This window comes from Lissotriton helveticus, chromosome 4_1 (genome assembly GCF_964261635.1).
Source record: "Lissotriton helveticus chromosome 4_1, aLisHel1.1, whole genome shotgun sequence".
Lineage (NCBI taxonomy): Eukaryota > Metazoa > Chordata > Amphibia > Caudata > Salamandridae > Lissotriton > Lissotriton helveticus.
The window spans coordinates 1,626,764,855-1,626,836,943 of NC_136063.1; positions in this window are offsets into that span (position 1 = coordinate 1,626,764,855).

A 72,089-nucleotide genomic window follows, 5' to 3' on the forward strand; every position below is an offset into this window, starting at 1 on the left:
ATAATTCCAGCATTCTGTTATCTAAGTATGTTTAACAATTACTACCTGTCAACTATGATTTAATATACCAGAGATAACCACAACAATGTTAGAATACCCGAAGTATGTCAAGGTTGGCCGTTATAAGTCAGAGGCTACAATTAGAACAGGGCTAGCCACAGATATGTAAAATTCACCACCAAAATGCCAAGACAGGGCCGGACTGGTAATGCCGGGCACCAGGCAATCCCCCAGTAGGCTGGATGGTGTGGGGGCCGGTTTTTTGACAGGGGGACGGTTTTGTTGCTGGGGGTGATTTTTGGTCCGGACTGTGACCGTTAGTCAGATTTGAGTTCAGTTTACTCAGTACAGTAGTCACTACTCTGCTACACATTTCCTTGCTCCGTGCGGGGGAAAAAAAAGCCCAACTATAATCTCTGCATAAATAATGCATTGGAGCAGTGGTGCACCATTTAATAGGGTCGCGCGCAGATGTTTCCACCGCCGCGTCTGCACGTTCTCTTTATTTCACCCACCTTAAGGTGGGGCGGCTATCGGTGATCATGAGCATTGGGGCTCACGCAAAAAAAAGTGTGCGTGAAGGGGAGGTCAGGTCGAGGAGCATTCCAGAAGCCAGAGACTGAGATGACTGAGAGACAAAGTGAGAGAGGCAGAGGCACCCCATAATGTAATTATTTCTAGCCCCTGCTGCCTGGCCCTGCTGCCGACTGCCGCCGCCCGCAGGTGGCTCACTGAGTCAGAGTCTAGTGCCTGTGTCTGTCCGTGTCTGTCCAGTCGTTTGTATTTTTGCAAATTGCAATCATCATGGCACTGTGGGCCGGGCCGGGATTAAACAAAAGGATTAGGCCACCCCCACCCGGCCCAGGGCCTTGGCCTACACCTTTTTATTTAATCCCCGGCCTGGTTCTGAGCAGCGCACTAGAACCCTGAGTATGGATTTGTGAGCAGGGCTGTTTGTGAGCAGGGCAGACCAGGCGGAGCCGGAGTGAGGTGGTGGCTTGAGTTGAGTTGTGCGCACTGTCTTAGGCCACGGTTCCTGGGCCTGGCCCCGACTCCCTGAGCCGAGACACACACACTCCTGGGAGACGAGCACAAATTAAGAAGCCACTGCTAGTCCTACTTCCCTTTTTGCAGGTAGCAGGAAGATGCCAAAAGGCAGCTTGAAGTGTTAAATATAGAAGTAGACGGCTACAGAGAATATTTATTAAACAAAAAAACTAAAAAACTACGGAAAGACATAAGCAAATACAGTATGGAATTAAATTATCCCTTCCTGAGCAAAGATTACTATCCACAAAAAAGAAGAACCAAATTGGGAGAGACCGCCCTTTCACAAACCCATTTACTCAAGAGGTGGACAGAAATGTATCACATTTTCGGAAACTTCGGGATCCTGCAGTGAGGATGAATGTGCGACTAGACAGGAACAAGGGAGCCATTATCAAAATTCCGATCATAGTTTAGGACCATCTACTTCCTCCTATTCATCTTTTTTAGATCAACGCCCCAGGGGGGCAGGAGACCAAACAGGAATTTCGGAAGAGGACAATATATGAGGAATCCCCAACAAGAGGAATACCTCGAGACCAGGAACCAACGATACTGGAGTTAAATAAGTTCCCTATAATCAACTTATCACCCAGGTCCCCTAATAAAATGGAAATTGAGGTCCTTGAAAAAGGCTTTAGTTTTGCCCCCACACCCCGCATGAAAAAATTCATTTTAGAAAAGGATTTGAAATCTTTCTTCCGAAAAATTAGATTAAACCGCTTCTTTGAAAATAGGGAAGACACCACTGAAACAATTATTTCAGGTCTTAAACCCAAATCCACATTTTATTTCCCAACCTTAACATGGTTGGCAAAAACATTGAAATTTCTGAACATATGGTTGAATCCAAGATACGTAATATTTGGGACAGTCCCCCGCCCATCAACAATAATATGAACAAACAGAGAGAAGCCATTACGTCACTTAAAAATGACATATAGATTACCATCAAACCAGCAGACAAGGGGGAGCAGTGGTCATATTTGACACTCAGGACTATGAACAGAGGATTCTTGATCTTCTCAGTGTGGAGGAACATTATTCTAAAGTTCCTATGAAACACTGGACCACGTTAAAAGATAAGGTGTCAGACCCTATTAAATTTGGTAAAGACAATCAGTTGATTACAGAAAGTTTTTACCCAAAACAGTGCTAGAATACCGGCAATATACGGTCATCCTAAAATTCATAAAAGTATTGATAATCTTCCGCTCAGACCCATTGTTAGTTGTATGGGTCACCTCTCGAACCACTTAGCGGATATATAGATAATTTTTTAAAACCTGTGGTACAAAAACAACAATCTTACATTAAAGATTCCACCCACATGATCAGCATATAGCTTTGATGAATAAACCCAGCTACTAGTCACCCTTGACATCGAAGCTCTCTACAGCAACATCCCCCAGGATGATACGATTTCTGTTGTCCAACACATCCTGGAGGATGTTGGTGGCACCAGATGTGTGAGTGCTGAATTTATAGTAGAATGCACCAAACTTGTATTAAAAGACAACCTGTTTTTATTTAAAAATTATCTTTATCTACAACGCAAGGGTACCAGCATGGGTGCTACCTGTGCTCCAAGTTTGGCCTGCTCTTATGTCGGCCAATTTGAGTTGATACACATTTTTAATGAAACAGCCCCGTTCTATGAAAATGTGTCTAATTGGCACTGATTTATAGACGATATTCAGTTCATGTGGTATTAGTCTGAAGAATCTCTCAACAAAATTTTAATATGGCTCAATTTAGGTGATGCCAACCTTAAGTTCACAGTTACAGTAGGAGCGCAGTTAGTTTTTTGGATTTGAACATAAAACAAAGCAGGCAAATTGGAAGTAGAACTTTTTTTCAAACCGACTAATAAGAACACGCTGCTACATTATACCAGCTACCACCCGAAGGCCCAAAAGGATTACATACACTTTGGATAGTTCCTTCGCCTTTGAAGGAATTGTTCGTCTGACTGATTTTTACAAGCATTCTGAAAATCTAAAAATTAAATTAAAAGAAAGGGGTTACCCGAAGAGATTAATCAATCACTCATTTAAATGAGCCAGATTTTATAATAGTTATTGGAGAATTTCCATAATAAACAACAGAAGGAAAATATTCAGAAAATTGTTTTTGTTAGTCTGTTTTCTAGTATTAGCAACAAGATAAAGCACATTATTAACTCTAACTGGGCCATTCTCAATGATAATGTGCAAATATCCTTAGACCGCCCCATTTTTGCATTCAAACGTAACAACAATTTGAGAAGGAACCTGGTGCATACATATAGAGAACCAGGTGCAATTAGACAAATAACCATGGACAGCAATGCAGCAGTTGGCAATTACAAATGTGGCAATTGCACAATTTGTGATCAATGTATTGAAGGTAAAAACTTTACTTACAACAAACAGTTGATACTAGCTAAGGATCTCAACAGCTGTAAAAGCAGAAATTTAGTTTATCACCTGATCTGTCCATGTAAAATGGGTTATGAGGGAGAAACAGGATGTGAGTTACGAACTCGTTTATCCGATCATAAATCTGCCATTAAAAATAAGAAAGCTAATGCCCCCCTCGTTGAGAACTTTTCACGAACAGGCCATACTCATACTGATATGAGGTGGTTTGTGATAGAGAAAATTGCAGGTTTGACGTATATGGGAACCTATAATTTCCTTTGATAGAACGCTGCTACGGAGTAGGTTACATTTTAAGACATTGATGCAACTAACTTTGTGAGCTGGCAATTTCCGAACCGAGATTTGAGTGATTTCGTATTTTTACATACACAGGTATGCATATTTAAAAATCTTTGCAAAGATCAGATATATCATTGGTTCGGTAGAACAATGTCTACCCACTATGATTTTATCCTTAGTAGGTGTATTTTTTGCTATTTTCTCACAGGTAACTTAGCTTATCTTATGTTACTGTGGTCTTCGTACAATATGATCTGTTAAATAGTTGGGCTCCACGAGATGTCCCTAATTTCTGAATTCCATGAGGTAAATATAATGAAGTTGCCCTTATAATATATGACCGAATAACAAACAGGTAGTTTTTACATTAAGCCTTTTTTTGCACTTTAGATGGACAGTTTTTCAACTTTCCCATGCACTACATACAAACAAGGTGCGGGCTTGGCAACGAGTAAATAAAACTCCTACAGGGTATGTACACACTCATTAAGGGGAGACAGTAACCATCTGCAGCCCTATCCGTTTAGAGATGGCTTAAGGCATTGTCTAACTCGAATTTTGTTGGCCACCCTTATAGTCGGCTGTAGGTAGATTTTTCGATATAGCTTCCCACTTTATTGGGGATTCAAATAAAATGAGGAGCGTATTCCGTATGCTGGATACACTTAATTCAGTGTGTATATATGAGCGATTGTGGGTATGTTTGTTTATTGTTTCTTTACCAATTGGGGAGAACCTGTTATGATTATGAATGTAACCACTATATTTTACTGATTTGATAAACTCAGGTGTAGGTGCCTTTTTAATGTTTGATATTTATATATATTTGTGTGATATAGGTTATTGGGAACTGATGTATGTGATGTATTGTAACAGATTGCTATAATGGTTTATTTTGTTGTTTATGTATTTGTTTTTTATCTTTATTCAGATTTATATGAAAATACTTTTAATGAAAGAGACAAGCATCCAGATTACTCTTGATAAAGGTGGTGCATATCTGGCAGCACACCGAAACGCGTCAACACTACTGTTTTTTTAAATTTGAGGTACTATCTAGTCAGGATTTACCTATGGGACTCTGACTGTAATGAAATAGATTCTAACAAATTAATGTTTGCGTGATGATTTTGTAAGAAAATCACGTGTTATTGTCTCTTCCTCTTTTTAATTGTTTTATTATATGTATATGAGTTGAAACTATATTTTTTAAGTGTACATTTTTGTTAAATGTGGTGTTTTTGATAGTGTATATTGATTGATAATAAATTCTTTATGGTCATAGAAAGCTTTTTTCTTGACGATGGTTATGTGCTTGGATTTATAATTGTATTGGGTTCCCCTGTTGGTGTTCTAAATGTGGAAAGAGTATATTTGTGTGAGATTTGAGTGTAATTTGATGTGAACTTACTCCAACGGAATTTCTACCTCAAACATGAGCTCAGAGAAAGGTCTCTTTAAAGCTGTTGCTTAGCAGGACTGTAATTCCAGTAGAGTGCTGCAGCCAGGATTCTCTAAAAATGGGTTTTTGACAGGGTGTTGTTCGTGTCCGAGCAGGGCCAGCTGAAATGTTCCAGGCCAGCAGGCAGGATACATGTGCTCCCTTTGGTGGTGCTGTGCTGCCTGACTGTTGGGGGCTGTAACTGGTACCCCCCCCCCCCGGTAGCCTTAAAGTAAGCGTTTAGGTGAACCACTCCACCTAGGCTTGAGAAATAGAGAAGGGCATTGTGTCCGCCCTAACAACAAGTGTTAATATTAAGAAGATCGCTACTACGCTTTTATTCGGCTTTGTACAGGTGGGAGATGGAACAGATTGTAAACCCAGATTATTTTATTGTATGCATTAACACAATGAGTGCATAGGCCATGCGAATATAATATATGATGGTGCACTGTTTAAAGTTTAAACCTGCTAGGGCTTTCTCTTAGATATACTGAAAAGATTTTCATATTAGTCTGGCACAATCTGGTAATATGATGTCATCAAACTAAGCAGTGTCAATTTACATGGTGTTTTGAGGGTGCATTTCAGCCAGTCGTGGCTTTTTCAGCCAACCGTGCCATGCTTGCTGGGTAATTAGGGCTGGCTTTAAGTCACACTTATGATATGTCATGTGACAAGTTGTCAGGTATATGGGGATACCCTCAAAGCACACAACCGAAGTGTAGAGTATATTGTAGACTGTGCCTTGGTTTTAAAATGAGCTAAGTAATTTTCAACATTTTAATAAATACCAAATCGCCCAATTGATATGTGACCTCTACAAACAAACCTTTGTTTTTCAACATTGCATTCTGGGAGTTGCAGGTTTGTATTTCTCACTGCAATTATTGGCCCAGAAATGCCAGTAGGCAAAGTGCTGATGGCTTTTCAGTTTATGCCAATATCATCCTTGTGTGTATTAAATGGACACCAGATTGGGGTTTGGTTGCATAATTACAATTGCTAATAGTAGGTGTGAAGACTTGAATGGGTATAATACAGGCGTAATTGAGTGAATCCACAATTAATTGTATTGGGCAAGTTTGCAGAGTTTACCCAATTTTCCCACACCTATGCACTCACATAGTTTCACGTGCAAGTGTTGGATGACTCCGGTGACTTGCCAGCATTTTGTATGTGAGTGCATTCTTTGCTTATATTTTCATTGTAAATGACTTAATACAAGTTATGCTTGCAGACCAAATAAAAAAGACTTGCTACGGTCTCTTGTTTCACACGCTAGAGGCCTACTCAAGTACAACTTGAGTTTTCAAACAAACAAATGCATATTTTAAATTATTGTTCAAATCTGTTTTATTAAATGTTTAAACAAGGGTAACACATACTCCCATCTACATCTGCTGGGGCCATCAAAGCTGGCTAAGGTAGGGAGAAGGGAAAGGAAAGGGGGGGGATAATGGAACTTTGGGGGAGAAAGTAGGGAAGAGATAACAAGAAAGATGTCCTGGTCACTCATAAGCTTGATAAAGGATCCATGTTGCCCTTTAGGAGCAGCTCCATGTACACCATTGCACAGTGACCCAGGTCTGTGAGGTGCAGCACTCGTAGATATTTCGGGCAAGAGATTTCTCAAAATTCATTTTTGAGAAAATTCACGCAGGGTCTCCACTGCTCCTCAAACTGTTGCGGCTGGTGGTTTACTCTAGCGGAGATCTTCTCCATTATCAGGGTGTGGTGCAGCTTGTGAAGCCTGTCGATATCTTCCAGCATGTCGCCCATACCCCAATGACCGTTCGCTGTTTGCATGTGAATTACAGATGCGCACGTTGTACGTGTTGAAACAGCTGGGTGGAAAAGGAGAAGCAACAGAAAAAGTCCCAGCGCCATTAGCACATGTAAATGTTTTGTAGATACATATTGTTCATACTGACTGCTGAGACATGGTTAGAAAAGTCCTTGTTGGCCTCAGATTTCTCCAAATTAAAATCCGGTTTGATCTGCTTTATTACATCAAAAAAGGCATTTTTTGTTGTCTCTTAGGGCTCAGTGCACTTTACTACATCTAACCAGTGCTGAAGTGCTTGCGCTCTTTCCTTTCAAACATGGTAACATTGGCTTACACCGAATTGGCAAATTTAATTTACTTGTAAGCCCCTGGAAATGTGGTTCTACATGTATCCAGGAACTGTACATTAAATGCTGCTAGTGGGCCTGCAACACTTATTGTGCCACCCACTTAAGTAGCCTATTTAAACATGTGTCAAGGCCAGGGGCTATGTGTTTATCTTTCATGTTTTTTGGCCAGGGTGCCATTTGAGACATTTTTATGCCTTCTGGCAGCCTGGGTGCTTATGTGTGATGTTTCCATGCTGTCAGGCCTAGGTGCTTATGTGTAATATTTCCATGTTTCCTGGCCTGGGTGCTTATGTGTGCTATTTACATAGTTTCTGGCCTCAGTGACCTAGAGGGTCATGTGTGACATTTCCATGCTTACTGGCCTCGGTGCTTATGTGTGACGTTTGCATGCTTTCTGGTCTGGTGTGACCAGGCCTGGGTCAGTGCCTATGTGCTTATATGTGACATTCGCACAGTTTCTGCCCTCAGTGGCCTGTGTGCTCATGTGTGATTTCACATGTCAGTGCTTAATGTGTGACAACATGAGTGACAATTTATCGAAAATAAAAAAATCTGAATGTAGTTTTTATGCTGTAAAGTTATGATGTTTGTTAGATTTAATGGTCTCTAGTTGGCACAGGTAGGTACTTGTGACAAATAGGGACCCTTGCCTATAGTCAGGGTAAGGGGATTACACTTCTAAAATAACCCCTGCTCACCCCCTTGATACCTTGGCACAAGCAGACAGGCTTATCCCAGAGGCAATGTGAAAAGCATTTTTGACCACATACAGTAACCCAGTGACAACACTACAGATGGACACCACACAAGGTTTGATCTAAAAAATAAGTATACTTTATATAGATTTACCACAAGACCATAAACAAAAAAATACACAATATTGTTAATTTAAGATGGTAGTTTTAGCTCTGTTTAGCTTCAGTTCTTAATATGCGACTTTTTGTGTCGATGTACCTTACGATGCGTAAGACTTGAAGATCTTCCAGATGCGGCACGCTTCTCCGGGGATGCGAGAAGTTCTCTGGTCGATGCGTGGCCTGCAGCGGCGACACCCTTGTTCAGAGATGCAACGGCAACAGCTTCAGCTGTGACACTCTTCTCCCACGATGTGTGAAGCTTCCGCACAATGCGACATCTACAGCAGCGACATCCATGATGCGACGGCAGCAGCTCCAATGGCGGCACACTTCTTGGGGATGCGAGGAGATTTTCTTCGATGCGGTACAGTGCGAAAGTTTCAGCGGCGACACCCTTACTCAGAAGTGTGACGGCAGGCACAGCGACGGCAACACGCTTCCTCTTCGTTGCAGGACTCTTCTCTCGATGCGATGCAGTGCAACAACTGCAGCGGCGACACTCTTGTTCAGAAGTGCGACTGCAGGCAGCAGCAACGGTGACACACTTCCTCTTCATTGCGAGGCGCTTTTCTCGATGCGGTGCAGTGCGACAACTCCAGTGCCGGCATTCACAATGCGACGGCAGCAGCAGCGATGGTGACGCGCTTCTTCTTTGATGAGTCGCGCTTCCAGACAAGCAGTCCCTCAGAAGGCCCAAAACAGCAGTAGGCACTTCCAAAGAACTCTGGGGAGCTGGGGTTGAAGTTTGTTGTCCCTGAGACTTCAGCAGGAGGCAAGCTCTTTTCCAAGCCCTTGGAGATCCTTCACAAGTTGAAAGTAAAGTACACAAAGTTCCTTTCTCCTTCCTTTGTCAGTAAGGCAACAACTGCAGGCCAATCCCCCAAGCAGCACTTCAGCTTGGGAATAGTCTCGCCTCACTTTCTTCAGGTTCCTCTCCTCAGTAACTGTTTCTTCTTGTAGTCCAAAAGTGATTTAATTTCATGCAATCAGGGTCCCAAAATGTTTTACCCCCAAATCCTTTGTTCTCTGAGGGGAGAGGGGTCTTTGCCCAGTCCAAACCAGTTCTGCAGCACTCTGTTCACCAGACTTCTCCTTTCCTTTCACAGTGCAGAGCAGAAACATCAGAGGCCCCACAGGAGGTAGAGCCAGCATTGTGGAAGGCAAGTACAGCCCTGGAGCACTTTGTTGACATGACTCCTTATCTCCTTTCACAGTGCAGGGCAGAGACATCAGATGCACCACAGGCGTTGGAGCCAGCACTGTGGGTCCCAGGTGCAACTCCTCCCTCCCATCTAGATGCAGATCTCTCTATTCACCACTGGCGGACTCACCCTGTCTCCGGGAATCCCCCAGCCCTGTCACTCAAACTTCAGACAAGGAATACACAACCTAGCAGAGGCAGGTTTGGATAGTTAGACAAGAAAATACCTACTTTCTAAAAGTGATATTTTCAAACACAGAATGTTAAAACCAACTTCACTAAAGGATATATTTTATCATTCTGAGTTCAGACCTACAAAACTCGAATTTCTACCATGTTTCCCTGAGTCAGATAGGATTATAAAATGTAATAATCTAACTGCCCATTCTGGCCTATGGAGAACAGGTAGCCTTGCAACAGTGAAAAACGAAAATGGCTGTAATTCACTAGTAGGGCATGTCACACACACCAGGGCATGTCCTACCTTATACTTACAGTGCACCCTGCCCTTGGGCCTACCATAGGGATGCCTGTTATTAAGAAAAGGGAAGTTTTAGGGGCTAGCAAGTGGGTGCACTTGCCCAGTCAGCATGGCAGTACCAGACTGCACACAGTCTCTGCAATGGCAGGACTAAGACACACGTTTACAGGCTGCTTCTGGGGGTGGCACAACCAGTGCTGCAAGCCCACTAGCAGCATTTGGTTTACAAGCTCTGGGCACTCCTGGTGTACTGTACTAGGGTCTGACAGGTGAACCAAACCAGCTAATCATGGAATCACTAATTCATACATCAATTTACAATAGGGAGAGCATATGCACTTTAGCACTTGTCAGCAGTGGTAAAGTGCCCAGAGTCATAAAACAGCCAACAACAGGTCAGAAGAAATATAGGAGGAATGCAAAACGTTCAGGGATGACCCTGCAAAAAGGGCCAAGTCCAACAACGTTGAAACAGTCTTAAAAAAAAAGCCTAAAACACATAGTACTTTTTATGAAAAGACAAGAGTGGCCCAAAGGATGTTGTGATCATCCCAGTACGGCCCCTTAAAGAGTCCTGGGCAGCAATGTGTGCAATTTCACTCTCTTTTACACCTACCCAGGGAGTAATCTGTAGGTTGTAATTTCACTCTGTACTGTGCTATTTCTGAGCATGTCCTAGGAAGTGGTCTCTTCTTCAGTTGTGATCTTATTCTGTTTCACACCATGTCTCAGGCTGACTCTGTTAAGAGTTATGATCACTAAACATTGTGCAGTCTAATTGTGAAACATGATCCCACACTATAGTATGCTATTTCTTAAACTGCACTGGAGAGAAGCCTCTTACTCGGTCTTGGACACCACCACTCCCATGCGATCTCACACAACCATGTGCAGTCTCTCAACAAATTCTGAGATGCGCTCAGAAAAATATTTTCAGGCTATGTTGATGCATTTGTTGTCCCAGGCATGTGCAGATAGACTGACAGAAAGAAGCAAACAGAGAGAGGGCACTTACATCATTATTAATGATGATACCAAAAAAATTAATTTTAGTGTTAATGATAATACATCCCAATGAAAATGTGCACGACTGAAAAGGAGCCAATTATTGAGAATTCTTGAGTTGGAATTATTTACATGTTTGAAATTCATAACATGTGTCTGCAAGAGAATGGGTGATCCTATCTTTCACACGTTATAGCTGCCTGAATCTGTGGGTTCCCTGTTGAGGAAATGGAATTGTGCAAAGCATGCTCTACACACACGTGACACAACCCTTTCTGTATACTATATAACCAAGCGCCATGCATTAGGTGTGGGATGTCTTGTTGTAATTTGTTATCAGTTTGCATCAGCTTTGAAAACACTCTTGTCTATCATTTTAGATTTTCACTATGGATATCAAAGGTGCTGGGAAGAGAAAATCACACAAGAAAGGAGAATCTGAGAAAGAACATGAAAAGAAAAAACAATTGCCAGAGAAAGAAGCAGGCCACTACAAAAAAGTGACTGATATTTTTACTCCCAAAAAAGATTTAATTTCTTTCAGAGGCGGCAGCACATCCACCAGCCTCCGTACTGCTGAAGGCCAAAGAATTGAAATAAGCAGTGAAGGCACTTTAACTGAGGCCGCTCCCAAGCACATAGAAGGTTACATTGAATTAGAAAGTGATGTAGATTCCGAAGAAAAGTGTCAAGAGGACCCTGTAGTTGAGCAATCAGCATGTGCTGATGTGACTTTAACTCTAGCTTTTGGAAAGAGGAAAGTACACAAGAAAGTAGGAGCTGAGAAAGAGCGTGAAAAGAAGAAAAAATGCAAGAAAAAGAAGCAAGCCACTACCAGATATTGACTAATATTTTTACTCTCCAAAAAGATTTGATTTCTTTAGAAGGTGACATCACGTCTACCAGCTTCAGAAGTGAAGCTGTTGAACAAACTGCTGTAGGTCAAAGCACTGAAATGAGTAGTGATTCTACAGTAAAGGAGGCAGCTCCCAAATGTTTAGAAGGTTCCATTGAAATAGAAAGTGGGGAAGATTCCAAAGAGAAGTGTCAAAAAGACCCCATAGTTGAAAAATCAGCATATGCTGATGTGACTTTGATTGACCAATGGTTTTTGAGACCAACATCTGAAAATTTGAATACCTTTTTTAAGTTGCATCCCTGTCAACCTGATGGTCTACATTGGAATGCTAAAAGATTATATCAGCAAAAAACATGGGAAACAAGGCAGTAGTTGTCTTATTCACACAAATCTGAAACTTTTTTCTGTGTGGTATGTCTAGCTTTTAGCAGACAGATAGAAGTGCTTTCATTGATGGCTGTTCTGATGAAAGGCATATGTATCAAACAATTGATGAGCACAAAGACAGCATCCTTCATCACAGTACTTCGGAATACTTCATGATGCGATCAAGAAACTGATATATGTTGACATCTTTTTGAAAAGCACACAACTGCAAAATAAGAGGAAGTCAAGCGAAAATATGCCATTTTAGAAAGAGTAGTGGAAACAACAAAACTGATTGGCAAAAGAGGGCTGAGCTATCGAGCAACTACAGAAGCTACCTATACTTTAGATGATGAAACTTTGCATCATGGACATTTTTTGAAACTTCTTCAGTATCTTAAAAAATGTGATCCATTATTGAAAAGCTATCTTGAGAATATCATTAAAAAGAGTAAAAAACATCATGAGGTTGAAAAGAGTTGTAAAGGGCGTGCAATCTGGTTACCCTGATTTCAAAAACAACTGTAAACTCTCTCATAGATATTATTTCCTCATTACTAAAAGAGGGTATTTCTGAAGAAATCAGGGAAGCCAAAATGTTCTCAATGCAGCTGGGTACAACAAAGGACATCAATGTTGTAGACCAGTGGTCTATCATAGTCAGATATGTGACCGATGTTGTCCATGGATGTCTTGTGTCTGTTAATTGTACAATGACAACTGGAAAGGCATTGTGTGAGCTAGTTTGCACTGCACTTGAATCCATGAACATTAGCATTGCAAATTGTGTTGGTAACTCAACAGAGGGAGCCTCCAATATGCATGGGCAGTATAATGGGTTCACAGCATGGCTGAGTAAAAAAGCACCTGATCAGATTCATGTGTGGTGCTATGCGCATGTTCTTAACCTTGTTATAACTGGTGTCGCTAAAATCTCTGTATCTGCAGTATCGCTGTTTGGGATGTTAAATTCTTGTGTCCTATTTCTCGGAGATTCATACCTTTGAATGAACGTGTGGCGAGACAATAGTATTGAAGCATGGTTTTGGTCCATCTCTAAAATTGGAGAAATAAGATGGTGGGCCAAAGATCAATCTTTGCCCTATGCAATGACCCAAGCAAATCTGTGTACTTTTAGGTTCTTCAAACTATGGAAGAGATCTCCACTTCAATGATGAGATCAGATACAAAGCCATTTCATTTCTAAAGTCACTAGTTACATTTGACACCATTTTGACTGCATAGATGTATCTGTTTAATTGTCAAAATACCACTCCTTTATCTGTGTACTTGCAAACACAAGGTACTGACGTACTGCACGCATATCGAATGATAACTATAACCATTGACTCCCTACAGCAACAGGGTTGGGATTTCAGCAGCATAATGGATGCTACAAATACATTCATCAATTGAGCAAAATAAAAATTGGATCAGTGTGATAGCAACATTTTGATTCAAGTTGACTTCCCAGAGGTTCGAGTACGCAGGAAGAATATGATGCCTGGTGAAACTGCGACTGATGAACCCATCAGGTCAGTTATTGATGAATACAGGTTAGAAGTTTATAATGCTGCAATGGACAAAATAGTTACCAGCCTGCAAAGTCGATTAACAACTCATGGCCAGTTGTTTACAGATTTGGCATGCATGGACCCCAGAAACTTTAAAGACATCCTCGAGAACTTTCCCCAAAATTCTCTTCAACGACTAAGTGGCTTGTTAACCAGATTTGATCCGGAAGCATCTGTTGAAAAACTGCAGCATGAGTTGCTTGATTTTGCATCGATGTGGAGCAGACTAAAACTCAGTATTGAGGAAGAGTACAGTATGATCCAAGAAGTTAAAGATGAGCAAGACTTACACACCTGTTATCTCAACTTTGAGGATGCGATAGTACAGCACGCTAATGTTGGGCAAAAAAAGTATAAGTGTAAGACTTGCAAGGACTATATTGCTTGCTGTTATAGTTCATTATTGCATTATAACCTGGAGAGTAAAGCACACTCTTCTGCCTTTAATGCCTATAAGTTGCCATTGGCTCTTTCCTCTTCTCAGGTGGCTTGTGAAAGATCTTTTTCTAAGCTCAAGTACATCTTGAACAGGCTGCGTAATTCGCTCTCCCAGTCACTTTTGAAAGCCTTTATGCTTATGTCTGTGGAAAAGATGCTTTAATGCGAACAAGCAATGAGAAAATCATTGATCTTTTTGCTTCCAAAAGCAAATTGATTCAAGAGATGTTAACACTTTAAAATGTGAGCTCAAGTTACCACATTTCTAAGCTGAGCACTTCTAATAAAATATTTTATTTAAAGGTTGCACTCTGGACATGAAAAGCATTTGACTTTTGCACGTTACCGTCAACATTTTGAGGGCCATTTATAAATATAACAATGCAATACAATAACCAGAGTTGACTTCCTTGCGTTGGCTCTCTTTGAGCCTGCTTTGCACCATGCACACACCTTTGTACCATAGTGAAAGGCTGTGAGCATTATGTCTAGCATAGGTTTTGCACTGAAACAACAGGTAATATCCATCCACTACAAAATCTAATGCTTAGGCAAACTTTAGAATGCTTGCTGTACTGTAGAGCATACATGGATTCTTGGAAAACCTTAAAAAGGCGTCAGCTTTTGTCTTAAACATAGGTCTACCTTTGTTAGCAAGTAGGGCTTTACATCAAAACCCATGAGTGGTTGCTTGGGGACTTGCTCCCACATCTCATCCGTCAAACACCCTCTTGACACAAATTATTGCAAAGTGTGATTGAATATAACACCTGTTTGAGAAGAAGTATGGAATTTTTTTACAATATTTCATATTAAGGATTTGCTGCAGGCAGGTCATGTTAACTCTTTAAAATGTGAAAATGCCCATAATCATAATGTTGTGCACTGTTCTACTTTACATAAGATGCTTTATTTTAGCACGGTTGACAAAAATCAGGACATAAAAATCATTTAATGTTTGCACATTGTCTTGTACAATTTTCACTCTGAACAATTGCATAATTGTTTGAAGTTAAGTGTGTTTTTAAATGTCGTTGTACTATTTTATATGATGAATAATTTGGTTATATTCAAATTCATGTTTCATTCTCCACATTTCATTTTTTTGTGTTATCTGTAGAAATATCTGTGATTTTGAGTGGGTATCCTGGTGCTCCATAAAATAATAATTTACTATGCTTTATACGTTAATACAATCTAATATATAATGAAATATGTGTTGAGAAATGCTTTGGTTTTGGCCTTTGTCTCTTGTGAACCCCCCAAACTCCCCCTAGTAGTGGTTTCTCAATGCGCTTGCTCGCTACACACCATATTGGGGCTGGTCTCGCTTTTACTTTGTTCTCTCTGATTCACTACTTGTGTCTATTTTTAGTGCTTTCTGTAAGAATCTCTATGGATACATGTGACTGGGTGGGTAACCTGGTGCTCTTTAAGGTCATCATCTTTTACTATTTACTATGCTTTGAAAGTTGATACAATTAAATATGTAATGAAAAATGTGCTTTAAAATTCACCATTTTGGTCTGTCTTTTTTCCAAACTTTTCTTGGGGACCCCCCCCCCCAAACCACCTAGTAGTGGGAGGATTTGCTTACTGCGCTTGCTACATGCCGACGGGGGCTGGTCTGGAAATAATTGCCAGGGCTGCTTTCAGTTCCTAGTCCGGCTGGCCAAGAGGGGCACCACTGAGTAAGGGCCACTGTTATGAGAAGGATAGCCACAAGTATGTGAATGCCTTAATTTGTCAAAGATGATCACCAATATACCATGGGTACCATTATGCCAGGGGCAGTCATGAATGAAACTGTTCCTACAATAAGTCAAGGAGACATCATTTTGTCAGGAATACATACAGTATATCTAGGATGAATGCTATTATGCTAAGTATAGACTTAGCGTTATGAAGTTAGCCCATGATATGCCACTAGTTTTCCAGGGATGGTCAAATTTACACAAAATGTCAGGGTCACTATTATCTCAGAGAGGCCTCCTGCTAAACTTGGAACCCTTGTTGTGGTTTCCCCTTACTTTTTGCTCTGCCTCCTGTATTTTTGATGGTATGCTGGATTTCGCTTTGCTGGCTTAGATGCTTTGGGCACTTTATCACTGCTGATCAGTGTCAAAGTGCAAGTGCTCCCTGTGTAGATTGTTAATCTGATTGGTTATCCATGATTGATCAATTTGATTTACTAGTAAGTCCCTAGTAAAGTGCACTGAGTGTGCCAGAGACAGTAAAGCAAATGCTACTAGTAGGCCTGCAGCGCTGGTTGTGCCACCCACAGAAATAGCCCTGTAAATGTATCTCAGACCTGCCACTGCAGTGTCTGCGCTCACCGTTTTAAACTGCCATGTTGACGTGACAAGTGCACCCACTTGCCAGACCCTAACCTTCCCTTTTCTTACATATGAGACACCACTCATGTAGGCCCAAGGTACCCCCATGGGCAGGGTGCAGTGTATGTGAAAGGTAGGTGTGTGTTATATGTCCTGATCGTGAAATACTGCAAATTTCATTTTCACTATTGAACAGCTTTATGTCCAATAGGCTAACATGGGAATTGCTTTGTAACATCATACACGTATAACTTTCCATTGGAACAAGATGGAGCAATGCAGTTTAGGCACTCTCAACTGAGAATTTAACACCACATCTTTTTAGGGAGATAGTTTTTAAATTGTGTTTGAAAATGCCACTTTTAGAACGTAGAACAATAAACAAACAGGAGTAACCCGTTAACCTAGTTAACCTAGCGAGACCCTTTACTCATCCGCGAGCGAACCCGACCTGCCCGGCTTCTTTCCCAGTGATTTACACAGTTGTTTCCAGCCCTTGTGTGGTCGCTTTTTATTCCCCACACCTAAGATATTTGGTTCCTCCGTCTGCCGACAAGACCATCGGGTCCGTTGCGGACTTTCTCAAACATCTGGGAGACAACCCGATTCAGCCGGTTCTTCCAAATAGCTGCCTGCAGAGTTTATCCTGCAACCACGTTCTGTGCCACCTATGAGCACTGATTGATATCCTGCTCGTCTGTCTTCCTTCTGATTAGTTCGTTGAGGTTTATCCCACTCCCTATAAACTTCCTCTGGGATCCCAGACGTGGACTCCGTCCTCCATGTGGGACAGAGCACATTCTTATTCATGTGACCATCGTCCTGATGGTGACCAAGTTATAGAGGTTGAAAAGCCGTCGACCCTGCAACGCCAATTTGCGGCTGTCCATTGGTCATTTACAATTAATGATTGTTTGTGAATAATTGTAAATATTTGTCCTGACCTTCACTTACCTTCACTTGCGCCGCCTCACGTTGTTTATGATCACATGTGTCACTGCGACGTTCACTAACCTACACACTGCCATTACACATCTGGTTGTTTTGGTCATTGCAATTTAGTTGTATTTATGTGCCTCTATATGTAAATAACAACTTTTGTATTACCCTTCGGTCTCCCTTGCTTTTTTCCCCGTGCTTTGTGATTTTTTTCTCCTTTGCTGAATCGTCCCCCAATGTGATATTCCTGTTGAGACATTGTTTTTGTTACTTTTAGAACATAGGCATTTTCCTGTTTAACCATCATGTGTGCCTCTGCTGTTTTGTGTATTGACTGTCTGGTTTTGGAGTGACAGGATCTGCGGATGGGCATTTACTGTACACAGCCACAAGGGGAGTTGGGATGTGTCCTGCCTTTTCTGGGTGACTCATAGTTGGGCTGAATAGACCTTGGCAGTATGTAGAGTGGTGGGAGAAGGTTCACTAGCACCTGCGTAGGCACTGCCTCCGCTGCACAATGCTGTCTCCATCTCCTGTAGTGATACTGCACCAGAGAGGGCAGAGCTGTTTTGGACTAGGCTCAGAGACCCTTGCCACAAAGAAAACAAAGAGAAAACGGGGTATAAACATTGGACCTTAAACCCCAGAGAATTAAATCACTTCGGGACTCAAGAGGAACCTCTGCCAAGGAGAAGATCTAGAGAGCTATAAGGAGGAGTTCTGCCTGTGGTTTGTTGGGTTGGCCTGCAGTTGCTGCTCCTGCCAAAAAGAGGACAAAGACTGGAACTTTGCTGTGAACCTGCTTGAAGAAGCATCTCCAAGGCCCTGTATGTGCTCGCCTCCTGTTCTGAAGTAAGTCTCAGGGACACAAAGACTTAACCTACAACCCACTGACCAGCACCTGGACTCGTCTGTGGATTCCTGAATTCAAAAGGGTACCAATTCCAGTTCCTGGGCCCTGAGAATTATGTGGTTGTGGTTGCAAAGCAATAAAGACAACTCTGACACCTCTCTGAGGGGAGAGGGGCCTTTGCCCAGTCCAAACCAGTTCTGAAGCACTCTGTTCACCAGACTTCTCCTTTCCTTTCACAGTGCAGGGCAGAGATATCCGATGCACCACAGGGGATGGAGCCAGCACTGTGGGTCCCAGGTGCAACTCCTCCCTCCAATCTAGATGCAGATCTCTCTATTCACCACTGGCGGACTCGCCCTGTCTCCTGGAATCCCCCAGCCCTGTCACTCAAACTTCGGGCAAGGAATACACAACCTAGCAGAGGCAGGTTTGGATAGTTAGACAAGAAAATACCTACTTTCTAAAAGTGGTATTTTCAAACACAGAATGTTAAAACCAACTTCACTTAAAGATGTATTTTATCATTTTGAGTCCAGGCATACTAAACTCGAATTTCTACCATGTTCCCTGAGTCAGATAGGATTATAAAATGTAATAATCTAACTGCCCATTCTGGCCATTGGAGAACAGGTAGCCTTGCAATAGTGAAAAACGAAAATGGCTGTAATTCCCTATTAGGGCATGTCACACAACACCAGGGTATGTCCTACCTTATACTTACAATGCACCCTGCCCTTGGGCCTACCATAGGGATGCCTGATATTAATAAAAGGGAAGGTTTAGGGGCTGGCAAGTGGGTGCACTTGCCCAGTCAGCATTGCAGTACCAGACTGCACACAGTCTCTGCAATGGCATGCATTTAGTGAAGTAGTGTGGCTCACTGGTTAGAGGCGGCAGACCCGAGAGCAGAGGACGGCCCGGGACCAGGGTTCGATTCCCGGCGCGGCAGGTTTCTGGACCAGAGTCAGCGGACTCGATAATTCTCTCGCCTCGGTGCCCACTCTGATCAGCTTTCACACTCGGCAACTCTGGGCATTAGCTTGCCTCATCTTCACTAACGGCCCCACCAGACCGCCGGGGATGCCTGGTCTCACCCTGGAGATACCCATTAAGGGACCATCTCTCAGGGAAGCCAGGAAGGGTTTCGCAGCGGTCGAAGCGCCTTGGGACCCTACGGGTAAGTAGTGCGCTATATAAATGCCTATACATTTACATTACATTTACATTAGACACACGTTTACAGGCTGCTTCTGGGGGTGGCACAACCAGTGCTGCAAGCCCACTAACAGCATTCGGTTTACAAGCCCTGGGCACTCCTGGTGTACTGTACTAGGGTCTGACAGGTGAACCAAACCAGCTAATCATGGAATCACTAATTCATACATCAATTTACAAAAGGGAGGGCATATGCACTTTAGCACTTGTCAGTAGTGGTAAAGTGCCCAGAGTCATAAAACAGCCAACAACTGGTCAGAAGAAATATAGGAGGAAGGCAAACAGTTCAGGGATGACCCTGCAAAAAGGGCCAAGTCCAACAACGTTGAAACAGTCTTAAAAAAAGACTAAAACGCGTAGTACTTTTTATGAAAAGACAAGAGTGGCCCGAAGGGTGTTGAGATCATCCCAGTACGGCCCCTTAAAGAGTCCTGGGCAGCAATGTATGCAATTTCACTCTCTTTTACACCTACCCAGGGAGTAATCTGTAGGTTGTAATTTCACTCTGTACTTTGCTATCTCCGAGCATGTCCTAGGGAGTGGTCTCTTCTTCAGTTGTGATCTCATTCTGTTTCACATCATGTCTCAGGCTGACTCTGTTAAGAGTTATGATCACTCAACATTGTGCAGTCTAATTGTGAAACATGATCCCACACTATAGTATGCTATTTCTTAAACTGCACTGGAGAGAAGCCTCTTACTCGGTCTTGGACACCACCACTCCCATGCGATCTCACACAACCATGTGCAGTCTCTCAACAAATTCTGAGATGCGCGCAGAAAAATAATTTCAGGCTATGTTGATGCATTTGTTGTCCCAGGCATGTGCAGATAGACTGATAGAAAGAAGCAAACACAGGGCACTTACATCATTATTAATGATGATACCAAAAAAGTAATTTTATTGTTAATGATAATACATCCCAATGAAAACGTGCATGATTGAAAAGGAGCCACATATTGAGAATTCTTGAGTTGGAATTATTTACATGTTTGAAATTCATAACATGTGTCTGCAAGAGAATCAGTGATCCTATCTTTCACACGTTATAGCTGCCTGAATCTGTGGGTTCCCTGTTGAGGAAATGGAATTGTGCAAAGCCTGCTCTACACACACGTGACACAACCGTTTCTGTATACTATATAACCAAGCGCCATGCATTAGGTGTGGGATGTCTTGTTGTAATTTGTTATCAGTTTGCATCAGCTTTGAAAACACTCTTGTCTATCACTTTAGATTTTCACTATGGGTATCAAAGTTGCTGGGAAGAGAAAATCACACAAGAAAGGAGAAGCTGAGAAAGAACATGAAAAGAAAAAACAATTGCCAGAGAAAGAAGCAGGCCACTACAAAAAAGTGACTGATATTTTTACTCCCAAAAAAGATTTGATTTCTTTCAGATGCGGCAGCACATCCACCAGCCTCCGTACTGCTGAAGGCCAAAGAACTGAAATAAGCAGTGAAGGCACTTTAACTGAGGCCGCTCCCAAGCACATAGAAGGTTACATTGAATCAGAAAGTGATGTAGATTCCGAAGAAAATTGTCAAGAGGACCCTGTAGTTGAGCAATCAGCATGTGCTGATGTGACTTTAACTCATGTAGCTTTTGGAAAGAGGAAAGTGCACAAGAAAGTAGGAGCTGAGAAAGAGCGTGAAAAGAAAAAAAAATGCAAGAAAAAGAAGCAAGCCACTACCAGATATTGACTAATATTTTTACTCTCCAAAAAGATTTGATTTCTTTAGAAGGTGACTTCACGTCTACCAGCTTCAGAAGTGAAGCTGTTGAACCAACTGCCTAAGGTCAAAGGACTGAAATGAGTAGTGATTCCACAGTAAAGGAGGCAGCTCCCAAATGTTTAGAAGGTTACATTGAAATAGAAAGTGGGGAAGATTCCAAAGAGAAGTGTCAAGAAGACCCCATAGTTGAAAAATCAGCATATGCTGATGTGACTTTGATTGATCCAGCGGCGGACCAATGGTTTTTCAGACCAACATCTGAAAATTTGAATGCCTTTTTTAAGTTTCATCCCTGTCAACCTGATGGTCTACATTGGAATGCTAAAAGATTATATCAGCAAAAAACATGGGAAACCAAGGCAGTGGTTGTCTTATTCACACAAAGCTGAAACTTTCTTCTGTGTGGTATGTCTAGCTTTTAGCAGACAGATAGAAGTGCTTTTATTATTATTATTATTATTATTATTATGCGTTCTTATATAGCGCTCGATTACCCATAGGCATCTCGGCGCTTGCCTTGGGAACCCATCCTGGCTTTTTCCCTGTGAGATACCCGTACTGGGCATCCCCAAGGTGAAAGCCAGGCATCCCGCTGCGGGGGGCCGTAGTGGAGATTAAGCAGGCTGATACCCAGAGCTGCAGAGTGTGAACCCGTGATTAGAGTAGGTACCGAAACGAGAATTATCGAGTCCGTGGATATTTGGGCTCAAGATCTTGCCGCATTGGGAATTGTACCCTGGTCCCGGGTCTGATCTCTGCTTCAGGGTCTACCTCCTCTAACCAGTGAGCCACACTTCTCCACTTCTCACTTCTTCTTATTGATGGCTGTTCTGGTGAAAGGCATATGTATCAAAGAATTGATGAGCACAAAGACAGCATCCTTCATCACAGTACTTCAGAATACTTCATGATGCGATCAAGAAACCAATATATGTAGCCATCTTTTTAAAAAGCACACAACTGCAAAATAAGAGGAAGTCAAGCGAGAACATGCCATTTTAGAAAGAGTAGTGGAAACAACAAAACTGATTGGCAAAAGAGGGCTGGGCTATCGAGCAACTACAGAAGGTACCTATACTTTAGAAGGTGAAACTTTGCATCATGGACATTTTTTGGAACTTCTTCAGTATCTTAAAAAATGGGATCCATTATTGAAAAGCTATCTTGAGAATATCATTAAAAAGAGTAAAAAACATCATGAGGTTGAAAAGAGTGGTAAAGGGCGTGCAATCTGGTTACCCTGATTTCAAAAACAACTGTAAACTCTCTCATAGATATTATTTCCTCATTACTAAAAGAGGCTATTTCTGAAGAAATCATGGAAGCCAAAATGTTTTCAATGCAGCTGGGTACAACATAGGACATAAATGTTGTAGACCAGTGCTCTATCATAGTCAGATATGTGACCGATATTGTCCATGGTTGTCTTGTGTCTGTTGTCAATTGTACAATGACAACTGGAAAGGCATTGTGTGAGCTAGTTTGCACTGCACTTGAATCCATGAACATTAGCATTGCAAATTGTGTTGGTAACTCAACAGATGGAGCCTCCAATATGCAGGGGCAGTATAATGGGTTCACAGCTTGGCAGAGTAAAAAAGCACCTGATCAGATTCATGTGTGGTGCTATGCACATGTTCTTAACCTTGTTATAACTGGTGTCGCTAAAATCTCTGTATCTGCAGTATCGCTGTTTGGGATGTTAAATTCTTGTGTCCTATTTCTCAGAGATTCATACCTTTGAATGAATGTGTGGCGAGACAATAGTATTGAAGCATGGTTTTGGTCCATCTCTAAAATTGGAACAACAAGATGGTCGTCCAAAGATGTAGCACTCAAAAAAATCTTCGGTCTATGCAATGACCCAAGCAAATCTGTGTACGTTGAGGTTCTTCAAACTATGGAAGAGATATCCACTTCAATTATGAGATCATATACAAAGCCATTTAATTTCTAAATCACTAGTTACATTTGACACCATTTTGACTGCACAGATGTATCTGTTTAATTGTCAAAATACCACTCCTTTATCTATGTACTTGCAAACACAAAGTATTGACGTACTGCAGGCATATCGAATGGTAACTAAAACCATTGACTCCCTACAGCAACAGGGTTGGGATTTCAGCAGCATAATGGATGCTACAAATACATTCATCAATTGAGCAAAATAAAAATTGGATCAGTGTGATAGCAAAATTTTGATTCAAGTTGACTTCCCAGAGGTTCGAGTACGCAGGAAGAATATGATGCCTGGTGAAACTGCGACTGATGAACCCATCAGGTCAGTTATTGATGAATACAGGATAGAAGTTTATAATGCTGCAATGAACAAACTAGTTACCAGCTTGCAAAGTCGATTCACAACTCATGGCCAGTTGTTTACAGATTTGGCATGCATGGACCCCAGAAACTTTAAAGACATCCTCGAGAACTTTCCCCAAAATTCTCTTCAACGACTAAGTGGCTTGTTAACCAGATTTGATCCGGAAGAATCTGTTGAAAAACTGCAGCATGAGTTGCTTGATTTTGCATCGATGTGGAGCAGACTAAAACTCAGTATTGAGTAAGAGTACAGTATGATCCAAGAAGTTGAAGATGTGCAAGACTTACACACCCATTATCTCAACTTTGAGGATGAGATAGTACAGCACGCTAATGTTGGGCAAAAAAAGTATAAGTGTAAGACTTGCAAGGACTGTATTGCTTGCTGTTATAGTTTATTATTGCGTCATAACCTGTACAGTAAAGCCTACTCTTCTGCCTTTAATGCGTATAAGTTGGCATTGGCTCTTTCCTCCTCTCAGGTGGCTTGTGAAAGATTTTTTTCTAAGCCCAAGTACATCTTGAACAGGCTGCGTAATTCTCTCTCCCAGTCACTTTTGAAATCCTTTATGCTTATGTCTGTGGAAAAGATGCTTTAATGCGAACAAGCAATGAGAAAATCATTGATCTTTTTGCTTCCAAAAGCAAATTGATTCAAGAGATGTTAGCACTTTAAAATGTGAGCTCAAGTTACCACATTTCTAAGCCGAGCACTTCTAATAAAATATTTTATTTAAAGGTTGCACTCTGGACATGAAAAGCATTTGACTTTTGCACGTTACCGTCAACATTTTGAGGGCCATTTATAAATATAATAATGCAATACAATAACCAGTGTTGACTTCCTTGCGTTGGCTCTCTTTGAGCCTGCTTTGCACCATGCACACACCTTTTTACCATAGTGAAAGGCTGTGAGCATTATGTCTAGCATAGGTTTTGCACTGAAACAACAGGTAAAATCCATCCACTACAAAATCTCATGCTTAGGCAAACTTTAGAATGCTTACTGTACTGTAGAGCATACATGGATTCTTGGAAAACCTTAAAAAGGCGTCAGCTTTTGTCTTAAATATAGGTCTACCTTTGTTAGCAAGTAGGGCTTTACATCAAAACCCATGAGTGGTTGCTTGGGGACTTGCTCCCACATCTCATCCGTCAAACACCCTCTTGACACAAATTATTGCAAAGTGTGATTGAATATAACACCTGTTTGAGAAGAAGTATGTTATGTTTTTACAGTATTTCATATTAAGGATTTGCTGCAGGCAGGTCATGTTTACTGTTTAATATGTGAAAATGCCCATAATCATAATGTTGTGGGGACGCCTTGAAAAAGGGAACAGAGTCTTTTTCGCTACTGATTACCTGTGCTGTTGCCCCGTAATTCTACCGCTGCTGGGGGTTCCTGTGTTGCTTGCGGGAGAGCTAGCTGGCCAGAGACGCCTCGAGACACCCATGGACCGCCCGCCGCCCAACCACAACAACCAGGGGGCAGCGCGGTCTCGCAGGAGGTGCTCGGCACTAGCCCCGCCCCTCAGGACCTTTAAAAACAACGTGGGCCAACGCGCCGCGGGAGGCCTTGAAAAAGGGAACAGAGTCTTTTTCGCTACTGATTACCTGTGCTGTTGCCCCGTAATTCTACCGCTGCTGGGGGTTCCTGTGTTGCTTGCGGGAGAGCTAGCTGGCCAGAGACGGCTCGAGACACCCGCGGACCGCGCGCTGCCCAACCACAACATCCAGGGGGCAGCGCGGTCTCGCAGGAGGTGCTCGGCACTAGCCCCGCCCCTCAGGACCTTTAAAAACAACGTGGGCCAAAGCGCGCGGGCGAAGCCCGGGCAAAGGGTGGGCCCTCTTAGGCCCTCAGAGGCCTGAGGAGACTGGACGGGGCCACCCTTCTGTTCCCTGCCTACAAAAGCTGGGACTTTATTGTGAGTAGCAGAGCTGATGTTGCAGTTGGACTAGGCAGTCCAATTAGGGTTCTACGAACTGGTATTGTCGATACTGCTTCTGTAGGGGGTACTCTTCAATTGTTATTATATAGTTTTTGTTAATTAATTCCCCGGAACGTTGTTCACCATCATTGCTAATATGTCATTGAAGGGGGTCCCAAAAAATGTCATCTCTAAAAATGTGACTTCAAAGGGGTTAATTGAACATTATTTAATCCGGGCTTCCTCTGACATAGAACGCAAAATTGTTAGAGTAGAAAACGGGTTATCAATAGATGTTCCACCCAACATGTGCCCATTACCTGTCCTTTCTGAACCAATGCCAAAGTCATCATCAATGGAGGGTAATGAGCATAATGCCTTTATGACAGACACTGGGAACATTGGGGACATGGGTTCGACTCCCATTACCATTAACACCAATGATGGCCCCAATTCTACAAAGGGGAACTCTATTGTTATTGTAGATGTGCCAAAACCCCCTGAGGAATGTCTTCCTAGCACACTAGGCACTACCTCTAATGACAGTAATATTAACCCTACAGTAGCTGTACAGCTCCCAGCAATAAAAAGGAAGCATAGGGGCACCAAACATAGGGGGAGGTTGGCTAAGCAAGCCAAATTTTACAACAGCCCACCCAAGGTTTCTACTTTGCCCCCCAGTCCAGAGAGGACTATTTAAAGCTCGCATGCGCTCCTTTGTACTACTCCATCCCCCCTTTTGGTCCAGATTGAAGATTTAGTTAGGGCTCTAATTTTGCCGCTGGTTGAAAGACTCAAGAGACTAGATGATATGGTGGGACAAATTAGGGACGCAACTGATGCTAATCATGCGGAAATCAAGCAATTGGTCCAAAATAGTTGTATCGATGTTCATATATCATCTAGTTTGCCTAAAACTAATGTTGTTAAACACCCCAATGCAAGCCAACCTGTGGCTACTAGACCTACATACCCAAAGGAACAAGTTTTAAACAACTCTAAGGGTGTTATCCCTCTACCGAACGTTACCCCAGTAAAAAACATGCCCATTATCCCCAAAAAGCCAGTAATTCGCGATAAAGGTCAAAGTAACAGAATAAACACTTTAATTGAGTTACCCCCAGAGGCTGCCCCCTTTGTGTGCATCCTCTCGGAGGTCCCAGAGCTAAGTCAAATAGAGAGCCAACAAGAACTTAAGAATAAGGCTGCCTTTTGGCTTAGTAAAAACAGACCACTTCCCCCCATGTAGACGGGCGAATTCTAAATGTTAGAAGGGTTGGGTGGCTTGGACACATGACCAAGGATATACCGGGAGATCTGGTTATTGTTAATTTTAAGAGTACTAGGGTGATCCCATTTTTGAGAAGCTGGCAACCTCAAATAGGTGATGGTTGCATTATAACATGGGAACTTTCAGATTTCTACCCTAAAACACAATCCATTTCACATGTGAGCACTAGGATTAACAGTATACCACCCCCGGGTTCTGTCAACCTGCTTAATATTCAACCGTTGATAACCTATGGCAGGTATGCTCCACTGTCTCAACTTGATGAAAATGATTGACATAGTGTTGTTAGAAAATTATCTACGCTAGGGGTTGAAAGGGGTAACACGTCGGATGCGAAAGTTTTACCGGCTTTATCACCTATTTATATCCCAGGGCTAACTGTCGACCCCAACATGTATCCCCCTGCAGTTAACAAATGTCCTATTACATCGGTTAATTTATCCTGCCTAACTATGATCATAAATGAACATCTGCCAGCTATGTCATACACTAAGGTTTCAGGCTGGAATATAGTGGGGCTTGAGTCTAAATTGTGTTTACCTGATTGGGTGGAATTTATAGACAAAGGCAATGTTTGGTCCTTTCAGGAAACATGGGCGGATGCACCTGTATTTTGTGCGGGGTTCCTAAATTTTTATGAACCAGCATTAAAAGGCCACCGAGGGTGACCTGTAGGTGGCCTGACAACATGGTTCCGCCAATCTGAAGGAGTAACGGTCGAGGAAATTTCAATAGATCGCCCAGATGTATTAATTATTAGGATCCGGTCGACCAAGGGTCTTCATATTTTGCTTGTTAATATCTATGCAAGGGGCCTACAGGGCGGGAAAGTTTCCCCGACATTAACCCTTTTGGATGACTTCCTCTACAAAGTATCAGATGTGGGGTTTAAGATTGTGGTGGGGGATCTCAACACTTGCTTTGAGCCATTGGGTAATGAGGACGGTAAACTTACTGAGACAGAAGATATGTCGTGGGGAATTCCCCAGTTAGAACTGTTACCCATAAAAAAGTGGTCACAATTTGCCATGTACATTAAAGGAATGTGCCTAAACCTAGGGTTAAGGGCAGCAAATGGCAGGGTCAAATCTGACAGAATGGGTAGGCACACTTTCGACAACGGCAGACACAGTAGCCGCATTGATTACATCCTGATTGACGTGAAGCTGTGGTCTGTCGTTGTTGATATGGAAATTATGGCCAGACCTGAAAGCGATCACGACCCGCTTGTGTTGTCCCTACTGGATCATAGTTTTCAGGGGGCCCCGTGTGAGGACACTAACGTTGTTCAAGCTCAGGTACACTTAAAAAATCGATCTGAGAAGGGTTAGGTGGCCTAAGGTTGCTGTTGATGAAGTAGCCCGAACAGAGATAAGACTCCTAGTTTCCCATACACTGGAAGTACTGAAGAATTGTGGGTCACAGGACATGATTAATGCCAAAATTCCAAGTGTCAATAGCGAATTGTTTCAGTGGCTTAAAAAGCTGTTCACCAAGAACATATCTAATCGGGGCAATAAAAGCACAGCAAGAACTGCTACCTGGTATGACGAGAAGTGCAGGCAGACCCAATGAGAACTGTACTTAGCAATTAAATGAAAAGTTCATGGTTCAATCCGAATTTGTAGAGCTGCCTACAAAGAAGCACAAAAAAATGCAAAAATAAAATAGGATGTAGAACGCTGGAAAGCCCTTACCGAGGCGTGTGGTGGCAGCAATATGTAACAATTTTGGCATTTCCTTAAATGGGGTAAATGCCTAGATGACCGACCTAGTTCTACATTTGTGGACCAACAGCAATGGGTAACCTTTTTTGAAAATCAGTTTAGGACGAATAATGATGCTATGGCACTTTTACCCCCCCCTAAACTCTGATGACCCGCTTATATTTACCCACTCTGAAGTTAAGTATATTATGAAATCCATTCCGAGTGGGAAAGCTCCAGGCCCTGACTGCATCCCTGCTGATCTTTTTCTGCAGGAGCAGGATCTCTGGGTGCCCTATATTACTATCTTGGCTAATGCCCTAGCATCTGGTGCGCAGGTCCCCGATTCTTGGTACGGGGCAGAAATTTTACCAATTTACAAAAAGGGTGACCGTTCTGTCCCGTCAAATTATCGGCCGATCAGCCTAATAGATGAGGTGCAAAAAATAACTGCCCGCCTAGTTTTGGGACGTATCCAGTTATGGATTACTGAACATGATATTCTGACCTCACTGCAGGCGGGTTTCCATAGCCATGTAGGCACTATAGACCAAGCATTCCGGTTTGTGTTGCTTTATTGGAAGTCAGTGTTTATTGGGGGGGGCAAATTGAATGCGGCCTTTGTGGATCTTAGGTCCGCTTTCGACCTTGTCCCCAGGGCAAAGCTGTGGGAATGTCTACTTAAACTGGGAATGCCAGTTGAACTGGTGAGGCTTTTGATGAATCTCCATGCCCATACATTCGCACAAGTACGCTGGGGTAAACCTGGAGAGGTGACTGATAGATTTGCAGTAGCAAAAGGTGTAAGACGAGGGTGTGTATTGGCCCCTACCCTTTTTTCGCTATTTATTAATGGGGTCACAAATTACTTCTTTAACTGCCCTACAGACGCCCCAACCCTGGCAGGGATAAAAATACCATTGCTCATGTTCGCGGACGATACGCTGTTAATATCGAAAACGAGACAGGGTGTACAGTTGGCCCTGTCTAGGTTTGAATTGTTTTGCCGTGAACATGAGTTAGAGGTAAATGTATCCAAAACCAAGTTTATGGTTTTACGTGGGAAGAACTCTGTATCAGCCAGGGTAACAATGGGCGGAACCACCCTTGAACAGACCTCTCTATTTACATACCTTGGCGTAACCTTTAGTGAGAACCTTAGTTGGGCCCCGCAGATTGATCTTTTAGCCTTAAAACACGCTCAAATTGGTGGAGCCCTACTTAACGAATACAAAAGCTCCTATACAAGGCCTATGTCTCCACTTATGAAGATCTATGGATCTAAAATTCTACCTTCAGTTTTGTATGGTGCAGAGCTATGGGGCTTTAGTAATTTAGACCCTTTAAAAGTGGCCCAAAATACATTTCTCAGGGCGGCAGTAGGACTACCGCAATCCACACCACGTATACCCCTTCTTTACGATTTAGGGTGTCAACCAGTGGAGAATATAGCTAGATACAGACCCATAGCGTTCTGGCGGCGCTTGTGGACTACGCCAGAACTTTCGCTCTATGCAAAAGCGTGTCTGGAAGTTAAGGATCTTCAGGGCTCCCATAAGATAGGCTGGTTGAGAGACCTAAGAATTACCCTATATGATATTGGGTTGGGGGACTTGTGGTCTAACCCAGACACAGCTACTTTTCCCACAATAAAAGTGTTGAGGGGCATGTATTGGGAGAGGATTGTTTGTAAAAGGCATTCCATAATGATAGATGGATCTCTCACGGCGTCCTTTGTGGTAGTGAAGGATGCCAGCCAGTTGGAAAATTATTGGGATGTCATCACTAGACCTATGGACCGTAGGTTATTACATCAATTTAGAGTAGGGTCACTTCCGCTTAGGGGCCTAACCAGGACCTGGGGCCACGATGGGTCTGGTCATTGCCCACTGTGTCTGGAGTTGGGTGAAACAGTAGATCATTTTCTCTTTGTTTGCCCTTTGTACCACGCACCAAGACAAAAGTGGTTATGCCCAGTATGTAGAATACTGGGAACACGCTCAGCTAAAACAGCCAGTAGAATTTTAAAAACAGATACATCGACACTGGTTGTAATTGGGGTTGCAAAATTCCTGGGCTGGGCATGGATCTACGGGCAAGGTTGATCAAGTCTCTTTCGACTGCTGTATAAACCGCTAGCTGAAACAGTAGTTTGTTGTGCTAATGAATGAAATGGTCTTTTTTATTGGACTTCTTTTATAATTGCCTTTTTTATTGTGTAATGAAGTCTTGACGTTTGTGATTTAATACTATTCTTAGCTTGTTCTTAACTGTATATTAACTTATTGTCTTAACACATTGCTCACATCTTTTTACTTGATTCCTTTTTATCTGTAATTTTGATACATTATTGGTTATGTACGTTGTGTAGCATGTCTTTTATGATGAAATATCGAATAAAGACTTCTTTGACTTGACTTGACTTGACATAATGTTGTGCACTGTTCTACTTTACATAAGATGCTTTATTTTAGCACTGTTGACAAAAATCAGGACATAAAAATCATTTAATGTTTGCACATTGTCTTGTACAATTTTCACTCTGAACCTTTGCATAATTGTTTGAATTTAAGTGCGTTTTTAAATGTCGTTATACTATTTTATATGATGAATAATTTGGTTATATTCAAATTCATTTTTTAGTGTTATCTGTAGGAATATCTGTGATTTTGAGTGGGTATCCTGGTGCTCCATAAAATAATCATTTACTATGCTTTATACGTTAATACAATCTAATATATAATGAAATATGTGTTGAGAGATGCTTTGGTTTTGGCCTTTGTCTCTTGTGAACCCCCCAAACTCCCCCTAGTAGTGGTTTCTCAATGCGCTTGCTCGCTACACACCATATTGGGGCCGGTCTCACTTTTACTTTGTTCTCTCTGATTCACTACTTGTGTCTATTTTTAGTGCTTTCTGTAAGAATCTCTATGGGTACATGTGACTGGGTGGGTAACCTGGTGCTCTTTATTAACCCCTTCGATGCTTATGACGAACAGTTCCGTCATGAACGCCGGTTGGGTTGTGCTTATGACGGAACCGTTCCGTCACGGCCCCACCCGTTTTTTAGAACCTTCAGCACAGCGCTAAAATTTGCGCCGCGCAGAAGGTGTTAAGGTCATCATCTATTACTATTTACTATGCTTTGAAAGTTGATACAATTAAATATGTAATGAAAAATGTGCTGTAAAATTCACCATTTTGGTCTGTCTTTTTCCCAAACTTTTCTTGGGGAACCCCCCCCCCCAAAACCACCTAGTAGTGGTAGGATTTGCTCGCTGCGCTTGCTACATGCCGACGGGGGCCTATCTGGAAAAATTTGCCAGGGCTGCTTTCAGTTCCTAGTCCAGCTGGCCAAGAGGGGCACCACTGAGTAAGGGCTACTGTTATGAGAAGGATAGCCACAAGTATGTGAATGCCTTAATTTGTCAACGATGATCACCAATATACCATGGGTACCATTATGCCAGGGGCAGTCATGAATGAAACTCTGCCTACAATAAGTCAAGGAGACATCATTTTGTCAGGAATACAAACAGTATATCTAGGATGAATGCTAGTATGCTAAGTATAGACTTAGCGTTATGAAGTTAGCCCATGATATGCCACTAGTTTTCCAGGGATGGTCAAATTTACACAAAATGACAGGGTCACTATTATCCCAGAGAGCACTCCTGTTAAACTTGGCACCATTGTTGTGGTTTCCCCTTACTTTTTGCTCTGCCTCCTGTATTTTTTATGGTATGCTGGATTTCGCTTTGCTGGCTTAGATGCTTTGGGTACTTTATCACTGCTGATCAGTGTCAAAGTGCAAGTGCTCCCTGTGTAGCTTGTAAATCTGATTGGTTATCCATGATTTATATACTTGATTTACTAGTAAGTCCCTAGTAAAGTGCACTGAGTGTGCCAGAGCCTGTAAAGCAAATGCTCCTAGTGGGCCTGCAGCACTGGTTGTGCCACCCACAGAAATAGCCCTGTAAATGTATCTCAGACCTGCCACTGCAGTGTCTGCGCTCACAGTTTTAAACTGCCATGTTGACGTGACAAGTGCACCCACTTGCCAGACCCTAACCTTCCCTTTTCTTACATATGAGACACCACTCATGTAGGCCCAAGGTACCTCCATGGGCAGGGTGCAGTGTATGTGAAAGGTAGGTGTGTGTTATATGTCCTGATCGTGAAATACTGCAAATTTCATTTTCACTATTGAACAGCTTTATGTCCAATAGGCTAACATGGGAATTGCTTTGTAACATCATACACATATAACTTTCCATTGGGACAAGATGGAGCAATGCCGTTTAGGCTCTCTCAATTGAGAATTTAACACCACATCTTTTTAGGGAGATAGTTTTTAAATTGTGTTTGAAAATGCCACTTTTAGAACGTAGAACAATAAATAAACCTGTTAACCTAGTTAACCTAGCGAGACCCTTTACTCGTCCGCGAGCGAACCCGACCTGCCCGGCTTCTTTCCCAGTGATTTACACAGTTGTTTCCAGTCCAGAGGGCTTAATAGTGGGCCACCCCTCAGTATATGATAAATACTTAATAAGTTCCATTCTTATTTAACTCTTGCTTAATATGTACAATGATGTTTGACAAGGGGGTGGGGGGGGGCAGGAGCCTCTTAGAGTGATCCACCACACGAGCTGCCTTTCCAACGGCAGCTGAATCTGGAGGGTGGTTCTTCCCCGGCTGGGGAGAGAGCCAGGGGGGTGGGACCCCTCTCCGCAGGTTGGGGGTTAGGGGAGGTGGGGGGGGGGAAATTACTTAAAATTTGTTTGCAGGCTGACAAGGAAGAATTTGATGAAGAATCTAACAAAGACATCAACACATTGTTTATTGAATGGTTTATTGGCTGTGTTAGTTGTTTGAGGGACCAAGACCCATTATTTGATTATCTGAAGCTGGGTTTGATTTTTCTGCTATTTTATAAATGCATGTAATAAAATGTCTAGCTTGGAATGTAGCAGGGCTCAACAGTAAAAACAAAAGATCTTTGGTGTCAGAAGAGTTAAAACTACATAATCCCCACTTTTGTTTATTGTCAGAATCTCACATTATATGGAAGGAAAGGAAAATATGAAGTCAATTGGGGTAAGACATTATGGTCTGCTCTACTTTTGGGAGCCCCACAAGAGGGGTAGCCATCCTCAAGGATAGGCGTTTTAGGGTTGAAGTAATGCAAACTGCCCACGATAAGGACGGCAGATGGGCTATTGCACAAATTAACTATGAAAACAACAAATATGTTTTATGCGTGGTTTATGGTTCAAACTTAGATGAACCAATGATTTTCGACCAATTAAATATGAAACTTTTGGATTGGGAGGGGGAAATTATTATAATGGGGGACTTTAATTGCATCATGGACTATAAAATCGATATAACTAAGCCGAGTACTCATCAGAGGATGCATAAGACTACGTCATCTATATTAGACTTATGCTGGACTCATAATATCAAAGATGCTTGGCGGCATCTACACCCAAAAACACCAGGGTATACATATTTCTCAGCGCCCCATAAACTGTGCACCAGATTGGACATGGCATTAGTTAGTGATAATCTATTGCAAACTAGCTCCATGGTTCTATGCCCCCGAATTACTTCAGACCATAACGCATTAATAATGACATTTGACACACCAAGCATTAGGACACCCCCTAGACCATGGGTACTCACAAACTTTCTCTCGGGGCCAAATTTACAGTTTGGTTTGTGTCCGAGGGCCGCATCGGTGGGGGGCGGGGTCAGTGGGGGAGGGGGCGGGGCTAGAGCAACAACATAAAACTGACCATGAGGTTGATCGCCTTCGTACACTGAGCCGTCCCAGCATACACACCTCTCTCTCTCTCTTTCTCTCTCAGTCTCCCTCCCTCTAGCTCTCTCCCTCTCTCTAGCTCTCCCTCTCTCCCTCCCTCCTCTGTCTCACTCTGACTGTCTCATTCAATCAATCAATCAATCAATCAATCAAGGACATTTATAGAGCGCACTACTCACCCGGAGGGTCTCAAGGGTGCTGCTACTGCTCGAACAGCCAGGTCTTGAGCTTCTTCCTGAAGGAGAGGTGGTCTTGGGTCAGGCGCAGGTCGGCCGGGAGGGAGTTCCAGGTCTTGGCGGCCAGGTAGGAGAAGGACCTTCCTCCTGTTGTCGTTCTTCGGATGCGGGGGACGGCGGCGAGGGCGTGACTGGCTGATCGGAGGTGGCGTTTGGGAGCGTAGAAGTTGATGCGGTTGTTGAGGTAGCTCGGGCCTTGATCGTGCAGGGCTTTGTGTGCGTGGGTGAGGAGACGGAAGGTGATTCTCTTGTTGACGGGGAGCCAGTGCAGGTCTCTCAGATGTCCGGAGATGTGGCTGCGTCGGGGGATGTCGAGGATGAGTCTGGCTGAGGCGTTCTGGATCCGCTGGAGTCTCTTCTGGAGCTTGGCGGTGGTTCCGGCGTAGAGGGCGTTGCCGTAGTCCAGTCGGCTGGTGACGAGGGCCTGGGTGACCGTCTTCCTGGTCTCGGTGGGGATCCACCGGAAGATCTTCCGTAGCATGAGCAGGATGTTGAAGCATGACGAGGAGACGGCGTTGACTTGTCTGGTCATGGAGAGGGAGGAGTCCAGGATGAAGCCCAGGTTGCGTGCGTGGTCTGTCGGTGTGGGTGCGGTGCCCAGGGCGGGGGGCCACCAGGAGTCGTCCCAGGCGGAGGGCGAGGAGCCCAGGATGAGGACTTCCGTCTTGTCTGAGTTCAGTTTCAGGCGGCTGGTCGTCATCCACTGGGCTACATCTTTCATCCCTTCGTGAAGGTTGGCTCTGGCAGCGGCGGGGTCGTTGGTCAGGGAGAGGATCAGCTGGGTGTCATCGGCGTAGGAGATGATGTTCAGGTTGTGTTGGCGTGCGATGGGCGCGAGGGGGCTCATGTAGACGTTGAAGAGGGTGGGGCTCAGCGAGGATCCTTGAGGGACGCCACAGATGACTTCGGTGGCCTCTGACTTGTACGGTGGTAGACGGACTCTCTGTGTTCTTCTGTCGAGGAAGGAGACGATCCATTCCAGTGCCTTCTCCTGGATTCCGACGTTGCTGAGGCGCTGCACTAGGGTGCGGTGGCAGACAGTGTCGAATGCTGCGGAGAGGTCTAGGAGGATGAGGGCCGCTGTTTCTCCGTTGTCCATCAGGGCTCGGATGTCATCGGTGGCAGCGATGAGGGCGGTCTCGGTGCAGTGGTTGGCTCGGAAGCCAGACTGTGAGGGGTCGAGGGATCCATTCGTCTCGAGGAAGGCGGCCAGCTGTTTGTTGACGGTCTTCTCGATGACTTTGGCTGGAAACGGGAGGAGCGAGATGGGGCGGTAATTCTTGAGTTCGGTGGGGTCCGCTGTTGGTTTCTTTAGTAGAGCGCTGAGTTCGGCGTGCTTCCAGCCCTCCGGGAAGGTGGCGGTGTCGAAGGAGGTGTTGATGATGTCCCGCAGGTGGGGTGTGATGACAGTGTCGGCCTTGTTGAAGACGTGGTGAGGGCAGGGGTCGGTCGGAGATCAGGAGTGGATGGAGTTCATTATGCGGACGGTGTCATCGGTGCTGATCGGAGTCCAGGCGCGGAGGGTGGTGGTGGGCGGCGTTGCTGCGGTCGTTGTGTGCGATGGTTGAATGCTGAAGCTGTTGTGTATGTCCGTGATCTTGTTGTGGAAGTAGGAGGTGAGGGAGTTGCAGAGGTCTTGCGATGGGGTGATGTCGTTGTTTCCGGCGTTGGGGTTGGAGAGCTCTTTCACGATGTTGAAGAGTTCCTTGCAGTTGTGTGCATTGTTGTCCAGCCGGTCCTTGAATGCAGTTTTCTTGGTGGCGCGGATCAGTTGGTGGTGCTTCCGGGTGGCAAGCTTGAGGGTGGTCATGTTGTCCGGTGTTGGTTCCCTTCTCCAGACTTTCGAGGGCTCGGCAGTTCTTCTTGGAGCTCTTGAGTTCGTCGGTGAACCATGGGGCTTTCTTGCTGCCGGGTCTGCTGGGCGGGGTCCTCAAAGGGGCGAGTTCGTCCGCGCAGTTGCTGATCCACTTCGTGAGGTTGTCGGCGGCCTGGCTGGGGTTCGCTGAGCTGGCGGGAGGGTGCTGACTCAGGGAAGCGGCGAGCTGGTCGGCTGTGATCTTGTTCCAGCTTCTTCGGGCAACCTGTTGCTGGTGGTGGTGGATCGTCGTTCTTCTGAAGGTGAAGTGGACGCAGCTGTGGTCCGTCCATTGGAGTCCTGTGGCGTGGCTGAAGGCGATGTCTTTGCTGGATGAGAAGACGGCGTCGAGTGTGTGTCCGGCGAGGTGGGTGGGGGTGGTCACCAGTTGCTTGAGTCCCAGGTTTGCGAGGTTATCCAGCAGGGTGGTGGTGTTGCGGTCGTCGTTGTTCTCCAGGTGGAAGTTGAGGTCCCCGAGGAGGATGTAGTCGGCTGAGGGGAGGGCGAGCGGGCTGATGAAGTCGGCGATGTCCTCGCTGAATTGTGTGCGTGGTCCCGGGGGTCTGTAGATGAGGGTGCCTCTGAGGGTGGTCTTGGGGTTGACTTGGATCTGGAAGTGCAGGTGTTCGGCGGGTGCGATGGTGTCGTCGGTGTTTGTCGTGATGCGGATGGTGTTCCTGTGAATGATGGCGATGCCTCCTCCTGTCTGGTTGACGCGGTCTCTCCGGATGATCTTGTAGCCGTCCGGGATGGCGATGGCGATGTCGGGCGCTGAGGAGGCGTTCATCCAGGTTTCCGTGAGGAAGGCGACGTCTGGGGCTGTGGTGTCGAGCAGGTTCCAGAGCTCGACGGCGTGTCTGTGGACGGAGCGGGTGTTGAGCAGGATGCACTTCAGGTGGCTGCTGTTGTTGTCCGTCTTGGTCTTGGTGGGTGCGGGTGTAGTGCAGGTCCGGATGCAGGTGAACTTGCAGGAGCGGCAGCTGAAGGGTCCGTGGGTGCGTCTCGGGGTGGCTCGGTAGCATCCAGGGGTTCGGCCGGCGTTGAGTGCATTGAGGGTGGCGGCGTCGTACGTCCGGCGGGTGGGCTGGGGTCTGCGGGGGCCAGGGGTTCCGGCGCTGGGCGCGGTCCAGGCGCGGACGGGCGCAGACGGGCTTACCTTTGGCGCGCCTTCGGCGCACAATCGGCGCGCCCGCTGCGCGTCAACGCTGCGCGTCAACGCTGCGCGTACGCACGGTCGCCATATATGGCGAAGTGCGAGGGAGGGCGGAGCAGCTGGGAGGCGGGAGCGGGGAGGGTACAGAAGAAAAGTGGGCGTGGTTAGCGGCAGTGGCGGGAAGCGGGCAGGGAGGACAGCACTAAACAGGGGGACCGGCAAACAACGAGCACAGTACAAAAAAACAAAATAAAGACCACAAATGCACAAGATAACTACTCAACAGTCAGGGGGCACACAGCAGAAAAAAAGGGGTACAGGAGTGCAGCGCTATCTCGCAGGAGACCACGCCGCTCGGTGGCAGGGGGCGTGGTCACACGGCGGCAGCAGGGGCAGCGAGGAGGCACACGCAGCAGCTGGTGGCCGTGCGGCGCGGGGGTGTCCTTCTCTCTCACTCCCTCTCTCACTCCCTCCCTCTCTCTCCCTTCCTCTCTCACTCCCTCCCTCTCTCTCCCTTCCTCTCTCTCTCCCTCCCTCTCTCTCTCCCTCCCTCTCCGTCTCCCTCCCTTTCCCTCCCTCTCTCTCTCCCTCCCTCTCCGTCTCCCTCCCTTTCCCTCCCTCTCTCTCTCCCCCCTCTCAGTCTCCCTCCCACTCACTCTCCATCTCACTCCCTTTCACTCCCTTTCCCTCCCTCTCCCTCCATTTCCCTCCCTCTCCCTACCTCTCCCTCCCTCTCCCTCCCTATCAGTCTCCCTCCCTTTCCCTCCCTCTCACTCCCTCTCACTCCCTCTCCGTCTCCTCCCTTTCCCTCCCTCTCACTCCCTCTCCGTCTCCTCCCTTTCCCTCCCTATCCCTCCCCTCACTCCTTCTCCGTCTCCGTCTCCCTCCCTTTCCCTCCCTCTCACTCCCTCTCCGTCTCCCTCCCTTTCCCTCCCTTTCCCTCCCTTTCCCATCCTCTCCCTCCATTTCCCTCCCTTTCCCTCCATCTCACTCCCCATCAGTCTCCCTCCTTTCCCTCCCTTTCCCTCCCTATCAGTCTCCCTCCATTTCCCTCCCTTTCCCTCCCTCTCCCTCCATTTCCCTCCATTTCCCTCCATGTCATTCCCCATCAGACTCCCTCCCTTTCCCTCCCTATCAGTCTCCCTCTCTTTCCCTCCCTCTCCGTCTCCCTCCCTTTCCCTCCCTATCAGTCTCCCCCCCTTTCCCTCCCTATCAGTCTCCCTCCCTTTCCCTCCCTCTCACTCCTTCTCCGTCTCCCTCCCTTTCCGTCTCCTTCCCTTTCCCTCCCTCTCCTTCCCTTTCCCTCCCTCTCCTTCCCTTTCCCTCCCTCTCTGTCTCCGTCTCACTCCCTCTCCCTCTCTGTCCATCTCACTCCCTCTCCCTCTCTGTCCATCTCACTCCCTCTCAGTCTCACTCACTCCCTCCCTCTCCTACTCACTCCCTCTCCCACTCACTCACTCCCTCTCACTTACTCACTCACTCCCTCTCACTCACTCCCTCTCACGCACTCCCTCTCACGCACTCCCTCTCACTCACTCCCTCTGACTCCCTCACTCACTCCCTCTCACTCACTCCCTCTCCCTCTCACTCACTCCCTCTCACTCCCACTTACTCACTCACTCCCTCACTCACTCACTCCCTCGCTCCCTCTCTCACTCCCTCCCACTCCCTCCCTCTCACTCCCTCCCTCTCACTCCCTCCCTCTCACTCCCTTTCTCTCACTCCCTCCCTTTCTCTCACTCCCTCTCTCTCATTCTCACCCCCTCCCTCTCACTCTCACTCACTCCATCCCTCTCACTCACTCCATCCCTCCATCTCACTCACTCCCTCCCACTCACTCACTCCCTCCCTCTCACTCACTCACTCCCTCACTCCCTCTCACTCCCTCCCTCTCACTCCCTCCCTCCTCTCACTCCCTCCCTCCTCTCACTCCCTCCCTATCACTCACTCCCTCCGTATCACTCACTCCCTCCCTCTCACTCCCACTCACTCACTCCCTCCCTCCCTCCCTCCCACTCACTCACTCACTCACTCACTCCCTCTCTGTCCCCCTCCCTGTCCCCCTCCCCCTCCATTTCCCTCCCACTCCCTCTGTCACCTCACCCTGCCGGTGTGCCAGCCGGGGCACACACACACTCACAGCCGCACCCGAGCATTTCACACGTCTTCAAAAGACCATTTGCATGTTAATGAGGCCTTTGTATTTCCCCTCTTCTTAGGCCCCTGCAGTTTTACTCTGGCCATTGCTAGGATCGCCAGGCCGGCAGCCCCCACAGAGCAGCAGAGTCTCTCGCGCTGCTGCAGACACTTTAAAAAAAAACGTAAAACACAGGTATAATGTCTCGGGGGTCCGCGGGCCGCCAGGGAAGGCTTGCCGGGCCGCCCTTGGCCCTTCGGGCCGTACTATGAGTACACCTGCCCTAGACCATTCTCTTTTCCTAGATACTTAATCTCAGACTCAACCTATATGACGCAGCTTAAAGCCCACCTCATTGAATTTATAAATATTAATAAGAACTCAGCTGGGTGTTGTATGGTATGGGATGCCTGCAAGGCTAGTATCAGGGGTTTTACGCAGGCCTATGTGATCAGGCAAAACGCAGAACGAAGGAAGCACAAGGTCATGCTAATATCAAGCATAACTAAACAAGAAGAACTGCTGGCCTCAGCGCTTCAGCTTAATCTTCCAACAATTACAGAAATCAGCCTCAAACTCAGCGCGCTTAAAAACGACATAAAATCTAATTTTATCCAAAAAAGTAGCACCAAGATTCATAAATTTAAAATTGCACAATACGAGAGGGGGGATAAAATCGGCAAAAGTCACCGAAGATAGAGCAGACACCCTAATCTCTAATATCCGGGGGCATGGCAACAAATTATACAACCAGCCACAAGAAATACTTGAGCAATTTGCCGATTACTACAGACATCTATATACCCCAGACAACTCTGTAAACCATGATCTAATCCGGGATTATGTTGAGGAATATTCATTGAACACAGAGAACATCTCAGTCATGGGCTCACTGTCCGACGACATAACGTTGGCAGAATTATATCAGGCCATCAATTTCCTGCCTATCGGGAAAGCTGCAGGAGAGGATACAATACCTCTGGAACAATATAAAGCCTGTAAAATGGAACTGGAACAACTACTGCTGGAAGTTATGCAATCAGTTGGGCTAAATGGAAAGGCTCCCAAATCTTGGAACAGGGCAAAAATATTTTTTTTTAAAGAAAGATAAGCCCAAGGAGGAGAGAGGGTCATATCGACCCATCTCCTTGATAAATACTGATGCGAAAATATTCGCAAAAATCATGGCACTCAGACTAGTTCCTATCATGCCCCAAATTGTTAACCCACAACAACACGGGTTTACCTCTGGGAGAGATACTACGACACATGTAAACATGGCCATCACGGCGTTTGATGTTGCGGAGTCCACCCCACTCGGTATGATCTTATTAGACGCTGAAAAAGCTTTTGACCGAGTGGGGTGGGACTATCTCTGGAGCGCGTTGTCTAGGATGGGTTTCGGGGGAAACTTCCTGAAGGGTATACAGGCACTATATGATAATCCCACCGCCTGCATCAGCTACGGGGGTTTGACTTCTTTAGAATTTCCAATTATGCGTGGTACCCGTCAGGGCTGTCCCCTCTCACCTCTTTTATTTGCCCTTTCGTTAGAACCTTTTTTGCTTGCCCTTCACTCCCAAACCTTGATTGTACCTTTTAGCTCCGGCTCACAGGAGCTGAAAATAACAGCTTATGCGGACGACATTGCCATTTATACTTCCGACATTGCTGAAGCATTGAAAGGGATCTCTATAGAGGCCGGGAAATTCGGGAAGGTGTCTGGCTATAAACTTAATCCACAGAAGACACAAGTCATAGCCAACTACTCCCCTGCCGTGGTTGTCCCCGAGATCTGCAAAGATGCTACCTACTTAGGGGTCAAAATAACGGCCAAAATACAAGATATTAACAATATAAACTACAATGAACTGATCAAACGAACTATTCTTCTATTAAAAAAGTGGAACAGATTGCCCCTGAATCTGATTGGTAGAATTAATCTCATAAAGATGAAGGTATTGCCAAAGTTTGTCTATTTATTTCGATCCATCCCACTGGCACTAAATAATCAGTTCTTTCAACATCTAGATGGAGTTTTGAGTAGCTTTATATGGGGCTACAAAAAGTCGAGAAGGTCATTAAAATTGCTAAAAAATAATACAAATGTGGGAGGGCTTAACTTTCCAGATTTTAAATTGTATTTCTGGTCTGCGTGTTATTACACGTTTGCGTTCTTTACTTCACGGAGAAAGAGCTCTATTTTTCCACTTTTTTATATTGAAACAAGACTCACTTTTGTTTTTGCTTAGAGCTAAAGACCCGAATTACTACAAGAGGGTGAGATTCAAGACCGCTAGAGACATTGTTAGGATCTAGGGCAATGTACTAACATTCTGCAAAACATCTTTTTTTCATCCAAAGCTCCCGTTATGGGGTAACCCAGGTCTCCCGGCTATCTTTACGGATAATATCACTCACAATTGGGCGGCGCTTGGGATTAGGATTTTGGCGGATTTGTATGGCATGCAAGGGTTCTTGGAATTTAATACGCTCAAACGGATATATGACTTACCGGAAGCCACAATATACAAACATCTACAGATACACGATTACTTGATTAATAAAAAAAAGATCCAAAATATTACTGAATGCGATGTATGGACCTGTCTATACTCAAACAAGAACAAATCAGTTGTAAGTGAGGCATACAAATCACTCAGTAACTTTAAAGTGAATGATGGTGCTAAACTAGCTGCGAAGTGGGGCACTCAATTGGGCTTAAATATTATCCCAAAACAAATCGAGCATTCTCTGTCTAATATCAATAAACTTGTACGGTCATCCAGCCTTAGGCTCCAACAATTCAGAACAACCTGCATGCTCTAATATACCACTGAAAGAATTTCTAGATGGTCCCCTAATGCCGTTTATAGCCATCGCACTAAATGCCCTAAATGTTTAGCCGATGCAGCCAATTTAGTACACATGCTGATCTCATGCCCCAAACTTAAGACCTTGTGGGGGGACATACAGAATGTTCTGAGAATAAAGAATATTATGCTACCTACCTTTACGGCTGCTTCGGTTTTACTAGACTCTTATCCTCTGTCATCTCCACAATCTGCTCTAGTTACTATACTCATGTCTTGCGCCAAATTAACCCTGGCCAGAGCCTGGACCTGTACGGAACCACCAACGGTTTGGGACTGGTGGGCATTAGTAACAGAGATACATGCCATGGAGCTTGCCCTAGCAAATCTTAGGGGAACACGCTCACTGATTAAATTTAACAGAAATTGGGTAACCCTTCTAGAGTAAAAATCTGCTCAATGTTGTACAATTGTTAATTTTCTTCTTTTTTTTTTTTTGCGAACGTGTAAAGAAATCTATTTCTATTGACTGATTATGAATGTGGAATTTTCTCATTGTCTTTATATATTAATTCATTTGTTATATAACATACTTACCTTGATGTCCTTTAATACATGTATGAATTTATTTATGTCTTTTTTTGTCAGCTTGCTAACAATAAAAAAAGAAAAAAAAAAAAAAGAAAATGCCACTTTTAGAACGTAGAACAATAAACAAACAGGAGTAACCCGTTAACCCATTTTACCTAGCGAGACCCTTTACTCATCCGTGAGCAAACTTGACCTGCCCGGCTTCTTTCCCAGTGATTTACACAGTTGTTTCCAGCCCTTGTGTGGTCGCTTTTTATTCCCCACACCTAAGAAATTTGGTTCCTCTGTCTGCTGACAAGACCATCGGGTCTGACGGGGACTTTCTCAAACATCCGGGAGACAACCCGATTCAGCCGGTTCCTCCAAATAGCTGCCTGCAGAGTTCATCCAGCAACCACGTTCTGTGCCACCTATGAGCACTGATTGATATCCTGCTTGCCTGACTTCCTTCTGATTAGTTCGTTGAGGTTTATCCCACTCCCTATAAGCTTCCTCTGGGATCCCAGAGGTGGACTCCATCCTCCATGTGGGACAGAGCACATTCTTATCATGTGACCATCGTCCTGATGATGACCAAGTTATAGAGGTTGAAAAGCCGTCGACCCAGCAACACCAATTTGCGGCTGTCCATTGGTCATTTACAATTAATGATTGTTTGTGAATGATTGTAAATATTTGTCCTGACCTTCACTTACCTTCACTTCCGCTGCCTCACGTTGTTTATGATCATATGTGTCACTGCGCCGTTCACTAACCTATACACTGCCATTACACATCTGGTTGTTTTGATCATTGCAATTTAGTTGTATATATGTGCCTCTATTTGTAAATAACAACTTTTGTATTACCCTTCGGTCTCCCTTGCTTTTTTCCCTGTGCTTTGTGATTTTTTCTCCTTTGCTGAATCGTCCCCCAATGTGATATTCCTGTTGAGACATTGTTTTTGTTACTTTTAGAACATAGGCATTTTCATGTTTAACCATTCTGTGTGCCTCTGCTGTTTTGTGTATTGACTGTCTGGTTTTGGAGTGACAGGATCTGCGGATGGGCATTTACTGTACACAGCCACAAGGGGAGTTGGGATGAGTCCTGCCTTTTCTGGGTGACTCATGGTTGGGCTGAATAGACCTTGGCTGTATGTAGAGTGGTGGGAGAAGGTTCACTAGCACCTGCATAGGCACTGCCTCCGCTGCACAATGTTGTCTCCATCTCCTGTAGTGATGCTGCACCAGAGAGGGCAGAGCTGTTTTGGACTAGGCTCAGAGATCCTTGCCACAAAGAGAACAAAGAGAAAATGGGGTATAAACATTGGGCCTTAAACCCCAGAGAATTAAATCACTTCTGGACTCAAGAGGAACCTCTGCCAAGGAGAAGATCTGGAGAGCTGTAAGGAGGAGTTCTGCCTGTGGTTTGTTGGGTTGGCCTGCAGTTGCTGCTCCTGCCAAAAAGAGGGCAAAGACTGGAACTTTGCTGTGAACCTGCTTGAAGAAGAATCTCCAAGGCCCTGTATGTGCTCGCCTCCTGTTCTGAAGTAAGTCTCAGGGACACAAAGACTTAATCTACAACCCACTGACCAGCACCTGGACTCGTCTGTGGACTCCTGAATTCAAAAGGGTACCAATTCCAGTTCCTGGGCCCTGAGAATTATGTGGTTGTGGTTGCAAAGCAAGAAAGACAACTCTGACACCGTCAGTGTGGCCTAGACCTGCAGCAAGGTCAGGGGCACCGCTCGCGTAGTGCACAACACACAGCCACACCTGCACTGCAGCTCTGAAACCTGCCAACACCTGCAGTTATCGGCCTTCCCAACACCAGCACTCACACCAATGCTGTCACTGCCAGCACCTGCATCCCGGAATTGCGGAGCTGAGAACCGACTAGGGTGACTTCACAAACTCTTCGACTTTGCATCACCTCACTGCCAATGTCACCTAACTTCCCCTGCCCTGGATTTGGCATCTTGTCTCCTCATGAACTTGTCCCCTCATGGACTCGATGCCTCGTCTCCCCTCCCCTCCCCTGGGTCAAAGAGGGAACATGCTTCGCCTCATCTTCAACGTCTCACCTCCCCAACACTGGGCATTATCCATAGACTTCGTTTCTAAGGTACTGTTTTTGGGAGTCCATGGGACTCCGTTCCCGGCACCGCACACCTTGTGGTTGGCACTGTACTTTGGATTTATGCCTGTCACATCGTCGTAATAGCCACAGGTGGAGCCATTTGTTTCTTCAAGTGCTAATTTTTTAAAGAACTGTTCTAAAGATCATATTTTGATAAGTGTATGTTAGATTAGTTGTTTTGGTCTTGTTTGACTTAAAGATGCTTTATTTTTCTACACTGGTGTGGTGTACATTTGTGGTGTTTTCACTGTGTTACTGTGTGTTTCAAGTACAAAGACTTTACAGATTGTATTTGGGATAAGCCTGTCTGCTCGTGCCAATCTACCAAAGGGGGGGGCAGTGGATATCTAGGGTGTGTAACTCCGTTACTCTGACTAGAAGCAAGGGTCTCTATTTAGGCAAAGGTGCATGCCTCTGCCAAATAGACACCCCCATTTCTAACACCACATATTTGTCTCAAGTATGGCATTTAACACCTGTTATTTAGCAGTGGGAAGTGGACAGGCCAAGGCTACAGTAGGGAGGCCAAGGGCAGGAGAGGTCTCTGTAGGAGGATGCAGGCAGCAGTGATGGCAGTGACACCAACAGCCAGCAGTGTTACTTCATGCTCTACCAATGTGAGGAGGAGACCTTAACTTTAGGGTTGGACCCATCTCTATTAAGAGCTTTAGGTTGAGATACAATATTGCCACAAATCCAGGAATACGTTTGGTTTTCTCAGTCACTGTCCACACCCATTTCTGCTATCTCTATCATGCATGCAGAAACCCACACACAACCTGTACTATAAACCTACTGATACATGAGATTGGAGTAATATTACAGGTGACTCACTCTTGTGGGCAGAGTGTGCATGCACACTGATGTGCTGCACTTCTAGAGCCAGCCTCAGACCTGAGTGAGAAGAGGACCAGCCGTCGCTCTCCTTCTCCTGTTCCTTCCTCCCACCTGGGTGGTGGAACTCCACTGCAAATACTCCTTTGCATGAGACACCTTTTATCATATGTTAAGTCTGAGAAAAGTGCAATGTTGAAGCCCATTATTTGTGTACTATGAGAACATTACCCATGTATTAACATGCATTTATTCTTGCTTTCACATAATTATGCATAATTTCAGCAAAATGATGCGACATTGCATACAACATGCTAACCTGTCACTTAGCACTATAGTTTTGCATGAAGTGTATCTGTGACACTATAATACATCTGGCGCGAAAAATAGCGCAAAACAAGTACATTTTTACCATGAATGGCATATAACTATGTGAAGTGGAATAATGGGTAATTTAAGGAATTTTGCATAACAAGCGTAATACCAAATGCCCAAAATTACACTGGCATACTTTACCCAACAAAAGACCTGATTATGGGGAAACACTATTCTTTTTTAAAGTGCAAGAGGCAGTCTGAAACTATCTCTGCCTCGAAGATGGCTTCAGCAAAAATGGCAGTCAACCCTAGTTCCCAGGTTCAAATTTAAAACGTTTGTCAATCCACCAAATATCATCTAATTTCATGAGCAAAACCAGAAAAAAGGTGTGAGAGGTCAGAAAGTACCTCACGTAAGCTTCACCAAGGGAGTTGCTGGTTGGTACTCACCTGTTTGCTCCCGCTATCATCATTGGTAACTTTCATGCCTGTGAAGAAAGAAAAAAGGTAGTGCCCTAGTTTTTAAGAGGTGAAGAAAAGAAAGTGGGAGAGAATGCAGTGTTGATGCCTATGTTATTCTTAGCTAATCGGACCCCCTGATGAGAAAAAAGCTTCTCCAAGCTAAAATGAGTTGTGGCTCACTTGTAGTTATACATACTTTATTAATCGCAGTGATCACACTCAGGTTAAAAGAACGGCATGTGTTAGACCATTTCAGTTAGAAAGACCGACATGTTTCATTGCCACTGATTTTTGCAATTTCATCAGGGCTTGGGGATCGGTCTCCACCTCATCGATTCTTTAAGGACAATTGTTAGACCTGGCATCTTTGGCATGGTTTTCCCCTATCTTTTTGCCTCTACCTCCTGTATTTTTGATGCTATGCTGGATTTCGTTTTGGACACTCTGCCACTGTTGATCAGTGCCAGAGTGTAAGTGCTCCCTATGTAAAGTGTTATTCTGATTGGCTATACATGTTTGGCATATTTGTATCACCATGAAGTCCCTAGTAAAGTGCACTGGGTGTGCCAGGGCTGGTGATGACAAATGCTACTAGTGGGCCTGCAGCACTGATTGTGCCACCCACAGGAGTAGCCCTAAAATGATGTCTCAGGCCTGACACTGCAGTGCCTGTGTGCAGTTCAGAAACTGCCATGTCCTCCTGGTCAGTGTCCCCACTGACCAGGCCTAACCCTTCCCTTTTTGTGCACATCAGTCATCCCTATGGAAGGCCCAAGGTACCCCCCGGGGCAGGGTGCAGTGTATGTAAAAGGTAGAGCATGTACTAGTGCAGGTGACATGCTCTGATAGTGAATGGCAGCCATTTTCGTTTTTCACTATTGTAAGGCTATCTTGCTCCATCGATTAACATGGGGGATGCTGGCTACAGTGGCTTCCAGCATTTCTTCCCATAAGAACAAGATAGGACATAAGTATCTAGTATCCCTGAACTCAGAATTTAATAACACATCTTTCAGGAAAGGTTGTTTTTAAATCCTGTGTTTGAGAACAGCACTTTTCGAAAGTTGCTGTTCTCTTGCCTGATCCTTCTGTGTGCCTTGGCCTGTTTGTGGATTGACTGTCTGGTTTGAGAGTGGCAGGGGCCGGGGATTCCCCAGGAGGCTGGCTGAGTCAGCCCTAGGCTGAATGACTGCATTTGCAACTGGAGTGGTGGGAGGAGTTAGCACCTAGGCCTGAATAGGGCTGTGCCTGCCTTCCACAATGCTGGCTCCACCTCCTGCTGGTCGGCTGACGACCCTGCCCCTCACCCTGAAAGAAAAGGAGAAGCCAGGAAAACAAAGTACTCAGGAGACACCCAGAACTGGTTCAGACAGGGCTCAGTGCCCACTTGCACAAAGAGAACAAAGACTTTTAGGGGTATAAGTACAGGACCCCTGACAACAGAAAATTAGATCATCCTGGAATCAAGAAGGAACCTCTGCCGAGGAGAAAGCTGAAACTGAAGAAGGAAGACTGTCCTGCTGTTGCTCTGCTGGACTCACCTGCTGTTGCTTTGCTGCCAAGGAGAGGGGAAGGACTTTGCTGTTGAGCTGTGTCCCCTGTCTTGAAGGAATCTCCAAGGGCCTGAGTAGAGCTGGCTCCCTGTTCTGAAGTCCCAGGAACAAAAGGACTTCACCCCCAGCTTCCCTGAACTCTGCTGAGAGAGTTCTGTCCTGCCTAGAGTGCTTGATCCAGTTGTGGGGCCTCTGGAAGTTGTACCTGTGCTGGGAAACTTGAAACTAAGCTTGAGAGACTTTTGCAATTGAAAAGTGTCGCATCGCTCGCTTGCGGAGCGCATCCCCGACAGTGCGAGAAGTTTCCCGCCGCTACGAAGGTCGAGATCGTCGCAGCGCCTGGCGCCGCTGCCAGAGCCGTGGCATCCTTCATTTGTGGGACGCACCAGACCGGTGTGGGAAAGTCGAACATCACTGCGAGTTTCGTCGCAGAGCCTGTCGTCGCTGGGTGAGATCGCCGCACCGCTTGCTTGCGGACCGCATCACGTCGCTGCAAGCATCGTCGCAGAACCATCGCATCGGGAAGCTGCAAGAGAGAGGATCACCGCTGGACTGCGCATCGTCGCCCCGGAGATCGTCGCAGCCCCTACAAGATCGTCGCATCGTGCCTTTGAGAGAACAAACTTCCTACGGAACCTACGCGACGGAATCCATACAAGTGGCCTTCCTCCCCATACAGACCGGATTCGTCGCAACACGCCCGCTGCTGCAGCGGGGCTATCGCAAACGCCTCCCCAGGGTCTCAGTAGCAACGCATCGCTTGTTTTCCACCGCACCAGCTTCTGCTTTTGGAACTTTGTTGCAACTTAAAGGTACTGTGAGTAAACGTGACTCAACTGTGAACTTTTCACGCATCTGTGGTTTATTTTTATCGCAACCTGAAGAACTTTATCGCAAACCTTAAGAACTCTTTTGAAACCATATTCTTGAACTGTGTATGTTGGATTTATGTCGTTTTGGTGTTGTGTAGTTTAGATTAAATACCTTTATTTTTCTAACCTGTTGTGGAGTCAGTTTGTGGTGTTTTCACTGTGTTACTGTGAGTGTTGGTACAAATACTTTACACATTGCCTCTGGTTAGCCTAGACTGCTCGTGCCGAGCTACCTAGAGGGAGAGCAGGGGTTATCTCAGAGGGTTTCCTCTTTACCCTGACTAGGAGCAAGGGTCCCTATTTGGACAGTGGTACCTACCCCTGCCAACTAGAGACCCCCAGTTCTAACAACAATCTATGGTGATTGCCAAACAATAAAAGAAAGATGGTGCCAAACATTTAAACATATATTAAAATTGTGGTTTACTGGCAATGTTACCAAGACATGATTGCATAAAAATGTACAAGGTAATGCCAAACTTACCCAGTGGTTGCTATTAGAGCTCGCACCAGCAACACACTATTAGGGTAGCATGCAAAAGTGTTTAGCCACGCATCCCCTACAGAAAGTCGCTGATCGTCAATCTGTGGATATATATACATTAACACTAATTTTTATTGATATACGCTGACAGTTTCTCCATAGGATCACCCATAATCACCCTATAATCAGTGAATGTCTACCTCACATCCATAAGCCTATCCTGATAGGGAATGTTCCAAAACATTAATCAAATGATGAAAATATCACTAACGGTACTGTGTAATAATCAAGTCTACGGTGAACTGGCAGTAAAATAGTCACAGCACTCCATCGTACTTTATCGTGACCAACGGTCTCAAGCTGTTAAGTGACCATTATTGGACAGCCCCACTCCCCACATCCGTGGTACTCTACCCTTACCGCACAAATGGTAGTCTCTGCCGTGCAATCGTCCAGGACGCTGAGAGTGCTCATGCGCTCCTTGATGAGCAAGAAGCGTGTCCCGGAAGGACATGCGGATATCCGCCTTTGACCTCAGTCAGCATTCACGTGCGCCACGTAGTGTGAGACAGGACGGTAGTGCGCATCCTGCTCACCCACTGGCGCCATCTTGGAGGGGTGGTATTCACATGCAATGGGTGTTTAGATTGTAACGTTTCGATTCCTTTCTCAATTTTCTCAAGATTTAAATATTTCTAGAGTCCTCTTTTTTATTTTTATATATAAAAAGACATCATGTATTTTACTAGGAAGTCGGAACATTTGCCTAAATAAGGTGAAACTCATTTCGAATCCCACAAAGGATTTCATAAAAGCATTGGCTACAATCATTGATACAGCACTTGTAAAAGAAACCATTAATGATGACGATAAAAGACTTCTCATTAAAGAAAATCCAAAAACACCGTACCTGTACATGATTCCCAAAATTCATAAGTGTTTAAAAAGACCTCCATTCAGACCAATTGTTGGCACCAGAAATTCTATACAAGAACTTATAGGAAAATACATTGACATACACCTTCAACCTATAGTTCAGAGCATGTTTAAGTATCTACATGATGCCATCGACTTTCTCATTAAAATCAACAACATCAAGATTGAAGAACATGACCGACCTATTATATGTACCATAGATGTCAAGTATTTATACACTTCTATTCCACACGACATGGGGATTAAAGCCCTAGAATCATTCTTCATCAACAGTAACAAAGAAGAAGATCTCAAAATATTTTTGCTAGAATGTATGCATTTTACACTTTATCAAAGTTACTTCATATGGGATGAAAGCTACTATACACAATTATCAGGAACTTCAATGGGGAATTGCGCAGCTCCTGCGTATGCAAATATTTTATGCAGCGGTTAGAGCTTGACCACATTTTATCAAAGAAGACCTGGCAAGACAATTTGATTACCTACCATAGGTACATAGATGACATCTTTTTAATTTGGAAAGGGTCTCTACCTGATTTACTACAAGCCATTTCTGAAATTAACACCATAGATGTAAGAATTTAATTCACACACAACATTAGTGTGGAAAGGATAGCGTTCCTTGATGTTGACAATGAGCTACAAAATAACATCATGATCACTTCTATATTCACCAAATCCACGGATCAAAATCATTTTCTACATTTCTTCAGTTTTCACCAAAAGTCCCTGAAACAACACTTACCCTGTTCACAATTGCTCAGGATTAAACACATTTAAACTTCAGAAGAACTATACATCAGCAATAGCAAAACGATTTTACAAAAATTCAAAGAAAGATCGTATCCTGAACCAATTTCACAGGCAGCAGTTGAGAGAGTGAAATTGAAGGACAGAGCTGAGTTGTTAACACCCAAAGGGACTCAAGTTACAAAGAAGGAAAGAATGGTGTTTGTTTAAAAATACTCTACAGAAAGTATGAAGATTAAAGAAACAATTTCAAGATATTGACCTTTGGTACAAGCTGAACCTGATTTTAAATGTATATTTCAAAAACCTTTAAGTTTTGGCATACCAACGTACAAAAAAACTTGAAACAACTTTGCAACAATAAAGCAGTAGAAAAGATCCAAATTTTAGAGCTACTGTTCCGTGCCATAATTCTGGGAGCTGTAATAACATCATTAAGGGCACTACCATCATGTACCCTCCTCGGGGTACCCCTATTAAACTGAGAGTCACAGCCATGTGTGACACTACCAATGTAGTGTACCTAATAAAGTGCCAATGTGGACTTCCATACATTGGGATAACGGAACGTAAAATCAAACCCAGCCTCATGGAACACAAAAGCAACATTCAAACAAAAAATCAAAAATCTACTGTGACAACACATTTTTTTTAAATGAACCATAATATTAGTCAATTTAGCTATACTGTTCTTGCGCAGGTACACATTGAAGAAGGAAGGAGCAACAAACAATATCTTTTACATTGCAAACTCTACTGGATTACCATACTGAGCGCAATACACCCCAAATGGTTAAATGATCGTCTAGAATATAGTTGCTTTTTATAAATATCTGTGACTGATTTGCATTAGTAATATCATGTGTATTTTGATCAGAGAGCTTTGTTGAGCACACACTGTTTGATCACACAGAACGCATTGCATTTCACACTTCACTAGAGTTTCCTTTAGGGACGATATTGATTTTTAAATTTTTTTTAATGAGGGGCATCACACGCTAGTACGCACATTCATTCTGTGTCCGTTTTCACGTTCACATTTAGGTTTAAACACATCTTGAATCTGTCTGCTTTTTCACATCTTACAGACATCTTTTCAGTTATGTACCTTTTAGAATAATGACGCAAGTAGGTATGCTTTCGCCAGTCGCTATGCTTTTGCCCGTCACCATGGATACCATTTTTTTACTGCAACATGCTTTATTGAGACAACTATTATCAAAAGCATGTATGAAGGTTTTGAATTTTATAAGCTGTTATGATTGCGAAGTATTGTCGACATTCTGATTTGATTTGTAGTTCGAGATGAATCGTTTTGGTCATTTTAATCAGTCGTATTACCTCGGTTTGTTTTCCCTTGAATCGACGTTATAGTCTTTCCTTCATGACCAGTGTTACTTCCGTTTCATACACGGCATTTCTGAAATTAACACCATAGATGTAAGAATTTAATTCACACACAACATTAGTGTGGAAAGGATAGCGTTCCTTGATGTTGACAATGAGCTACAAAATAACATCATGATCACTTCTATATTCACCAAATCCATGGATCAAAATCATTTTCTACATTTCTTCAGTTTTCACCAAAAGTCCCTGAAACAACACTTACCCTGTTCACAATTGCTCAGGATTAAACACATTTAAACTTCAGAAGAACTATACATCAGCAATAGCAAAACGATTTTACAAAAATTCAAAGAAAGATCGTATCCTGAACCAATTTCACAGGCAGCAGTTGAGAGAGTGAAATTGAAGGACAGAGCTGAGTTGTTAACACCCAAAGGGACTCAAGTTACAAAGAAGGAAAGAATGGTGTTTGTGTAAAAATACTCTACAGAAAGTATGAAGATTAAAGAAACAATTTCAAGATATTGACCTTTGGTACAAGCTGAACCTGATTTTAAATGTATATTTCAAAAACCTTTAAGTTTTGGCATACCAACGTACAAAAAAACTTGAAACAACTTTGCAACAATAAAGCAGTAGAAAAGATCCAAATTTTAGAGCTACTGTTCCATGCCATAATTCTGGGAGCTGTAATAACATCATTAAGGGCACTACCATCATGTACCCTCCTCGGGGTACCCCTATTAAACTGAGAGTCACAGCCATGTGTGACACTACCAATGTAGTGTACCTAATAAAGTGCCAATGTGGACTTCCATACATTGGGATAACGGAACGTAAAATCAAACCCAGCCTCATGGAACACAAAAGCAACATTCAAACAAAAAATCAAAAATCTACTGTGACAACACATTTTTTTTAAATGAACCATAATATTAGTCAATTTAGCTATACTGTTCTTGAGCAGGTACACATTGAAGAAGGAAGGAGCAACAAACAATATCTTTTACATTGCAAACTCTACTGGATTACCATACTGAGCGCAATACACCCCAAATGGTTAAATGATCGTCTAGAATATAGTTGCTTTTTATAAATATCTGTGACTGATTTGCATTAGTAATATCATGTGTATTTTGATCAGAGAGCTTTGTTGAGCACACACTGTTTGATCACACAGAACGCATTGCATTTCACACTTCACTAGAGTTTCCTTTAGGGACGATATTGATTTTTAAATTTTTTTTAATGAGGGGCATCACACGCTAGTACGCACATTCATTCTGTGTCCGTTTTCACGTTCACATTTAGGTTTAAACACATCTTGAATCTGTCTGCTTTTTCACATCTTACAGACATCTTTTCAGTTATGTACCTTTTAGAATAATGACGCAAGTAGGTATGCTTTCGCCAGTCGCTATGCTTTTGCCCGTCACCATGGATACCATTTTTTTTACTGCAACATGCTTTATTGAGACAACTATTATCAAAAGCATGTATGAAGGTTTTGAATTTTATAAGCTGTTATGATTGCGAAGTATTGTCGACATTCTGATTTGATTTGTAGTTCGAGATGAATCGTTTTGGTCATTTTAATCAGTCGTATTACCTCGGTTTGTTTTCCCTTGAATCGACGTTATAGTCTTTCCTTCATGACCAGTGTTACTTCCGTTTTATACACGGCATTTCTGAAATTAACACCATAGATGTAAGAATTTAATTCACACACAACATTAGTGTGGAAAGGATAGCGTTCCTTGATGTTGACAATGAGCTACAAAATAACATCATGATCACTTCTATATTCACCAAATCCACGGATCAAAATCATTTTCTACATTTCTTCAGTTTTCACCAAAAGTCCCTGAAACAACACTTACCCTGTTCACAATTGCTCAGGATTAAACGAATTTAAACTTCAGAAGAACTATACATCAGCAATAGCAAAACGATTTTACAAAAATTCAAAGAAAGATCGTATCCTGAACCAATTTCACAGGCAGCAGTTGAGAGAGTGAAATTGAAGGACAGAGCTGAGTTGTTAACACCCAAAGGGACTCAAGTTACAAAGAAGGAAAGAATGGTGTTTGTGTCAAAATACTCTACAGAAAGTATGAAGATTAAAGAAACAATTTCAAGATATTGACCTTTGGTACAAGCTGAACCTGATTTTAAATGTATATTTCAAAAACCTTTAAGTTTTGGCATACCAACGTACAAAAAAACTTGAAACAACTTTGCAACAATAAAGCAGTAGAAAAGATCCAAATTTTAGAGCTACTGTTCCATGCCATAATTCTGGGAGCTGTAATAACATCATTAAGGACACTACCATCATGTACCCTCCTCGGGGTACCCCTATTAAACTGAGAGTCACAGCCATGTGTGACACTACCAATGTAGTGTACCTAATAAAGTGCCAATGTGGACTTCCATACATTGGGATAACGGAACGTAAAATCAAACCCAGCCTCATGGAACACAAAAGCAACATTCAAACAAAAAATCAAAAAATCTACTGTGACAACACATTTTTTTTAAATGAACCATAATATTAGTCAATTTAGCTATACTGTTCTTGAGCAGGTACACATTGAAGAAGGAAGGAGCAACAAACAATATCTTTTACATTGCAAACTCTACTGGATTACCATACTGAGCGCAATACACCCCAAATGGTTAAATGATCGTCTAGAATATAGTTGCTTTTTATAAATATCTGTGACTGATTTGCATTAGTAATATCATGTGTATTTTGATCAGAGAGCTTTGTTGAGCACACACTGTTTGATCACACAGAACGCATTGCATTTCACACTTCACTAGAGTTTCCTTTAGGGACGATATTGATTTTTAAAATTTTTTTTAATGAGGGGCATCACACGCTAGTACGCACATTCATTCTGTGTCCGTTTTCACGTTCACATTTAGGTTTAAACACATCTTGAATCTGTCTGCGTTTTCACATCTTACAGACATCTTTTCAGTTATGTACCTTTTAGAATAATGACGCAAGTAGGTATGCTTTCGCCAGTCGCTATGCTTTTGCCCGTCACCATGGATACCATTTTTTTACTGCAACATGCTTTATTGAGACAACTATTATCAAAAGCATGTATGAAGGTTTTGAATTTTATAAGCTGTTATGATTGCGAAGTATTGTCGACATTCTGATTTGATTTGTAGTTCGAGATGAATCGTTTTGGTCATTTTAATCAGTCGTATTACCTCGGTTTGTTTTCCCTTGAATCGACGTTATAGTCTTTCCTTCATAACCATTGTTACTTCCGTTTTATACACGGCATTTGTTTTTGGGAGGAAGCGTCTAGTTGAGACGTTTATCGAGAAGAGGAAAGAGGAATAGCATATCGACATTACGGCAGGTAACTTAAATAATGTTGTGGTTCAACAGGTGTGACAGTTTCTGATGGTTTCATAGTTTGCACTATGGCATACTTACACGGAATGCTAACTTGTGTCCGGGATGTTGGCAGTATACAGACTTGCATCAGCACTTTTATGTACTTGCAGATCGGACTTTATACTATTGCACACCGCACTTTTCGGTACTGTACTTGAAGAAGTTTTTTCATATGTACACGCAATCCAATAACGTAGGGTTAACACAGGTGTTCACCTGCTCCCAGTTTGGTTTAACAGATCACATGAGACACAAGGTTTTCTTTGCTTCGCAGTTTTCACGTCCCTTTTTTTGGTCTAACACACAGCATGCACCATATTGATGCTTTTTAACATCGTTATGCACTAATGAGCCCCTGAATTAGTAAATCAGAATGTATATATGACATTTCTCGTAGGACCTATCCCCCTGACGAAGGGCTGATGCCTAAAATGCATTGGGGTACTTGTGTAATGAGATAACCCACCATACATATGATATACATAGGAGAAAAATCACATGAATGACATTTTTGAAAACAGAAGCATAAAACAAAGATGTAAAAATAAAATAAAAGAATTTGGAAGAATCAATCTACACTGATTATTTGTTAAAGTGGGTGAAAATTTGCAAAACGGCAATAACGTTGCCAGGAGTGCTTATTGAGTCCGCTCATTCCCCGTTGGAGGGCACTTTTTTTCAATTGTACTTTATGACCTCTCACACCTTTTTTCTGGTTTTGCTCATGAAATGAGACGATATTTGGTGGATTGACAAACATTTTAAATGTGAACCCTGGGAACTAGGCTTGACTGGCATTTTGGTGAAGCCAGCTTCTAGGCAGAGATAGTTTTAGACTGCCCCTGGTACTCTAAAAAAGTTTTTAAAAAGTATAGTGCTCCCCCATAATCAGGTCTTTTGTTGTATGGTTTAGTAAGGGGAGGGCGACCTGGTTATTTTTCCCTCTATTGCTCCCTTTTTGTTAATACTTTAAATTACACCCAAGACTAGCAATTACAAAGTGATACATTTTACCTTTTTGTTGCTTCAGGATAATTTGTGGACGTAATGTGTGAGAGGTGAAATATTGCAGGTACTAGATTCAAATAGTGTAGCAGTCCCAATCTGATATTTTTTTATTATTATTTTTTTTTTTAAATGTCCTCATCCCGCTATCACTTTCTTGCTGGTACAATTCTCATCTCCCCTGTGGGGGCGGATGAACCTGTCCACACAAAGATATTGCTGTTTCATAGTGGTGTCCCCCAAACACAATGAGAAAGATATGGAGAAAACAAGGACCTCCAGCATACATGGCTTAATCATTGGACCCAATTTAGGTAATATACCCAGACCCTTTCCAGGCTATGAGGGTCACTAGCTACATGAATCTGGCTTGTATACTTGATGTTTTGAAGACAGCCAGTTATAAGTGGGAAATTTGCAGCTTTCCAGAGACTACAAACCCCCCTCTAGTCAGCAAAATCACAAAAATAAAATTGTTATGGGAGAGGTTTCCCCGCAAACCTCCATTCTGAATAAGCCCAAAAAATATATACGTTGAGGGCTTACCTTAATCTGGTATCCTGTGACCTCATTGATGAATTTGCATACTGAGTTCCAAAAGGGGGAAATCATTTGGCATTGCATGAACATATGTATGTCATCCACCACTGGGAACTTACACTTAGGACATCTGAATTCTTTCCCGGTGACTTTGGAGCGCTTGCCTGGAGACCAGTATAGCCTATGGGTGGTAAACTGGTGATTTCTCTTAACTGAGGCAGGTTTCAACAATGTGCATAACGTGGAAAAAGATAATTGCCATATTTGCCTTAGATTTCCTTCCACAATTTCCGCTTCCCACATTGTCGTTATATCTCGCAAGTTCTTATCCTTGGCCTCCAAAAAGGCTCAATACCAGATCAAAACTTCCTTCTTTAAGGGGCCGTCCTTCATTTCCTGTTCAAGCCATGGCTCATCCTACTCTACAGCACAGCACACTCTTGGGTAGCCCACTATGATCACAACTGATTGTATTTGAATCTTGTTAGCTGACCATTAGTGCATACACTTAACACTTCCCGTTCCCCCAAGCCTGAACCTGCTCGTAGATCTGCCCAATCTCTTAAACCAGCTGATTTAAGGGGTTGACTGAGCTGGTCCACCAAGAAGCCTGGGGTGTCCCAAATTGGTGCTGAAGATGTGTAATAAGGGATACTGAACCTCTTTCGGAAGTACACCCATGTTCTTAATGCTGTTTTCAAAACCTTCAACCTGATCTTTGTAAAGTATTTCCGGTCACCATATTTAAACAGAAAGTGACTCTGCCCCAAATCCTTAAGCATTGCCCCATATAATCTACCCATTGGAGATCTATCTAGTATTTTGGCTAACATACGGAAGTTCTTACAATGGAAAGCATAGCAATACATCAGCAGATCAGGGAGAGCTAGACCGCCCCACCCCAAGTTTTCACCTCAGTTTCTTCCAAGCTATCCTAGGTCTATTCGCAGCCCAAATTCAGCTCACAATTTTTCCCTGCAATTTAGCTATGTCTTCTCTCAGGAAAGTAAGGGGTATAAAGAAAAACAGGAAAAGTTATTTTAGGGAGAATATTCATCTTAATGAGGTTTACTCTACCATAGATGTTTAATGGGAGATTAGCCCATCTTACTAAGAGTGTCTCCACCTCTTGGCTCACTTTTTTCCAGTTGACGCACGGGATGTCTTCCAATCTCCAAGTTATTAAAATTCCCAGGTATCTCTTTTGGATTTTGCCCCCTGACAGATCTTTCCCTGGTTCCAATCCATCACTTCAGTTTTGTCCATATTAACCTTGTATCCTGATATCTTGCCAAAACCTTCAGCCCTCGCCATCTGACTAGATATTGTAGACTGCGGTTTTGTTGTATATAACACCTTATCGTCTGCATACAGGACTAGTTTAACCTCCATCCCAGCTGTCTTAAAAGGGATTATGGTGGTTTCTGCTCTAAACTGATGCGCAAAAGGCTCGATGTGTAGGTTAAAAAGTAAGGCAGATAGGGGACAGCCCTTTCTTGTGCCTCTAGTTATGTGCATTCCCTTGCAACCAGTACCCCTGTCACGATTGGAATTTCTCAAGGTTCCGCACTCTCACCCACTCTTTTCAACCTTTATATGGAACCACTTACTGACATTCTGAACCATTCTAACATTCATTATCACATGTACATGGATGACACACAACTCTATTTGAAGATCTCCTCTCCGGAGGACATAAATACATTAAACGATGCACTCACAAACTAAACATTGGTTAGCCCAGAACCATCTTTTGTTAAATACCTCAAAACAGAATTTCTTTTGATTGCCCCCCGCAATCACTCTGCACCTACCCTTGACTGGCTTAAATAACTCACTGCTCTTAACTGCACCCCTCATGTGGTTGACTCCGCTAAATCGTTAGGCATTATCTTGGACAAATACCTAAATATGCAAGCGCACATCACTGCAACTATTGTGCCCAAAATACACAAAGTCCAGCGCCCTCGGGCTGGGTGCCCTATAGTGTCAGGGATTCAGTCTTTACTTTAACCCTTATCCCAGTTCTCTGGTTTCTTTTTACGAGAATGTTATTTCGCAACCATCTTACATACAAGATACCACAGATATTCTAAGACATCTTGATACCGTGGTATATGATCCAAATCACCAATTCCTGGTGACCATCGACATTGAGTCGCTGTACACCAGCATCCCCCAGGAAGAGACACTGGTGGCAGCAGATTGCGCCTTGGGGGAATGCGAATGGTTTTATGACACCTCTTAGACCTTTGTGCTGCAATGCATCGAGATTGCCCTCATGCGCAATTTCTTTGCATGTAAAGATCAGCTATACCTCCAGATCTCCGGGACTTCAATAGGGGATACTTTTGCCCCCAGTCTGGCCTGCATCTATGTAGGCCAGTTTGAGTCCAACTACATCAATCATTCCACCAATCTCTTCCAGAGGAACATAGTCCTCTGGAAGAGATATATTAATGATGTTCTATGTATCTCGTCAGGCACGTAAGGGGAATTACATGATTTTGTAGCCTGGTTGAAAACCTTGGATGAATGTCTCAAGTTTACATGGACAGTAAACAGACACACAGCCACGTACCTGTACCTAGATATACAGGCCATGGATAACAAATTGAGGACATATGTACATCAAAAACCCACCGATAAAAACTCGCTACTCCATTATAGATCCTATTATCCAAGGGCGTTATGAGATAATTTACCGGTGGGCCAATTTCTACCATATCATAGAAACTCTACGTCTACTCAGAGTTATGTTGAACAAACAGAGAAACTGTCGAAAAGACTGGAGGATCGTGCCTACCCTAAAAAGGTCATCAAACAAGCCAGGAAGATGGCTCTTAATACACCTGGGAATGAAAAAGCCAGCAAAGAGTGCCTTCCAGTGGTCACAACGTTCGGACCATGCTCTACTAAGATTAGACAGATTATAACAAAACATTGGCATCTGCTGAGCACTACATCCATGAAAAGGCCTCAATCAAGGTTTGCTTTTAAAAAAGTCCATGAATCTCCGGTGCACCTTGTGCAAACACGTCCAGTGCAGGAACCCAGGGAATCTGGCGTCCCTCCAGAGCACTCTCCCCGTGAGGGGGTGTACAGTGTGTACACTCACAGTAGCCACCAAAAGTGTAACTTTAGCACATGGGAAGACCTGGCATTTGAACAGGTTTAGTAACTGTAATACGTCCACTTTCATTTACAAAATTACACGTCCATGCGACCTGCATTACATTGGTCTCACAACAATAAAAATCAAGATCAGAGTGCCAGAGCAGATGAGTACAGTGAGGTCAGGTAAACTTATGACTAAACTGGTCCAACATTTTATCACAAAGAAACATCAACCCAGAGATTTACTATGGGTAGTACTTGAAAGGGTACTGGGTGACCAGTTCAATATGGAAAACAGACTAATTATGAAGGAAGCCCGCTGGATATGGCAAGAGGGGGCAGATCAAAATGGATTGAACTACCTCATAGAATGGAACAAAGAGGTATCATTCTAGGTCTACTGTAACATACAGCACAATGTTTATTGCGCCCCTGTCATCGCAATCCTCCATTGGCCGGGGGGCGGGGGGGCAACACTTTATGGTACACCATTCTCCATGAGTTGAACAGATGTAAATAAAACGTAGGCTCCAGAAGTAGTGTATGTAGTATAGTACAGACGAAGAGCTATCATAAGCAAAAGTGATAGGCATTCCCTTAATTTCCACCCACCTGGCTCACCGAGGTCAGGACATTATACACATTTTTATAATGTATGCCATGACAGAGTATGATCATACATAGAGACACTATTACAAGCCTAGGTGCGGTGCATTGATGTACCTGACACATTTATGCTATGTTACTACACACCCTCTATGATGCCTTTTACAATGGAGTCCGGTCCTAGATAGAGAAGCTAAGACTGGGAATATAGGTGGGGCACCCTAGAGTGACTAGGAACATGTGCCACTATCAGCATTAAATTCCGTAGAGCCATTCATTACTGGATATAATTTTTTATTTGTTTCTCTCCCCTGAGGCGGAAGCCGGGGGAATCTTGCTCTACTCTTTACTCACTTAATCGCGAAGCCATTGCACGTTTTTGAATGAAGAAATACGTGTATTTTAAAAACTGTGTCATATTTTAACTAGTGCTTTTTTAAATTGTTTCCACACTTAGCTGCCCGGCACAGCGCGGCTGCAATCAGGCGCTGTGACCTCACCTGACCCTCCGCAGCCGCCATCTTGGAGAGGGAAGGTCAGCGGTGTAGCTGCTCGAGCCCTCCCACCCTCCTCTGCCCAACCATGGATATAGTCATCAGACCATCCCGGTCGCGCAGCGGGCGCGCCTTTGGCGCGCCAAAGTCAAGCCCGTCTGTGCCCGTCCGCGCCGGGACCGGGCCGAGGGCCAGGACCCCTGGACCAATTTCCAAAGAACGCCATTTGGCTTATTCACATTCTTCTTTGCTCAGTCTCAGACCACCTGTAGACCAGGCTTGTACATTGTTAGATCTAACCAGTACGGTAAAGGAAGTGGAAAGGTGCTGTCCACACTGCCTTTTTACGACATCAAATAATTGTGAAAGAAACCTCACAAAGCGGTATACCAAAGGCAAGGATGTCTCAATGGCCCTCATTAATGCACGATCCCAATGCAAACATAGCCAGGAAATCGCAGATCTAATAATTGACTTTAAGTTAGATATTCTTTTATCACGGAGACATGGACTGACGAATCGTCAGACCCGGATGTCGTGACTGCAACACCTAGTGGTTATAAAGCCTACAGACAAGACAGACCCAGAAAGAAAGGTGGCGGGATTGCCATTATAGCTAGAGAAAGGTTCGGGGTTATAATCACTCATATCCCTGACACTTCATGTGAGGCTCTGATGTTTGCAATCAAACTTAGTCCCCTCTATAATTTTAAGGGATTACTTTTATATTGACCCCCTGGAGCCAAGACAGGCTTTCTAACCAGTCTAAGCACAATTTTAGAATCACTCGCACTCGAGGACTCCATTACAGTGTTGGGCGATATGAATTTTCACCTAGATGATAACAACCATAAAGATACTTTGGCCCTTATTTCAGACATGGAAACCTTGGGGCTTCAACAATTGGTTACATCAGCCACTCATCGGGCGGGACACATCTTAGACGGCATTTTTTCTAATGTCCAGGGGCTCCATGTATCGGATATTTTACCAATGCCATGGACAGACCACTACGTGGTATTCTGTACCTTGGTTATAAATAAACCTCGAACCAAGGCAATTACTCCCCCCAGTCTGGGTTCCTTTAAAGCATGGCATAATATCAACCAGCCAGACCTAAGAAACCAGCTTGACAGTACTCGCCCGTTAATTCCGTCTAACTCGACTATGGCCACACAACTATTTCAGGACTGGTTGGGCCATGCTATGAATCTCCTGGCCCCTACACAGTCAATATCTAAGAATAGATCTACCCCAACTGCACCGTGGTATATGGACGAATTAAAACAACAAAAACAACAGAACAGGCATTGTGAAAGACAATGGAGAAAGACCTACGATCAAGTAAGCAAGATCCGATATAAAGACTCACTGGCTGCGTACAAAACTATGATCATAAAGGCAAAAAAATCCTTCTATTCGAATCAAATTGAGCAGGCAAAGAACTCCAGGAAAAAATTATACGAAATTACTAAATCTCTCTCAGGCAACATTCCTGATCTGACTCCACCCCCTTCCCAAGTAATGTGTGATGCTTTGGCCAACTTTTTCTTTTCCAAGGTTGATGACATTTACCAAGCCTTCACTGTTAAATCCACCCTCATCAAATCCGCTACCACTACTCCCTCTGTCCCAAACACCCTTCTAGCCGCATCTTTCACTTGTTTCACCCCATTAACCGAAGACCACATATTAAATATCGTCTCTACAGTTAAAACTGGATCCATGCTGGATCCTTGCCCATTCTCAGCTCTCCTACCAGTGATGGAGTCAATCATACCGGTTCTGACGCAAGTATGTAATTCAATCTTGTGCTCAGGGACATATCCTCAGACTTTAAAATCTACACTACTCAAACCATTTTTAAAGAAACCTGGGCTGGATAAGACCGAGTTAAAAAACTACCGGCCAATTGCCAGTTTGCCTTTCATAGCCAAGGTGGTGGAAAAGGCCATGAATATACAATTATCCCAGTATATTGAGACACATAGACTGCTGGACGACACTCAGTTCGGATTTCGGAAATATCATGGGACCGAGACCGCTTTAATTAAAGCCTCCGACGATGTCAGACTAATAAGAGACCAGGGGGGACAGCAGTCTTGGTACTGCTGGACCTCTCGGCGGCTTTCGACACAGTCGACCACAGTATTTTGGTCGACCGTGTCGAAAAGATGGGCATCTGCTCCACGGCAAGAGACCTCCTCGCCTCGTTTCTCCTTGATAGAACCCAGGCCGTCACTCTTGGACCTTACCAATCTGCTAATCTGACACAGCCATGTGGGGTACCTCAAGGCTCATCCCTGAGTCCGACACTATTTAATATCTATGTGTCGGACCTTGCCAATGTCATCAAGGCACATGGGATGAGCCTAACCTCATACGCTGATGACACGCAATTGGTTATGGCCATTAGGGGTGACGGAGGGGAGGTCGCCCAACGCTTCCAAAATGGATTGACAGAGATAGGAGAGTGGATGGCTTTAAATTGCCTGAAACTCAACTCAGAAAAAACTGAGGTTATGATTTTTGGACGTCTTTCACCGGACTGGTCTGCCTTCTGGTGGCCTTCCACTTTTGGTGCCCCCCCTAAACCAGTGACTAAAGTAAGAAATTTGGGAGTCACCTTTGATGACGGCCTAAATTTCATGGATCATGCCAATAAAGTGGCTTCCACAGCCCACCATAAACTTCGCATGATCCGGAAAATAAGTCCCTATCTCCCAGCGACCGCCATTAAAACATTGGTTAGTTCATTGGTTCTAACATTATTGGACTATTGCAACGGGCTTTTCCTAAATACCCAAATCAGAGCCATCAGAAAAATGCAGTCGATACAAAATGCGGCAGCTCGCCTGCTCTTTGGAATTCCAAAGTTCGCGCCCATATCGGATGCTATCACAGGACTCCACTGGTTGACGATCCAAAATAGAATCAGATTTAAGTCGCTGTGTATAGTTTATAAAGCACTAAACAGGCAAGGTCCGCATTTCTTAACAGATCAACTGTGCCCATACCAACCTTCCCGTCAGCTCCGATCCTCCAACTGCAACCATTTAGTGGTCCCTCGCACCAAAACAGTGTCATGGGGTGATCGCCGCTTTATGGTCGCTGCCCCCAAACTCTGGAACACTTTGCCCCAGGACATCAGAACATGTTCCACACTCCTCCAATTTCGCAAGAGACTTAAAACGTGGTTGTTTACCAAATAAGTTTTAAATAAGTGGGCACCCTGTTAGAGCATTTAATTTAATAACCATCTGAAGCTTGCAAATTAACCAGCGCCAAGACGCCTTCGGGTATACGTTGCGCTTTATAAATGGCAATAAATAAATAAATAAATAAACAAATATAATAAAAAGGAAAAAAGGAAATAATGCACATTAGTGATGATTTTTTGTAATTTCATGTTAATATACCACGCACAAGCATATTAACTGGGTAGAGGCTTAGCCATAACATACACTCTAAGATGGCCGCCAAAATAGAGTGCTTTTGTTCCCTGGAATACGCGAGGACCGGAAGTAGGCGGGTCCGGTCAGCTGGATGTGCCGGGGACTGTTGCCGATATAGATTCACTCAGCATGGTGTACGTGAGGGATTGAGCTTCAGCCGAACACCCTTGGACAGTCGGTAAGGAGGGGAACCAAAGGGCCGATGGGGTACAGTGTAGTGCACACAGGAGTCATCCAGTACTAATTACTGATAAGAGGTGATACTGCCCAGCGGGAGGTTATGAGGTTGCATTTGAGCCCGGTTAGAGGGGGTGTCAGTAGTAACGATGGCCTCGCAGTAGGGCGCATATAACGTGGACACATAATGTGGAATATTTCGAGTGGCAGAGAATGATTTTAGCCTGCATCAGTTGTCAGGGATTGCCCAGATAACACAGAGGGACCCCATTGCTGCTGCATGAGAAATAGGTGGTAGTAATTGTATGAAAAGCCACGTATCGACATGTGGGAGACACACACAGCTGAGTAATTAACAGTGGGCGGCATAGCGTTTGGCCTATCCTGACTTGAGGGATCTATCAAAATGATGAGGGGACTATGAATATTTAAGGAGGGTGATGAGACTGGCATCAATTTTTCCATCTCTTTTGTACAGACTGACTTATTGTAGTGACCAAGACGGGACCTGTAAATAATTTACAGGGTGTGAATCAGTTTCTCCTACGGGGGTGCAGGTATGCCGATGAATGGCAACTACCCAGTAAATACACCATACGTGTTATCCTTGATTCCCCACAGACATAGTATATCTTTTTATCTGATGCATGTTTGATATATATGTTGATGCAATGTGGTCTGTTGTTGTTCTGCAGGTACAATAAACGGAGAAAAGAGGTGTAGTGAAGACGCTGACCCTAACCCTGATGAAATCGCCACCAAATTTTGTAAGGCAATGAAACATGTTGGTTTTAATTGAGCAGACACACAGCAAGGAATAAAACAGTACAGCCAGTGTTGCCTAGCTTGTTTCTAAACTAGGGGACACCGGCTTTCCATGCCAGATCCCGGGATCCCCTATAGGGTCACATTTAGAAGATACATCACATTTATGGGTTTCTCTTTTTTCTACACTATCTATTTATTATTTTTCAACTTGGCAGATGCTAATGATGAGAACCTGAGGACAAAGTTGAGTACCAGCCTGTTACCTCCCATGGTGTTACTCCCATGAGGCTCTGCCAACTTTTCCTCACCTTTTTCTCTAGTATTCTCCATCTTTAGGTCCTCTGCACATTGATGGGAGGGCAGATTAGCAGACACAGCACCACAGATTACAATTTAAGTAGTGATTTAGGACACTGTGAGGCAGTTGTGAGAATTAGATCCACTGCTCTGACACTCAAAATTGTGTGTCCTTTATAAAAAATATATGGTGGATGATTGTCCATACATACAGCAGGAACACGTCTTTTGTTGAGGTGCAACTATTAGGGGAGCCAATTTTCAACTCAATTCCCTTAGCAAAGTCAAGCCTTTCCTTCCCCCTGAAGACACCCGGCCTGCAGTACAATCCCTGTTTAGCTCTCATCTGGAATATGTTTTGGTGACCCTTGCTGGGCATCCTAAAGCTAGCTTCTCCCCGCTCACAACCACTCTAAATGCATCACCCAGGCGTATCTCTGGCTCCAGAAAGCATGACCACATTACCCCCGACCTTATGCAACTAAATTGGCTATCTATCGAAGCTAGGATACGTTTCAAGATAGCCTGCTTGAAGCATAAAGCCATACATTACAACATCCTGGTTTACTTGGCCAAAAAGTTTGAACTATCTGGCTCAAGTTGGAACTTAAGAAGCACATCCACCCTACTTTTGAAAACCTCCCAAGTTCCAATTCATAAAGAACTTACAATGGCACTTGCTCCAAGAATTTGGAACGCTCTTCCTCCCGAGATAAGATCCAATCTTTCCACTGCATCTTTTAAGAAACATGTCAAATGGCTACTCTTGAGTGAACATTAACAGCATCAACCTGTACTCCTTCTCAATCCCCTCTGTCTACAGATTTGATTCTTAGCTTACACTGTTGTTTCGATTTATTTATGCTTGTCTGTTAAATTGTTATCTCGCTATATGGCCCTTCTGAAACTGTACTGGTTGGGCCGACTCCCTGGTCCCTGACCTTATTGTTCCCCCTTTCTTGTTTTTCAGTGTGTTGACTTAACAACATCATTTGTACCATTGTGGTTTTTTTTTTCGTGCTTTCATCACTCTTTACAGCACTCTGATACCCGTAAGGGTCACGCTTTATAAAAGTTTTCAAATAAAAATAAATAAGTGGAACTAGTCTGAGGGTTCTTCAATCTACCAACAACCTCGCAATGAGGAGCTTGTACAGATTTTGTATTGCACTTATTACATTTTGGGGAAATCCAAAGCTTTTAATGTCTTCCCAAAGGTATTCCCAATGTAGTGTCAAAGCTTTAGCTGCATCTACCACCACTACCGTTAACTGAGATTTCTGAGCTTCCGCCATATCGATGACCCCCATCATCAAATGCGTAAGCCCGCTTAACTCCAGCCCGGGAAAAAACACCTCGGATCTATGTGGATAATGCTCTTGATAATCCGTGCCACTATTGAGGCTAATATCCCAGAAAAGATCTTATAATCCACTTTCAATAAGGATATTGGTCTATAGGATTCTGTTTTTACAGGGTCTTTATCAGGTTTCAGACTAGGACCGCAGTTGCCTCGGACCAAGATGCAGACGCGTCCTCTCCCTTGATATAAATCTTATTTAACAGTTCCTTTAGAAAGTGGGGTTGCTTCTCTATGATTGCTTTATACAGCTCTACTGGAAGACCATCTGGGCCAGCGGCTTTCCCGCCGCTCAGTTTCCTACATTGAGCCAATATCTCCTCCTCAGTGATTTCCGACCCTTATAGGTCCACTTGCACCTTGTTATTTTTGGAAGATCTAACTCCGTTAGCCAGGTCCCTATCCGCTCCTTTCCAGGCCATAGATCATCTTTATAGAGACTGCTAATATTCCTCCAACTTCCGCTCTAATGTCAGTGTTGGTCTGTAAGAGCACCCCGATTTCCAAATCTGTCAGACCCTGTATTGAATTTATGGCTCTATCTACCTTAACCTTCCAAGCAAGACGAGAGCTACACCTCTTACTATAGGAGAAATGCTGCAGCTTACTGACTTTCCATCTGGCCTGGATTCTTTTTGTGAGCAGAGCCTCATACCCTGCCTGCAAATCCCCTAGTTCTCTATGGAGAGTTGATACCCTAGATGTCCCTCTAATGAGGCCTTCTGTTGTTCAGTTTCGTTCATCTTAATATTTGCTATAACCCCCTCATCTCTCACCTGTGTAGGTCGCTTCTTATCTAACGTTATAGCACTTATTACTGCCCTTAGGTACACCTTGTACAAATCCCACACTACTTGTGCCTTGGCAGATCCTTTGTTGAAATGGAAGAAATCAGAAGTCTTATCCACCAAGCCTACAACCACCTCCTCATCCTGCAGTATGGTTCTATCGACGGTCCACCTTCTCTGCCCCAGCTGTTTACAGGACTCTAAATATAAGAACACTGGAGAGTTATCTGAAAGTACCGCAGGGACACGAACAACTGACTCCACCTCATCACTTAGAGCTTGGTCAACCAAAAAGTACTTTAAGCGCAAATGATGGCCATACTTTTTGCTATAGAAGGTAAAACCTCTAGCTGCCCCCATCCTCCTGTGCCAGATGTCTAATAAATTTAATTCGACCATCATGTCTTTTAGCCTACTGGATGTCTTAGGGGAGCGTGTGTATTTTGCACTTGATGTTCTATCCAGACCGTAACCTAGAATAATGTTGAAATTGTTATATTCCATATAGGTACCCCAATATAGGCTCAGGTAACATTGTAACCCTTCACCTATATTCGTCCCTAAATTACATACATAATGGTTCTTAGGGACTGACCTTTTACCTAGATAGAACATTGTGCACAGAACCCTGGATTTTTCCTGCTAAAGACCTCATACATTAAGCATGAGGATTCTTGGAAACTCAGCAGGACTACCATCTCCTGTATAATATCTATGTATAAAGTTAATTCCCGACATCATGCTAAGTCTGACAAGTGATACAGCAAGGTATATCCCCCGGGGAGACACTTGGGTATATAAACATCACATCTTGCTGAGACAGTTAGAGGAGATCAGGATTTCTCTGCCGGCACACACTGACGCGAGACGCTGAGTTTCCTGCATGCAGAGACTCCAGCTCGCAGTGGTCTACCATCCTTTGCACGGTGTCCAACTCGAGACCAAGACGGGACCCACAGTCTCTCACTTCAGGTAATGGGGCTGACTTTATCGTAAGGGAATTCTTGGCTTAGACACCTACATACATGCTAGGTACACTTAGGTACATCTAGTTAGGGTAGCATGATAGGAGTACGCATTTTATTGTATTTTATATACTTGCCTATATTTATGGTTATAGCAAAATGGTAGAAATCTACCATCCTTTTACTTTCTTAGTGCTTCTAATCATTTATATCTTTTACTGTCTAATGATTGTTTTAGAGCACCTATTTTACACTAGAATAACGATTGTTCAATAAATACGTATTGAAAAACATCCCTACTGTTTCTTCTGTGTAATTCTCTGAGATTAAGTGAGTACAAGTGACTGAACGAAAAGTAGTACACTGTTTCCACAGTCCTGAGGGATCAGGGTTGTCATGTTCAATAGTTGCGAAGAACTATTCTCTCCTTGGTAAGAGGAGCTTCTAGTGGCACTGTGAGCTAGCAGGTATACAGGCTTACATACTCGGTGGGAGTGTCCAGAATCAGTTTTGTCACCAAGCCCACAGTGTATGTTGTCTAAATGAGCAGATTCTATATAGGTTTAACCGCATGCGTGCTGAGGTCATTTTTGCGCTGTGCGGCTTTTTTCCATTTACCGCGTTACATGACGAGCTGAGCTTGTCATGAGCATGCGAGCGGCGCAACTCATGACTAGCTCAGCTCGTCATGAGCATGGAAGGGGTTAAAGGGACTACACAACAACATCTCCTCCAAGGATGATGGGAATCTTAACCTCCAAGAGACAGAATTGCAACTTCTCCAGCGCGTCTGGAATATCGTTATTTGGACCGTAATATATTGCACACACAACCAGCCTGTCTGAATCCCCAGATTAGCCACCAACCATCTACCAGAGCTATCCGAATAAAACTTCCGTACCTTTATTCCTAAGTTTTTTCTTATGACTAACGGAACCCCTCTGGTGCTACCTCTATGATCCAAGCACACTACATCCTGCACCCACCGTAGTTTACTAAAACAGGACCTACCATCCTCCTACTCCAAATGAGTCCCCTGAAGCATTATATAATGTGATTTGATTCTGCCCCAATGGTCTTTTCAGTGTATTCCACAGTCTAGGCCGAATGTGCTTCCAGAGATATGCCCCCATATTTGCTCGGCTTTAAGGTTTGCTGGAGATTAGGCTTTACCTCGCACACACATGTATCCTCACCCTCTGCCACAGGAAGTCTTATGCAGAAGAAAAGTAAGCATTAATTTCACATTCACTAGCGGCAGTAGGGTGGCTTAAAGACTCATTTTAAGTTGTTGCATGCTGCCACATAAGCAGATTCCTGTAACCACCATCACAAACTCAAATCTCCCAACCTCTTTCTTATAAAATTCCAAGAACACATCCTCCTACCTTTGGGACCACACCCAATTGGTGGCAGCCGTTAGACAGTGGAATAGCCCGCCATCAACTATTGGTACAGAACAAAATTACTGTCATTTCAGCCGAGTGTTAAAATCATAACTACTCTATGTTTCTACTTGAGTAATATTTTATTCTTAGTGCCAGGAATCTTAGGTGTACGGTTCCGCTTTAAATATAAATATGACATAGCACAAATTAAGCTGGTTTGATTTATGAGCCCTTAAAACGTGTTGATTTGTTTCTCTGTGAGTCTGGAGTACCTGTTATGATACAAGCCATCACAAGGGCTCTCGTATACTCTACCAGGTAATCATTTCAGAGGACTGAAAGGATTCTTTGAAATAGGATGAGTCTTATGTCAAAGCTTTTGAACACTAAATTGACCTGAAAATTTAGGAGAGTTCAGATTTGACTCCCTGGGGCTGTATTACTGGAGTGCTTCGGGGTGCAACGGGCATTTGCGACCACCTACTGCCCCCAACTTTGGTATTACAGAAGGGGGCGCCTCTTCTGATATTCCAGGCATGTAATTTTAACTTTCACTGCAGTTGGAAAGGTAGGACCGGCCATAAAATATTATTATAAATTAAGATATTTTTTATGTCACCCCCACATCCATATTCGAAAATCATTTGAGGTGATGACTTAAATAGGATAAGGGAAATGATGATCTTACTCCTGGGTTCAGTGCAGCGCCCTCAGCAGACATTCGTCATGCCCTCCGCTGGTTAACAGTGTCTCTCTGCGCCTTCTGTTTTTGTTACACCGTACTGTGGCTGTTTTCTCTTGGAACTCAGTAAGGATCTACGCAGTGCGTGAGGCAACGCTTGTCAAGGTCGTTCTAAAATATCCTAGTACAGCACAAGCTTGGCCTCTCAGCTGCACAAACTGCTCTAGATGCGGCGTTCGAAAATAGAAATGTGTTTTTGTTGACTTCTATGCAGGATAATGGCGACCG